The sequence below is a fragment of the Falco biarmicus genome, chromosome 5 (genome assembly GCF_023638135.1).
Source record: "Falco biarmicus isolate bFalBia1 chromosome 5, bFalBia1.pri, whole genome shotgun sequence".
NCBI classification, from domain to species: domain Eukaryota; kingdom Metazoa; phylum Chordata; class Aves; order Falconiformes; family Falconidae; genus Falco; species Falco biarmicus.
The window spans coordinates 83,262,951-83,323,898 of NC_079292.1; the positions used below are offsets into that span (position 1 = coordinate 83,262,951).

Consider the following 60,948-nt stretch of genomic DNA (forward strand, 5'->3'; position numbering starts at 1 on the left):
CTAGCTGAATCAGAACATTTAGAAAATAATTTCAGTGAAGAAAAAAAAAACTTGTAAAGATGTCATTTCAGGTTACACAGGAAAAAAATGTTATATGTTTATGGGATTGTTTAGATTTTCAAAGGAATGAAGTAAGGTTTGAAATGAAAACTCTTTTTGAGACAAAAAGAATTGAACCTGTTTGTCTTTTTCAGTTGCCACTCTGTGTCTGTCCAAAGCAGCCTGACACATTTGCCATGACTTCACAAATAGTTTTGATCGACTTGTATACACCTGTTTTGCAGATGAAAACATCACACCAAAAAAATAAATATCACTCGGCTCTTGTGATGACAAGAATCTGTTTGATTTCCTACGTTATTTCTGTACAGTTCTGGACAGCACTGAGATTAGACAGAACAAAACAGTCCGCAACTAATACAGAGATTAGTAACAGAAATCTTGGGATTGATATGAATGCAGTACGAATGGAAATGTGTGTGGGTTTGAGCACTGGAAGAAACAGCAGAACAGGGGTTGAAAGAATAGTATGTGCTGGTGACAAAAGACCTGTAAATGTGCTACCCCGTGTAAAACCAGGGGCCGTGTTGCCCGTGTCACAGCTGGGAAGCCTGCACCCTGGTGAGACCACAGCACAGGCCACCAGTGGAAAATCCCAAAGCTTACAGCAACTGCATGGCAACAGGGTTGCAGAATATCACACACGCTGTTCATTTTCCTGTTAGCCTGAAAGAAAAACAAACATAAATTCCAAAATACAAGGAAAAACAGGCCATGAGAAGCTACCTTGCTAACATTTATGGAGACTGAAGTCAGCAAGGTTCTGATCTGAAGGACCATGACCAAAGAGGACGTGGCTCTTAAAGGAGATAAAAATCTGCCTAAAGACTAGTACATCATCACCAATCAAAAAGAACTCCAGAGATGTGATGAGAAGTCAGTAACTGACAACCCTTGTCCTCTGTGTGACACACAAGTGGTGTTGGCCAGAGCAGTTGGTACTTGTGGGTGTGTGGGTGTGAGAACTGAGTGAATGAAACCTGTCAGAGGATAAAGTCAATGTAGGGATTTTGCAAAAAAAAATTGCCTTTCAGTTCCATAGTAAGATCTCATACAAGTTTTGTTACGCTAAGTCTTTACAGTTAAATTAGGGAAGACATATATTTTAATGAATTATCCTATGTGTCATTTATGTTCCCTTTCTTTGAGCTTGCACTGACAGAACGTAAAAACCTTGAAACAAATATTCAATAGGATCCCTACCCTAATAACATTGTCAACTGTGTATTAAAAATGGTTTGATGCTGCAGAGGGCAGTGCTGATGTAAATAAAAAGTTTTGAAGGATGGAGAAATCGACATAAGTTTTTTCCTTGTTTTCAGTTAAACTTTTGTTTCAAAAAGTGTCCTCATGACCTGACTTTGAGAAGACAATACTGAACCTTTTGGCTTACAGTAATTTTCTGTTAGAAATAGCTGAATAACTATTTGTCTACCATGGATTTAAGGTGGGAACCTGCCCTGCGCATGACTCCCGATGAGGCAATGAAGCATGCATGGATCCAGGAACCAAAAATATACAGAGCAAAACAGAAAACACAGACTTCAAGGAAGCTGAGTGATGGCTCCTTCTCTACACCAGAAAAGAAAAAAGACAATATTCGTAAGCGTGTGCTACCTGGAGAACTAAGTGCATTTGTATCAGTGTTTAGTATTTCTTTACTATAATCTGTCTGAAGTAAGGTGAGGTGATAGTACACAGTGTGCAAATAATGGGTGGTCACAGGAATGTGGTGGATAGAGCCACTATTTCTCTCTTCTGTAGAAATGCATTGCTTATGTTTTATAGCAGCTGCCAGCAAGAAGGCTGGCAGTACTAAAGATCCATATAGAAATATCTCTTCCCTACTGACAGCAAAATAGTTATGGCATCTGACACCACACCACAGTGCACTTCATTTTCAGAGCGAAAGAATGCATCAATAGTGGTTGTAAGATCCCAGAGAAAACTTTAACCTGGTGGGGGTTTTTTTGTGAATTTGTGACAATCTTGTGTTTATTTGCTGCTACGAGTCTGCAGTCTTACCCTATCATTTTATTTATTTATTTATTATTGCAGAAAATGTCTGGAACGATATGGCAGATGAAGTGACAAGTGGACTGGCTGAAAGACTGACTCCCACTGTGCCCTCCATGGGCACAACAGAAAATGATGTGCAGAACACAAGGAAACATGTTATTCCAGAGAAACATTTGGAAACCCAAATGGAAAAGCCTGTAAAAAATGAACAAGCAGAATACAGTAGTGAAACAGCTCTTCCAAAAAATTCTCTTTTTTTCCCACCGATTAAGTAATACACAGCACAAGTGATGATTGGGTTAGTTGCACACCTGGTATATTTTGTAGGTATTATTTGTACTCAGGAATATAAGCTGTATCTGTCTGTACATGGGACGTGCACATTGTAAGTATATTTAATGTTCATTTTACCATGAAATAGTCCAAGCCACCAAAACAGAATTTGAAAACCATTCTTTTTCCTCATCTACATCCTTGTGATCAGAGATCCTTCACAACCAGCAGCAATAAAATGGAGACTGTAGAGATGGAGAGTGGCTTATTCTTGATGTTATAATAGACATTTGAATTTTAGATTTTCTTGCATCTGAAAGAACAACTGCATTGAGTCCTTTCACTTACATCAGCATAAACCAGGAATAATTTGTGGATAGGATTACTGGATTTACTTCTGTATAACAAATAAGAGAAATCAAACCCAGCATCCTCACTTTCCTCCTTCTCTATCTCTCTCTTTTTTATAGTGAAGCACTAAATGGAAACTGTTGTCACACCTTCCTAGCAGATTTAGAAGTGTAAACTATGTTTTTTGCTCTTTAGCAGCTATAAAAAGAGTGGTATTCTGGACCCACTTCTGCAGGGACTCCACTCAGTATTCCTATTAAGAAGGATGGATTAAAGCAAGCTGGTTTGATTCAGGAAAATTGTCTTCCACAGGAAGTTTAACTTAATACTCTGAAAAAAACAGATTTCTATGACCCCTATGATTTATATGTTTAAGTAATTTAAACATTTAGCTCTTTGGACAATGGACTATCTTTTCATTGTATTTGTAGAGCACTCACCTCATTATGACTCTTACATGTTACCGTGGTTTATAGGTAGTACCACAATTTAAAAGGAAATAATGAGGAAATTGTCCTACAAAATGCAGCTGCTACTGTAGCAGTGATATTGCAATAATCCCAAGAGAAACAGGTGCTCGTAGATGTTAAGAGTCACCATAACAGCAAAATCCCACAGGCTCTTTGTGCAAAAGGAAAACCCAAAGGATATGAAAATGGTGCTTACAGAGTTCTAATGTGACAGTGAGTAAACAAGCCACCTGACAGGGTACAGATGTGACTGCATGCCAAGAGCCTATCGTGGGTGTGCTCTCCTACTGAATAGAAAATGAATGGTAACAGCCACCTCAGAGCAAATGGACTGCACAATGCAGCGTGACCATTCTCTTGCTTCAGGCAAATCCGGGAACTCATGAAGAAACACCTGGAAGACGAGTGACCCAAGAAGGGCAATAGCCCATTATTGCATGTAATTGAGCAGTGAATTATAAGGGTATTTTGGCAGACAAAGATCATCCTGCTCTGTGATGCAGGCATTACTGACAAGGAGGTCAGCTTGCAGTACCAGAATTTTCTGTACCTCTGGCTTCAGAGGGACTCTTCCTTTGCAGCTGAACTCCCCTGGAGACTCTAAAATGCTCCTATTCATCACCAGAATGATGCACCGGGAAAAGTGGCTTCTGTTACACACTGTGTTTCCGTGACTGTACAGGATACCCAGGGTGGGTGAGCATCTTGAAGAATGTGGGCAGATCCTTATCACATCTCACAAAGGAGTCCCACCCCTGGTGAGAGCTGGGTGGAGTCAGGCTCATCACCAGTTTTAGGGAATAGTCAGGTAGGTTTTTGCAGATATTTGGAAAATGCTTTGGCCCTTTGTTTGCAAGTAACACACAAAATAAGAAGCAAAGGGTTTATGCTTAAGTGCAGGGTTTGAATGTAGACTAAGAACAGCAAAAGTACGTATCCTGATACCACTTAATATAGAAGTTCAGATTCTTATACCCTTGGAACTATAATTGGTACTGTTTTGATTCAGTTGCTGCTCATTCTCCGTCTCTGTTGTGGTACATTCACTTGACTGCTTAGGCTGCTCCAAGTGAAAATATTTGTCTTCTCACACTTATGCTCTTTTGTATTTGTTCTACCTCAGAGACAAAGTTTTGGATTGGTTATACCAAGTTGCTCTTGATAGTATTGCTTAGTCATAATGAAGCTGTAAACACCATTTGATGTATAGGCTTATGTGTTGAAGCTGCCTTTTCTTCACAATTAACACATTCCAATAGCCTTTGGGAGTAAGCAGCATCATATTACTTCTTATGGCATATGCTGATGGGTTTTTCAAGGCATTCAATGTTGAGGAAAAAGTGACAAAGCCACCTGAGACTGCAATTCAGCTTGATTATCCTTGCTTGGATTCACAGAGGGCAGATGGATGGCATTCCACTGTAGCTAGCTGGCTGCCGTGTATTTCTTGTCTTCCCTTCCTTGCTGACCTGCTGTTCTTTTTTGATTCCTTCAGCCTCCACAGTGATTTCCATCTTCAAAATCTTTCCTAATAAGGGCTGTTTAGATAACTGTTGAGTTTTTTTTTTCAGGGAAGACAGAAATAAATAGAAATTACTAGGCAGAAAGATCTAGCCCTGAGATATCATCACTGCTTTCACATTCCTCTACAGAAACAAGTAGATCCATCAGATACAGGTAGAATCTTCGTCTCTGTACTGTTAAAAGGACAACCTTCAGAATGTTGAGAAGAATCCTCTGACTCCCAGTCTGCATGAGCCACCCACAGACTGGTAACAGCACAGACTCATGGAGAAAAGAAACTGAGTGATCAATTTACTTAACGGACAAGCCCAAACCATGCATGACGTTTTGTTTCAGCATGATGTAGTGTCATTTTTTAACCACATTTGCCAAGGAAATGAGGTGGCTGCTTTCCTGCCTGTCTCTGCACATTGGGCTGCCTATCTTCCAGTCAGTGTTCTTTTCCACCGTTAGCCCTTCAACTTATTAACAGATATTATCTGAGGTAGGCAGAGGAACCGTGTTCTCAAAAGTATTTGCTCCTGTATGCTACTGTTGACAGAGGAGTGAGACTGTATTAATGTTACCAGTGTGGGGAAGGCAGGAGAACGTGGTTGTGGTCAGTTCTGCTGGCCCACTGAGCAGCATGAGAGCAGTGGCTGCCCAGGGAGCACACGCAAGTTTCTGTATCACTGTAAGGATATGCTGGCCCTTGACCAGGAGCTGAGCCAAATAAAAGCCATTTGGGAATGTGGGATATAGGAAGAGCTGGGCATTTTACAGCAGAAACAACCGATTTGGAGTGTAAGGCTAGAAGCGGCATCACAGTGTTGTATGGAGAAGTGCTGGGAAATTGTACCGCTGTGTTGAAGAGAAGTTGCAGGAGCAAGCGCTGTTGCAACAGAGGGTATTTACAAGCTGTTGGAGACAAATCTTTAGCAAATCAAACCGTGAGAACACAAAGGCTCAGTGAACAAGCTGTTTATACTCCTTCTGTCTTTGAAACCTCATTAAGAAAATGTCTGTGAAAAAATAAGAAGAATGCATGCTCCTAGCCCTGCTGCCTTTTTGGAATCAAATGCATCCTAGGAGGATGCCTAACTATAATTGCTGTAAATCAAATGTACAGTTGTTGCTAAAGCCCAGCCCAGACCATGGGGATCCTAACCCTAAGTCTCTAAGTCCTCCTTGTGCTGGATCCTGATGTTAGTGGTTTTATTCGAGGTCAACGAGGATATCATCTACAACCACCTTGAAACATGACAATCCCGATTTGCCTAACACAGAGGTACAGCTGGTTGTGAGGTGTTGCTTGAACGCTAATTTTGGATCCTTTGCTAATGTTTCAATGCCATCTAGTGTCATTACGGGTTACCTGTATTCAAGTTGGAATGCACTGCTAATTACTTTTCTTTAATGCTCACCCGTATAATAGTAGTAAGTACACCAAATACATCTCATAAAACAATGTATGGCAGTGGTGAGGTCCCTGTTTATACCCAGAGCATTGTTTCTCCACCTGGGCACAGAGTGTTTCAGGGCTATACCCCAACCCAAATAAAAAAAAAACGAGAAAAAGCACCCTAAGGGTAGAGCTGTGCCCTGAGAGTGCAGCAGTATGTCTGTACTACACTGAACGAGTTTAGCAATTCTTTCACTGAATCAATGCAGCTGAGAAGGTCTCAGAAAAAAGCACAAGAAGTCTAAAGCAGAGATTTTGCAGCTTCTCCCCCTTGCTCTTGTTTTGCATTGTTTTGATTTCATGATGCGCAATGTACACATAACATACTGTGATTTCTGTAACATCTGTGTGAATAAGCAGGAATCATCTACCCTGGGGCAAGGCACTAACCAGGAATATAAATTATTCGTAGTGCTGGCTTTTATCTATTTATCAAACTTTTAATATTTTTCCATTTATCAGACTGGATGGATTAAAACCATTTGAATTTTTCAGTCTGCAGAGACTTGACAGAGAAACTGAGGGACTGGTCACATTATTGCCAGGTATTTTTTTTTTTTAAAGCAGAATTGTCATAGTGAAATCATTGGTAGATTTTGAATTGAAGAATTACAGTAATTTGTGATAGCAAAAATCTAAGAAGATTTAAGCTCTTAGAATTAAATTTTTCCCAATTGTCAGCTCTGTGACCTTCTGCTCCAAGGATATTACCTGCAAGCTGTGAGAACCAATCGCTTGTTTAACAATATTGAAAAGACAAAGCACTAAGAATTACTTCCAGCAAAACATCCAGTCTTGTCTTTTACCTGATTGGAGCTTCTTTGTATGAGCACCAGTATCCACATGGCACTGCACCGTGCAGGATGGACATAATTCAGATTATACACAGGGAACTAGATTGCACAATAAATAAAAAAAAGGTGTTACAGTCATTCTTTATCATTTAAGCACATTAAAACTGCTAGTTCTTCACATCCAAAATGCTGATCATTGACTGAATTGTTGCTTCTGCTAGGAAGAAACAAGCAATAACAATCAAGAGTTTCTTTAGTGGGATCCTGTGTCTTTGTATGGGAGGTAACAGGTTCCTGCATCCTGGGGCATGGCCAGAGTCACGCGGCAGTGGTTGCTTTTCATTCTCACCATTCCATGCCTATTTCCAGACCATGCACGGCTCAAACAACCTCTTGGCTTTTTCTCATGATCCTTCTGCTAGAAAAGAATCTCTGGGTTTGCTGCTTGCCCAGCTCTGTGACCTCCACAAGTAGAGACCCTCCTGATTATTCCCAGTCCGCAGTGTGAGGGTTTATCAGCAGGCATAAGTTTCTGTGGCCGTAGGTGTGCATGTGCCTTCCCGTGTTATGTGAGAGAGCAAAAGCCAACTTGTCAGCCTGGGACCTCGTTGTCTTTGACCCTCTATCCTTCCCAGCACTCTTAGCTTTCAAATGACAAGTCTGTCGGCAAAATGACATTGTATTTTTTATATCTGTTCCAAAAGGCCTTTACCCATAATCTATGATGCCCTGCCTTCAACAGCACTTTTGTCACCCCTTTGAAGCTTGGGAAGGGAAAGGGGGCAAAGGAACTACAGTCCTACAATTCCCCTTTCTGTAACTATCCCCCACATGCTCTTGTACTGCCTCTTTCCCTCCTAGCACACTTTGCAAATTACTTAATATAAAGAGAATGATCACCTCTCTGTCCTCATGTCCTCAAATCCTTTTGCTCAGGGCATCCAGGATTTTCAGCCTGTGAAGAAAGGGAGGGCTTTCCACAGCTGCAGAGGGACAACTGCAGGAACAGGAGTATTTGTACAACACTGATATGGAAAAACAAGGCAACAGCAGTGAAAGAGCTGAGGAACGAAGTTCAGTGAAGGTGAAGCCCTTTCATAAGGCAGATCACGGAAAGATCTCCCCAGTGCCAGCACCTTTCCTTCAGGATTGTATGCTTTACTCAAAAAGGAGCCTATATCTCCTCTGCTGCTTACTGTGGGCTCCCCATATGACTTGGTAGAAACAGTCCCACAGATGTGTGACAAAAGGTAAGTCAGCTTGGCACCATTTTACACAAAGTCTACAGTTTTTTGAAGCCTAGAGGATCTGGGGTGGATCCAAACATGGAAAAGGAGGGCTGTCAAAAAAGTGCAGTGATGTGTGGTACTGAATGCAAAGTTATTTTTAACCTATTTACCAAAGGTTCATATCACTGTGTTAGAATATCTGCATGGGTATCAGTCTCCAGACCTGATGGTTAGTTTTACTTCAAATAATGAGCATAATATAGTAACGTATCAGACAATGAGAAAGTATCCCTCATCTCGGTGTGATACAGTACTGTGCACCACATTGCAAAGCACAGCAATCTGAACTGCAGCAGCTCATAGTGCAGTATAATGCAACATCGTGCATCTCCCACATGAAACTAGTCCTGCGTTGTCTTAAGGCCTTCCAGAGGGCACAGTTGTTGGGAAGGGTGGAGAGGGAGAGGGGCAATAAGTATTTGTTGTACTTGAAACCTGAACTGCTGAGAATCAGGAAACAAAGTTAGTAAATTCTCTAATGCAGCCTTGCTTCCCTTTTCAGCAGATAAGCTGATAACACCACTAATCTACACACTCACACCATACAAATATACTTTGTTCAGAGAAGAGGAAATGTTACAATGATTGCAAGCACTGTAACAAGTTCTATCAAGCAAACCTTGTTGGGTGCAGAAGGCAGGGTGTTGAACTACCTGCACTTACTAGTCTTGAAAACTTCGATTCACCCACTTCTTGCCAATACTTACAACCCATTCATTTTCACCCAGGGCGTTCCCTTTGCCACTGTTCTTTCACTTGCCTTTCATTAACATCCTCCTTTTGTGTTCCCTTGGGTAAAACATTTAAGATGTTTAAGGGTAATGAACCAATGCCAAAATAACAGATACTCTGTTGACGGCATATTGACTTGAGGTCCAGGGTTCAGCTTCAAGCCTTGCTCCAGTTACCACAACACATGGTCCAGAAGCTGGATATCAACCTACCGAATTTCTTATTAGCTCATTTGGGCAACTGTTTCTTTTTCTCTTTTTTTTCAGTCCTGAATTCCACTTGGAACTAAAAGCCTTCTCTGACAAACTGTTGGCAGTGTGGTATGTCTATGTGAAAAGCTGTGGTTTCAGAAAATCCACATTTTTGGAGAAAAATACTTCGTTTGAAAAATAAGTGACTGACCAACTCTACTGCTTTTACTGCTGTTCCCTTTACTGTCTAACAGGCAGTGGTCTTCCCATCATTTTGCTCTAAACTAAAATATGGCATATTTCCATAATTTCCATATTCCCCCCCCAAAAAAAAACAAACAAAAAAACAAACAAACACAAAGTGTAAAGAAAATAAATAGATTTTAATCTTAGTCTGAGCATAGCTGCAGACCAGTGATGCTTAACACCTTGATGAAATGAAGTATAAAGTCAGAAAATGGTAATTTAAGCCATTTTAGACAGCAATATTTAGTTTTGTTCCTATCACCCATCACAGCAGAAGTGTTGACTTTATTAGCTCCTGTAACTATCCTTACACATGAACACTGGCAGAAGTAGCTGTTTTTAAAATGCTGTGTTTCTCCCTCTTTAATCCCTCATTTTGAGGTGCTATAAATCTCCTGGAGCAGCAGATGAGGCCAGGTCAAATATTAGTGGGCACCTCAAACAGCACTGGACACCTATGTGTGGGCAGCTGGATTAGGTCTCCTAATTCAGGGCTCCACTGGCAGCCTATGAATAAGATGCACCTGTATATGTTTAGACCTCTCTATATCTAGGCGTGTTATTCTCAGATTAAATCCTTCCCTAAGAGTCTCATTGCTAACCTTCAGCAAGATCTTGAAGTTTTCCATGCTAAGTTTGAGTTTGAGGAGATTAGAACTGAATGTATTGAAATAAGTGATTAGTTTTAAACTAAAAAAAATCAGAATAAAGGTAAAAGGTATAGAAATGCTTCATTTTGGATTAATTCCATGTCACTTCAGTAATTTTAAAAATAACTGTTTCACCTAAGTTATTCTAGGCTCCCTCTGCCACTGGTCATGAAGGCAACCTAAACAAACCCCTCTGACTGGATATCCCGTTTTGACAGCTTGCGGTCTTTGAGGTAAAGCTTGCATTTCTTTCCACATTTCCAAAACAAGACTCTGTGACTTCTCTTTTTTTGGTGAAAGTGAGTATTTTGGTAAAAATTGGCCTAAAAAAACAAGCAAAGGTGTTAAATAACCTCAACATGGCTTCAACTCATTATAACAGGAATGCTGTGCTTCCTGCCCTGCACTGCGATGAGGAGTTGTGAGCGGGGGAGACGTGGGGGCTGGAGCTGGCTGTGTGTCAGGGACGTGCGTGTTGCCAGCAAAGGGTTTCAGCAGTGGAGCTTCAGGGTCATTTCAAAAGAGTACTGGGCATAGTATTTCCATTCTTCTTCATCTCCTAAATTTGTTGTACATCATCATAATCCCCAAAGAGAAAACCCAGTGAAACATCACTGCTTTCTTCTCTCTCTGTGTCTCTGCCTGCTGCAGATCCTCAGGAGGTGCCATTGCACCCTGTGGTTCTGACTTTCTTCTTTCTTTTCACACTTGGCTCCTGTCTGAGCACTTAGTTCTTTAAAGGAAGCAGTTTTTTATCTTCTTTCCTTTGCTCAGATCATCTGCAGTTTTACAATCTTCTTTGGCATGTTGCTCACTGCCAATCTGTGGTATCTTCCTGTTCCTGGATATCTCTCCCACCCACGCCCCTCACCAGTGGCATGCAAACACCACATCCTCCTCCATCAAAGGAGCCATGCAATTCTAATCTTTGTCACACGTAAAAACATCCCTCCTTATAATCCCAGGCTAGTCATGTCTTCTAGCAATGTCCCAATTGCATCCCCTAATCTCCCACTGCCCTCCATGTGAGAAAGCAATTTTCTGCTTAAAAAAGTGGAGAACTAGCAACGGTGAAAATTTCCCATACCAGCAACCTCATACTCTGCAAAGCACACTAATGCAGCCATGCAGATTCCCTTCCCTTTTTCCCTCACACCTTCATCATTAACTGTCTTTGGTTCTTCCCACAGAGGGGATGAAGTCCCTCAGTTTTGATATCCCTGTGCTGCCCTAGTTTTGAAATACTTTGCATTACCATATCCCTCAGCCTTGCCTAGCTCTCCCAGAACAGTGTCTTGGGCCTTCTGGAGCAGAGAAAATTTAAAATGTTGGCATTGTATTACATAATTCACAAAAGAAACTGTCTGCAGCAGGACTGTCAACAACGTAACCTGGGATTCAAGCAATCTGTACGCAATTTGGTCTGTTTAAGCCCTGTCTCTGAAAATCAGATTAGTTCGCTCTCCTTCTCTGTTACTCATCTGTTCTGCAAGTACTTGTCTTAGCACATTAATACAAATGGGCTTTTTAGGCTTTCCTACCAAGTAAATGGGAATAAACTACCACGTCCCTCAAAATCCACAGACCCGGGCTATGTTTTGCAGTGGACTATGCACCTGGCAAATTGGAGACAGATGCACCAGGCACCTCCTGGCAGAACCAGTTGGAAACCTGCTGAGGCTATTTGTTTTTCATGTCATTATGCTGAAAACTCTTAGGCAGGGCAACAGATGACACGCTTTTCTTGTTCCACTCACTGCCCCCAAGGTATAGTGCATGAAGCAAAAGCATTTTTCTTCTGCTGTTCCACTACAGTCCAAACTGCTACCACTCGAGTCCTTCTTATGTACCACAGCAGCTTCCTCTGATAAGCCCTGGCACTAAGATTCACCAGCACGTTTACAACAAACTTGCCAATAACCATCACACCAGACAACAAGGTGACATAGTCAGGGTTCATTTCAGCATTTGCAAAGGCAAGTAGTCAGAAAAGCCCCTTTTCTTTGCAAAGAGCCAGCATTCACCCACCCTGAGGAGTACTGGGTAGGAGGTAAACACTTGGTTGCTTTTTTTGGTTCTGTATTACAAAACAGCTATTAAAACTGTTTTGAGATGTATATGGGATGGCCTGGTACGGTTTCACTGAGGCAAGGTGCCAGGGCATATTGTGTAAAGAGTTGATCTTTCCTACATATCAAATCGGATATAAAACAGTCAGTTCCCACTCCTCCTTTCCAGCAACAGGCCCAGCGTCATGCACTTCCATATAAACTGAGCCCCTGGTAGCAGAGTAACCGCCCAAGGTATCAGCAAGACTCAGAAATCACAGTGATTCTGTTGGTGATGGCAGTTCTCAAGAATCAAGGGTATGCTCTTCCTCTTGTTCCTCCCATGCTTTTCTTCTGGTCAGCCCGCACCTCCACTGCTGCGTTTCTCCACCTTCCTGGATCCTTCAAATAGGGTCTACCTCTGCTTGGACCATGATGAACAGGAGCTGATGACGTTTGAGCTGCAGGTCCATACAAGGGGCTGGGTGGCATTTGGATTCAGCTGTCACGGAGACTTGCCTGGATCTGACATTGTGATATAAGGTGTCTTCCCAAATGGCAGCATCTACTTCTCTGGAAGTTGAAAAGACTTCTTTTGCCTCCCCCTTTGCCAAGGGTCGTGCTCTAAGTATATTGGCTTGAAAGCACATGGACTCCACTGGCTAAAGATAGATGTCTGAGGCCATTTGAAATCCTTAGTTGGCATGGCCTCCGACTGACATCCCAGAAGAGCCCAGATCTTCTGCACACCCTGTGTCATGCCTCCTAGCCCCACACAGCTACTTGAGATACCCTATGGTACCCCAGACGGTACCAGATGATGCTGTTCAGGCAAAAAAAGTGATCCTATCTGCAAGTGAAAACCACAGCCAGAGCCAGCTAGATATGACTGAAGCAATCACCTACCATGAAGGCAGAGGAGGCTGCTGGGAGTGTAATTTCCAATTTATCCAAATGACAGGAGTCAGATGCAAAACTCCCATATTTTCCCTCAATGAAGCTCTTCAAAGGCTCATTTACTTAATTTCCTCTGTAGTGAGCGGAGACTTGTTCACCTCCAAAGGTCGCTTCTTCCTGACCGTCCTAAGTGCCTCCCTTAGGAATGGCATACAACATCCTTGGGACTTGCCGTTTTTTCATTTGTCTGTAAAAGCAACCACTAAGGATAGATGCCTGATATTAAAACATCTGGAGTTTAGAGGACTAAAATGCCACTGAGGGTGGTAAATAAAAAAACAGGGTATTGTTTTAATTTGTTTTGTTTTAATCATGAAAGAGAAACAGGCAGTTTGATGCTATCCAGACACAGAAAGAAAAAGAGTTTGCACTGATAAAATGTTTGCCAGTCACAGGGGTTTTATTTTGTTCAGCCATTTTCAGTTCCCTTTTCACACAACAGGAAAAAATGTTTTGCATGAAATATCTCTCTGTGCATGTCTAAAACGGGTGAACTTTGGAGGGGGTGAGGCAGCTAGCCTTGCTTACAGTTGTAAGTTGGTTGCAAAACCATTCTTATTATAGCCAGTTTTGAAATTTTTTTGTGATGGTTACACAAACAGAATTTTTGGCTGTGAATGACTGCAGGGAAAAAAAAGATGATCAATTTAGAAGAAACACTTGTTCTTTACTTTTAAATAATGATCTTTTTTTAGCATTTAATTTCTCCTAAAAGAATACCCTGTAAAGAAAAATTGAACTGTTTGGTTTCAAAAATACTAAACATTTCACCAGTTTCAGAAGAGATATTTAACATTTTCAATGTTTTTCTGCACTGGTAGCTGGAAATCTTTGTTTATATTAGAAAATAATTTTGGTCCCACAGATTTTAGGTTTTTTTCAACTCTTTTCCATATCAGAAAATACCTCCCTATTATTTAGATCTGGAGATATTCCAGTAAGCAAGCACATCAACGAGCACAAAAAAATCCACATTTTTTGCTCAGTAGGCTGTAAAGCACACCCACTGAACCTGTGGAATAGACACTTTGAAGGAAATATAAGTTAGTTACTGTAAATGGAGTTTGTGGGGATTTCCATTTGCATTCTGCTTTCTAACCCTCTCTCTCTTGCATCCTTGGTTTTTCTTTTAATTTTCCTCTTTACTACAACTGTAACAAAGTCATTATCTGCGTAATGTTCGGTAGGTGAGAAACTTGCCAAAAAGACTAGTTTTCACAAAGGTGGGGATTTTTTCAGCTGTTTACTGCCTTGCTCTTTCATATGGTATATTTAGTTTAAAATATTACATTTATTTCAAAGTAGCTCATTTGCAGACTACTTATCTTTGATACTTATCTTTGAATTTTGATTTTTAAATGAGAGAATGCAACAGGTATTTCAAAGCAGTAGGAAAACAAAATCTGTATTTTCAAACTATGAGGTGTCCCTCTGTAAACAGCATTTGGATGAGAGATAAATTGCTTAGAGTTTTCTGAAAGTCCAAAACCATGGATAAATTCAAGAAGAAGAAGTAAGAATATTGGAGGAGACACTGGGAAATTTAGCAAAAGCTGTAACCAGGTTTTTAAATACCCACTTCAAGGAACAGAGATGGGAAGAAGAAATACCAGGACAGATTTCACATACGAATATTTTTCCTTGACCAGACTGTTGTCTGGTAAAATTTTTCTCTTCTCCTTTATCCCTCCAAAGTTGAGTACTGTAGCAAAACTTTTCAGCATAGTGCTTAACAGCTGGACATTAGGGAGACATCTGCTTTATTATATTTCAGGTTTCTCTTTGAGAGATTTTCATTTCATCTGCAGCCACTGCTTTCTCATTTCTAGTCATTTGAACTCCTTTGCCACAAAAATATGATGCAATCTCAATCAGTCACCTTGGAGCTTTACTACTTTTTTTCCTTCTTCCCCTTCTGCAGCTGTGTGTACAGTCCCACCTTTTCACCCTGTGCGTTCAGAGCAGCAGTTATTGTGGCCCATTCTGCTCCCGGTGAGATTTCTACAGGAACCAGGTATCTAGATGCTTTTCAAACTCTACGTCATGTTTCTTTGCCTTTTTACCTAGCAACAATTGCATTTGATGATCTCAGTCACGCATTATTTGTCTTTTTCACTATGCCTATGCTGCTAAAGCTATTGGTTAGCTTGTACTTTCTAGGAGAGCTTAGCATCTACAGCCAGGCCCAGGTTCCAGGCGGTATGGGAAACATAAGAGTTTTAAGAAGTAAAAAGGAGAATGGTATTCTACTCATTTAATTTTATTCTACTCTATTCATTTTGGTATGCCTAAAATATCTTACTTTTCAACCACCTCTGCTTTTCAACAGGGTTTGCTTTACTTCCCACCCTGTGTGGTTGAGCCAGATGTGCTAAAAAAACCCAGTGTGCAGCAGGTCACTCACTCAGGGAGCAGGGAAGATCCTCTAGTATCCATCCTATCCAGGCCATCCTCTGGATTATGGGACCCAGAGGCCGCTCTTCCCTTGAGCAGCGCGATACAGCAGGGACTGGACATGAGTTTTCTTCAATTGGTTTGTGGAAATCAGCAGTGAAAGTGGAGGAGCTTTTTTGAGAATTAAATGCTTTGATAATTACTCAGGTCCCACCAGCAGTACTTGGGAATGTGACTTCTTGGGAGTGTGGGAAGCTCTTCTCTCTCTTGCTTTGACGACTGTTCCTTTTCCAACATTGTCATGCAGAAGATGAGGCAACCCTCGAGGAAGATGAGAGCCAGGACTACCGACTACTGTCAGTGACAGAGAATGAGACCTCCACCACCATGTGGTTCAAATGCCACCTCTGGACATGTGACCCAAATGACCTGAATATCACGGTAGGAAAGGGGGTTACTCAAGCAACATCCCAAACAAACCTGCTCTCGTGTCCCACTCTATTCCCAAATCCCCCCGATCAGATCTGAGAATGACAGGTTTTTCTCACAACAGTGCAGTAACAGGAATATAAAGAAAAGTATGGAACCACACAGCCACATTTATAATGCCTATTTCAAGGGCACTGTTTTGATGTCATTGATGTTTGCTTATATTTTCTATCAAAGAATGGGGAAGTTATAAATCTCAACATCTTCTTAAGCTTCAATACAGCTCTTCAAAATCCTGCTCATTTTTCAGTCTCTCTCTTGTTTTCTACATACAAAGAAGTGATATCTAGTGTTGGACATAACATTTTTATGTGTAATATAAGGCATTATTTTGGTAAGAATTGTGTTTAGCAAATTCAGAAAGTTTTGGTAATCTCGGTCCTTCTCTCTTGGAAGAGCTTCATATTGGTATTGACTGCCACCAAAAGCTTAGCCAATCCAAATTGTTATTTTAAGTCAGAGATTTTTCAAAACTATGCTTTGTCAAGGATCACAAGGATACAAATGCACATAGTTTCAGAACTCTGTATATATAGACACTGTTTACACGTTTCACTTTTACTTGAGGCACCTCTGGGTAAATCAGCATTATCCAAGGCTAACCCTCAGAAATGTCTGCCCAGAATTAGGTGTACATCCACTATTTTTCTGCGGTTCAAATATATGTGCAAATGACTGGTTAGATGCCTTTGTAGTCACAAACCTTAATGACCTTTAGTAATTGAGAGAAATATAATCCCATTCTGAATGGGAAGAATTTACAGACTTCTATGGCTGCTGCTGCTTTCCTTACACGATGGGGCAGATCCAGGTGGATCGCTGAGGGCATCCAGGCTCAACAGTAGCTGCTAATGGGGAATTAGGGGACTACAGTTTAGTTAGATTTTTGTGTAAGTCCCTTAGTAATTCTTTGCAAAAATTGCCCAAAATACATTATATACAGATAAGTGAGCTATATCTGCTTTAGGACATGCAAAGATGTGAAATCTGATCTTTAGCACCATTGTACAGCTCCCACAGCTAGAACAGTATACAGACAGTATCTGAACATTTGAACACAAAGTGATGCAGGTTCTGAAGTCTTCATCAAATACCTCACAGCCTTTCCCCCAGCTTTCTTATATTTCTCATACCACCACTTAAAATCCATGCGTGCTTTAATAATGTGTGTGAAATGACAGCGGGTACAGATTTTCTTGTGTCTTTTCTAGCCAGCACCCTTCTCTTTGGCAAAAAAATACATTATGTCTCTGGAGAAGACAAATCTTGTGTGTTACTCTGCTCTACTTTCTGTTGGGTGTCGTGACATATTATCTGAGTGTCTGAGTATGTACCAAATATGCACAGTTATGTTATTTTAGGTGATTTCTAATTGCCATGGTTACTATGTGGATTATGTTTTAATAAATGTGCAGTGGTATAAGGCATGTGATGTAGGGTGAATACATGTGTATGTGGTTGATGGGAAGAAAGGAATGAGATTTTCCAGTTAATACTCCCATTACAGGTTGACAGAGCGTGCTTCATTACTGTGTTTGGTACTGATGACACAGTTCAATTCTTTAAAGGCCAAAGATTTTCCAAGTCTCTTTTCTTTATGAGGCACAGAGGCCCATCTGACTCAACTGACCCTAAAATATTCTTCATCTATGACCTGGTGCTGAATAATGCAAGTTCTGGGCAAGAACTTTACTTGGCATGTTAAAAATAGCCCATTCTTCTGCTTTTCTTTGGAAAGTTGATCATGCCCATGCTGGAAGTTTGAATTGCACAGGTCAAAAGATGGATATGACTGATCTTGGAAACATGCAAATAGAGCTGGCAAGAGTAGGAATGAAGTGGGAATGGAAGGTTTGCTATGCGGAGGGTAAAGGTCTTATTTGTTAGGAAATGCTGTAAGGTGTTTCTTGGTCCCTTGACTAGAATTTAGGGAGCCAAACACAGACTGGTGCTACTGAACTGCAGTATAATTAACTCAGGCATATATGTATACAGGTCTACTGTCTCATCCATATAGACCCATCAAAAACTAGCTATAACATGCTGAAGATATTTCCTGCTTCCCATCTTAGTTTTGTCGGGGCTACACAACATCACAGAGGAGAGAAATAATGGGTATACATTTAAATGCTCTGTGACGAGCCTGGCAAAGAGCTCAGAAAATGCAATACAACTGCTGTGTGCGCTGCCTCCAGTATTAATACATGCAGTATCTCAGTATCAAATATAAGGATTTACCAGCAGAGCTGGAGCTCTGCATTAGCATCACCTCATGGTACATGTGGCATCCTTGTCAAATGGAGTTCAAAAGTACCAACTCAGTGTGGTATTATTGCATTAACACCTTTCTTCTTTAAACAGCATCATCCCACACAGTCAGCACTTGCTCAAGATGCAGCAGAATCTGCTGATCAGCGTGGGCAGTATTCCATAGTAAAGAGGGGTGCTATTTTTATGTAAAGATTTGTGGGATTAGTGCTATCATGTGTTCTGCTTGTGACTCCAGAAAACTAGCAAGTAAAAATGTTGATTGAACTGCATTAATGTTTCCTATGCTTGGTTCATGTTACAATAGGCAAATTAGTAATGCAATTCCCTTTTCTTTTTTTTTTTGGGGGGGTGGGGACCAGAAAAAAATCTGAAAGAAAAAGAATTTAAGACCTGGTGGAGCTGGTAAACATGTATGCCATTCACCAGAATACAATTTCATCTTCTTGACCCTTTAATCTTCTCACTCACTGCAACCAAAAACCAAGCAGTCGCTTGCTAAATGCATCATCCTTCCTTCCCCCTCCAGTTCTGGGTCTCATTCTGCTTGCACCACCTCCCTTCAGCTTCTCCAATTCCCTCTGCATATTACTGAGTTGCCAGGGGAATCTTGAGGTGACTCGTGTGTCTTTCTTTTCCAGTTTGCTGTTCCAGTTAAGAAACCAAGTATGCTTGTACTTTTATCCCCCTGCCCATGGCCAAGCAGAAACACCATGTCTACAAGGTAAAATTGCAGGCTGTCTTACTGAGGAAAAACAGGACAGGACAGACTTGCTCCTTCAGTGATGTGTATAAGTCTGTCTTTTACAACATTTTAGTATAAATTTAGAAGCATTCCATCTGTCCTTCACTGCCATTGGGATGAGCCAGCTAATTTGTCTGGCTTGTGTGGTGGTGAAGTTCTGTCTCGTTTCTAGCTTTGGAAGTACCTTTGTCTTCATGTCCATCACACCTGGAGAAACCTTGCTGCAAGTCTGATGTCTCCGTGTAGTGAGCTCAGGCCACATTACCTGTTGGTATCTTTGAGAGCAAAGGGATCCTCCAGAATCTTCTATATTGAAAGGACTTTTGCTTTTGTCCTTGGAGATTGTTAAGGGTATTTGCATAAAAGGCAAAACTGACATTTTTGCTGTCCTGTTTTCAAGACTGAATGTGCAGAAGAGGAAGAGCAAAGAAACAAAACAGGAACTTTCCAAAGCAAGCATAGTTTACTTCCCAGATTAAGATAACTTTGCTTCAAGATTAAGCAGCCCTTCTTAGTTTTGTGGCTTTTGAAGGTTTAAAAATAGATGTTCCACTGAAATGACGTAAGGCAAAATTTCATAAGGAAGACTTCTCGTGGACTGCAAAACAGAATTTAACAAGTAACCCTACAGAACAAACTCAGAAGTTTTAGTCAGTTGTTGTAGTAACACCAGAATTTTGAGACCTGATGTTATCAATGCTGGTTAAAAGTTCAGTGATTAATGAGCACATGAAAGTTACATGCCGGGTTTATTTTACACTGTCTTGATTATGGTACTTTTGGCACAACTGAGGGAGCAGTGAATTATAGTGAACCTGAGATCAAGGTCCCTTATCTTGACTGCAGTCAGGAAAATTGTGTATGAAGTAAACTATTTACATTTCTGGCCTGGAACCTTACTGCCCAGCATAACAGGTCAAATAGACACCCCTGCGATTTGATAAAGGGGAGGTGCTTTAAAGGAAAATGCAAATCCCTTCTGGAAAAATAGACTCTGTTGGGTGCATACCACAATGAGTAGATAAACTGCCAACCAATTTACCATCCATTTTATGAATCAGATTATATTTGTTTGCCTAACATATGGCTAACTGCTCTTTTTTGTTGCCTGGGAAAGAAATACTTGAGTGTTGACAATAATTTTATTTTTTTTTTTTACTTTTTCTCTTGGTTACAGTTCGAACCTATAATAACACTCCACAACGTAACCTTGGCTCATCATATTCTTGTTTATGCCTGTGGCGATGCCAGCGTATTACCCAGTGGCACAGATGATTGCTATGGAGCCAATCCGGATTTTGCCTTGTGCTCTCAGGTGGTTGTGGGATGGGATGTTGGAAGAGAGGTGAGTCTGCAGGGCCCAATCCTTCCCCCATTTCTTGTTAGGAACAGTAGTACCTTTGTTGTCACCTTGTCCAGTAAGACCCCACAGTCCTGCAGGACCAACCAAACTGGGGAATTTTCCTCATACTGTCCCCACTCAACTCTACTTCTGCTGCATCAGGTGATGCTGCTGTTTTCTGCATAGTCGTTGATACTCTGCATATGTGTGTATGTTATTATCATATCTGCATTAAACAAGTGTTATATGTCACATACTAATGCCTTCCTTCTGACCTTTTGATAACGTTGCCATTAATTTCACAATATTCTCCTTATGCTCCTTTTGCATAACGGAAGGTTACCTACTTGCTGCCTTTTTTTCTACTAGCTCTGCCTCTTTTTCAGTAGAGTAACATTAAAAGTCCAGCGCAATTGGTGCTTCTGACTGAGTGGCCTAGTTAGAAGTCAGTGATGCACACATTTTAGCATCTATCTTGTGCCTTTCAGAGCAAAATGTATTTTGTATTTCTATAGTATGCATGTACATGGAGATGGAGAGAGAAAGGAGATAACTTTTAGACAAAACCCTTACAGGAATTTTATTCAGATTTTATGTAATGCAGTTCCAATACTAATATGAAATTTGGTACAAGAGTGTACACATACTGTAACCATTTCCTATTAAATATATATGTAATTCCTATTAAATATATATGTAAAAATGAAACCAATCAAAAGGATAAATGAAAAATAAATTTTGAAAATTCTTCCTTGTTCTGATTCAGAAGAAAAAGAAATGGAACTGGCAGAATTTCCCCCAACATTTTGATTTCTAACAATATCTAAGTAAATATTCAGAAACGCAAGAAAATAAAAACTTTCTCTTTGTAAGTTTTCAATTAAGAAACAACAGAGAAGAGTTAAAAACTAGCTAACTACTTCATGTAAGTTTATTCCCCCTCTTCCTCTTTCCACAAGTCTTATCAATTTCCAGATGAAGCAGCTGCATTTTCCATAGGGGCACCTTGGGACCCTCAGTACGTCCAACTAGAAATCTGTTACAGCAATTTTGACATGTTACCAGGTGGGTGATGCTGGGCAGTTGTCTAACAAAGAACAGCCTCAGGATGGAGGTCTCAGACCTCCCCTACAAGCCTATTAGAAACCACCTTTGTACGAAACGCTTCCATATGTTGCTCAGTAAAACCTTCAGGACAGTAAGAAGAAACTGGACTGGAAACTAATTTTAGCAATATAATAATTATTTTATTATATATAATTAAATAAATTTTATATAAATTAAATAATATAAATATGATATGTGATGATAATTTTAGCAACATAGATAGTTATATCTTCTTAGATTAGACACGTCATACCATCAGAAAAGCTGAGCACATCTTCCTGATATGATACTAGCAGGAGTGTTAGGGAAAACATCAGGGAAACGGTGGCATCATGGCACTGCTACTTTTTGTGGGAAGGGACAGTGTGGTTGTGGGAGAAATAAGTGTACCAAGGGTCAGGATGAAGTTCTGAGAGCCTAATAATAATACCTCAGACTTCTACCATGACCTCCAGCACTCAATCCCTATGACAGGTGATGAAGAATGTCACTGCAGTATTTGCTATCATTTTACGTTAGGGTAAACAAGAGTGATTTTATGGGAATCATCTGCGACTATGAACAGGGCTGGATCCAGCTGCACTATGAGTGAGGAACTGTGCGACTGTGCACCTTGCATGACTTCGAAGCTACATGTTACAGTAGACCATACCACCACGGGTAGGGTGGAGGGCTTAGACCTTCCTGTTAATCTGTGCTGCTCCCAAACTGTGACTGGGAAAGGGATGCTGTATGTGTTGTTGCTTCAGGCCCCACTTCTGATGTTTCTGGAGTCAGTGCTGAAGGAGTGGTCATTTTTCTTTTGCAGGCTTGATTGACAGCTCAGGACTATGACTTTACTATACTCAGGAACTACAGAAACATGGTGTGGGTGTTCCGCAAACAGGCATCTTCAGTTTCCCTGTGTATTTCATTCCTCCTGGAGCAGAACCCTACAGATCTTAGGCCTTTGCAATTCCAGCCGGTTTGATGAAGTAAGCGTGGGGAAAGCCATACAAAACCCTTCTTGATCTTTCTCACTTTGGGCTTTCATCTTGCTCCAGACATGCCCAAAAGCCATTTGGCACAGGGTGCTAGCTTAGCCTCCATTTCTCCATGTTGCAAAATTAACATTTTTTCCAATAACACAGCTCAGCAGATACCCAAGGCTTGGCCCAAGAGCATTAGCAGAGCTGTGTAAGCAGGTCAGAACCATGAGTTGAATACCCATTCGCCCCATCTAAGTGAAAGGGAAACAAAACCCAAAGGATGTCATGACTTCCCAAGATCCCCAAGTGAGTCTGCTCCACCACATGCAAGGGGCCTTTTTAGCCCTTTTTACACAGTCTCTGGCTTGGACCTTGGGTCTTTCTAGCTTGAAGCTCCCTAGTGGATCATTCCACGCCAAAACCACAGGCACACGCATATACACAGTACAGAGAGCACACTCACACTGAAAATATTTAGGAACAGAGTTTAGTAAAATAGTCTAGATTGCAGCAATCACGTTCCTGGTTTGTTCAGACAAACATGCTAACTGGAAGTCTCTGTAAGTACAACTAGACTCTCCTCTTCTCTCCATTTTCCCATATTTGTTTCTCTCTTTCCCTAAATTTGACCTCTTCCTTAGGTGTCCAGTAATAAATTTTGCACATTCCCACAGTCCACTTAGAATACCCCATGTATTTTACATAGTCCCACAATCCCCCTCAAACAACCAATAGGTTTGCTCCCTCTTATGAGACCTGCAGTAATCTTGTCTTTTCTTCTTTTCATCAATATTCAAAGATTTTCTTTGAACCTTTTAAGATGTACATTTTGATGGTACTTTCAATAGCCCATTGATCAGTGTCTTACTATTTCTGCTTTTACTCTTACTGTTATCTGCTCTTTCTCAGAGTTCATGGATCTGCATGTTTAACTTATTACCTCTCCTGTATCTTGCCTTTGTTTGTCACATAGCTGATAACAAGATATCATTACAGTGCCCAGCATGAGATATCACAAACTCAAACAACTATGCCAGAGTACCTAAAGCCAGAAAAGCAATTTTCAGAAAGGTTCACCAGAGCAACCTTTCAATCAGTAATGACCTACACAAGGAAATGGTCTTAAACCTCCTCTTAAAAAAAAGTTAAGCTGACATTTACATGAGTTCCATCAAGCTTTTGACTTGATGGGCAGGCGTTAAATGTAGTGCTGTGCTCTGACTGCCAGGCTCTGACCTGTTCCATTTTGAACTGCAGCTGAACGGGATGCTGGCTCCAGATCTGCATGTCTTTGCCTACTTGCTTTACACCCACCTGTCTGGCAGAGGAGTGAAAGCTGCTCAATACTGGTAAGAGAAGGGAACTCACAGTATTGCTGCCCATGCTACAGGATCATTCCCTGCCTCTTGAGCTAGAGTGGATGAGAATGATGTCTCCCAGGCTAGTCTCCATCTGTCACTGCAGGAGGCTCTGCAGTGTCTGAACTGTAGTATGAAGAATTATCTCTTAGGGAAAGAAGGGTCAGCTCAGCAGACAGCAAGAGACTGGAACTGTGCCTCTGGTTAAATAAATCAGGTCCAGGGAGTGAGCTCAAGCACTGGACTGCTTCTCATCCACAGCAAACAGCTGCCAGATGGTGCCCTTACATAGCTTGGTCCTGCTAACCAGACTGACCGTGAGGCTACACAGGCACAGTTCTGGGATTGCGTGTACCAGTTCCCATGGGCTGCATGAGCAAAACTACACAGGATTTGGTTTCCTCCAGCATCATCCCACACTAAAAACTTCAGTACCCCTATGTGCTCTCTGATCACATCCTAGCCCATGAAGCATGAATACTCAGTTTGAAGCTATGATAATCACAGTGTGCAGCATAGCATTTGAACACTACTTCAGCCATTTGGAATTTGAAAACAAAACAAATCAAAATCCAGAAATAAAAATTAACTGTGCTTTAGGCCAAAGGGGCATCACAGAGGTCTAAGTGCTTGGTAGTATAGGTATAACAGCTATGTCCTCCTTAGATTTCTAATTTCAGAATAACCCAACATCAGCCAAGCATCACGCTGCAGACAGTTACAGGGAGGCAGACACAGTCCATGCCAGTGATCGGTAAAACAATGCACTGCCCTATGACATTTAGCAATGTGGGCATAGCCCAAGATGTTGCAGTGACACTCTAATCTTAGAGAACTCGCTGTGACATCTTCAAGGTCAGGTTCCCTGCCTGTCTACAAGGCACTGCTGGTGCATTCTCTGGGGTGTGATGTGAGTTCCATCTGGAATGGCAAGGGGAAACTTTGGCATTGCCTGGTCCTTAGGTGGCTGCACTCTCACACCAAATCCCCAGACCCCTGCACTGTCTCACATGCTGATTCACTCTGCAGGAAATTCACACATACAGAGCCGATCCTGTAGGCATGCAGGGAACCTGAACCGCACTGTAGGCAAGCTGTGGAAAACGGGATAGCGCCTGCCCTCCCGCACCCAACACAAAGCTGAGTTATGAGCAGAGCAGATGTTGTCTTGTTTGGCTTCTAAGCACACATATGATACATCATTCAGAAGAATCTAGGTTGTTCCAAAATGGCACATCTGCCCTTGAAGATGGCCTTCCTTAGTTGTCCTTAAACACCAATGGCATCCTACAATCAAATATTGTTTAAACACTCTGGTCCTGTGTCTCTCCACCCACTCCCCAGCATGCCAAGGAATGGGGCCAAGTGACTAGAAGCTCCTTCAAAGGCAGCCTCAAAGAAGTGGGACCAGCACAATTCTCTGATGGGTATTTTCTTCTCTCTGACCAGTGGTATCTGCAAAATACTCACCTAGCAGCCTCTGCAGCCTAATTGTGACATGGCAAAAGCAGGGGAAAAGTTTTTAAGAACTTTAGGAAACAAATTTAGTCTGCTGTGACTAGACTAAATATATAGGGATTTTGTAACTTGAAAGGTGCATTGTGAAAAGTCTGCTCCCTATTTACACCTGTCTGTGTCTCTCAGGAGAAGCACATTATAGCTGGCAATGTGGTTGTCTCTTGACAAAGGAGCAAAGTAGACACCAATAAACCTATTGGCTTCAAAGTCATCCCTCTGTTTCAATGCTACTGATCTCCAGCCCAGACTGGCCTGACAACTGGATTGTTATGCTAGACAGCAAGTGGAGTGAGCCTCCCTCCATCTCATTAGCTAGCAACTTCCAAGGGCATACTCCAAGTAGCAGGGAGTGACATAATCAGGAGAGTTTTTCTTAGGCTTCGGAAGAAAATGGAAGGTTCTTTCTTTTTACTAGGACTCACTTGAGGTCAGCCTGGAGAGGACTAAGGCAACAGTTAGATTTACTTAGGATGAGCATATATCTGAGAAAGGACCTTTACAGATGTTACCGTACAGATGAAGCCATCTCAAGCACAGGCTTCAGAGCAGAAGGTCAAACATTCAAAACACTTTCTGAACAGAGATGATTCAGGTACAGTGAGCAGCTGGGGTGACTACTTTTCTTCTGGGATTTCCCCTGTAACAGGCAGGATAACTACACTGCTCTTACTCACTTGTCCAAGTAGTGGAGACCCCAGACTCTTTGGAGCTTGACCTTGGCAGAATATAGTAGATTGTGATCTTTAATAGCACTTTAGGGGCAGGCCTGTCTTCTTTGTAGGTATTAATTCCAAAATACCCCAGCATACACCAAAAGTCACACATAGCCAGTAGGAGTGACTTAGCCAGAGCTATTTTGTTCCAGGCAATAGCAATAGTTTTTGGCTCCTGCTCTTTATGCAGGTTGCATGGTATACATAAACCATGTGTCACATGATACGTTCTTTCTTGAACTTTTGTGAAGCCTGGCCTCCAAGCCAGGTTCCTCCTTCCTGAACCCATTTTGCTAGAAGGTGTAGCTGAACAGTGGCATGAGCCTACCCGTTCACCTGCTCAGAGTTGCCAGCAGTCACAAAGAGGGCCTACAACAACCGGGCAGGGTGTGCAACAGCTGTTGGGAGAGCCTGGCCATAAGCACCATAAGGTTTTGTGGTCTGGGTGCCTTGATGCACCTTGCAGTGTGCACTGTGGATGTACTTAGCAAGATCTAAGGACCTGTAATGTGGATGGAGAAGCCGCACTCAAGCAGAGCAGAGACCATCTAAGAAGCAGTATCACAAAGCACTGTAGAAATAGCAAGGAAGAGTTCACATGTGATATTTCTGCATCTGCAAGGGACATTCTAAATACCCTGCCAACTCTACCCTGCTAGGGTCAGAGAGTCTTTTTATTTAGGACAGTGTTTTCTAATGCAAGTGTTGGAATTTGTTCTTCTGGGATCCCAGACTGTCCTCTGAAAGGCAAAAGTTTCAAGGTACAACAATTACTGACATGTAAAAAGTCCATATTTGGACTCCAGAACAAGAGGGCTGGTTGGGAAATTTCAAGTGTATATTTGGGAGTGACTGTCGCTGAAAATGTGTTCTGTGAGTTACAGTACAAAAGAGATCAAGCATGGTTTCTGGAGGGGATTTTTGTTGGCTCTGTTTATTTCATCCAGGAATTGGTTATTCCACACCCCTCCCTGGAAATATTTTAACTTTCTTCCCTTGTTTGTCTTCCCCAGGAATGGTGAGCAGTTGAGCATCATGTGTGAAGACAATAAGTATGACTCCAGACTGCAGGAGATTAGGAACCTGAAGGAAATCATCGTAATCAAACCAGTACGATGCTGCCCTGGGATGTAGCCACGGGCAGGCAGGCTGGGGAGGTGGCAAGCACCAGAGGTGTCAGAGCACGTGGATATATTCTGTCTCTCATTCCACCTGCAGCTGTGGCCCATTGTTTTCACACAGTTTCCGGGTTGCCCATGTTGCAAGTGGTTGTTTTATGTGCTTTACCTGTACCCATCTGATGGTTTGACCTACTGTGTTCCCTAGGGGGATGACATCCTGGTCAAATGCAACTTTCAGACACTGGATTAGTCAGAGGTTACATTTGTAAGTCAGTTTTTTCTACCTACAAATCTTTCCTTGCCTTTAAAACTAGTTTATCACTATTAAAATCTTTTGGGAAGACATGTCTCTCTTCCCCGAGCAAATATGGCCCCGGCAACAGCTTCTCATGTCAGACACGACATCATAGACATACTGAGGCATGCCTTGCACAGTTGCTCCATGCTGGGGAGAAGCTCTCAAGTAAGACCCTCCTACTGTAGGCTTATGAACAGACTCAAAGATATCTTGCATCTAATATCTTACAAGACAATTCTTGTCTAAAGCGTCAGGAGCAAGTAGCAAAACTTGCAGCTGAGTTGGTTTTCAGTCATTGAACACTTGGATTTAGTGGAAAGGCAGAAGTCAAATACAGAAACTGATGTAATCCAGCTACTGGATCTCATTTGGACTTCTCAAAACAAGAAGACATTATTTTTAGTTCTTATTCAGACCAGAGGTCAGTTTTGCAGAAGTTTGCATATAAACAGTTATTGTTGTACTCAAGCTTCATAGCTTATTTTAGAGCTTATGCATACAGAGGATTTAATGACATTATTGCACTTGGAAATGTGCACAAAAATCTGTGATTTGACTTAAAGAGGATTACAGAATTTATATTCACAGAGAGCAACACTGTTTGATTTGGTTGGTCCCATTCCAAAAGTAGGGATCAACTGGAAAGTTCTGATCTGGATGTCACACTCAGTTAATTCTTTGAATGTTTTAGTTGAACCTCCCAAAGTTTCAGATTTTGGGATCTTGAAATAAAAATATAGTATTTTTTCTGAAGGAGAGAATGTGTAATTTCGGTTATAAAAGCACAGAGCAACCTATTTATTAGACTACTTATTAGGCAAAGTATCAAAGGATATTTTGATTCTCCATTTCTATCTCATAGACAAATTAATTTTTTTTTCCCAGACAAGATCTGCATGAGCTGTGAACAAGAGTACTTTCCTGAGAAGAAGTAGTCTCCTCATTGTGTCTCAGCAGACCTCTGAGTCATCCTTGTGTCTTTGCTGGGTGGGCTGAGCGCCATGAGTGAGATGTGCCTCTCATTCCTCTTCTACTACTCTCGTAACAACATTTTTGGTTGTATGGGCTATGCTGACATTTCGTACGTTGCACACGTACTCAAGCAGGAGGCCTCAGAGTGAGTCCTGAATCAACATGTTTCTGGAAGTAGCAGAGCAAAATGTAGCTATGAAGAATGACAAATGGAGAAGATAATGAAAACGAAATGTTGCTGATAGGGAAGAAAGACTCATGTACCTTGATCTCTCTTGATCAGCTCCTTTGTTGCAGGGATCTATCAACTGTGATACTTTAAAAATCTCTTGTCCTTTATTTTTTTCCCCTCTTCCTTATTTTTTTCCCCCTTTCCTTCCTTACCTTCTCACCATTTGTCTTCACCTCCCCCTTGCCCCTTCCTCTTTCCCCAGTGGAGTGGAAGGAATGATGGCCGTGGATTTTGTTGACTGGGACAATGACACTGTCAAAATTGCAGAGAAAGCAGCCAAGGAGGAAGATCAAGTTGTCATGATTAAAATCATTAATGTAAGTCTTCCTTCTGAGCAATTTGTGGGTGGGAAACGGACATGGCTCTGATGTTCTGAGAACAAAGTGTGGCTGAGAGATAGAGGCAACAGACAACATCTTGGGTAACACCAGCTATTCATAGCTTATCCACAGCTATAGAAACTGAAAAGGATTACCTGAATGATGAAGTCCTGTGTCCGAGGCTGCAGTTGCAAGGAACCGTCAAAGACATATTTAGTCATCACTTAACTTTGAACTAACAAAGCCAAAAATTCTTCTCCAAAGAGGAAAAAAACTCTTGCACCTTGGTAATATAACAGTGCCCAGGGAGTGATGCCATGGCAGGGCATTTTTGATAGGATGAGCAATAAAATAGTACTGAAGGTCACTCAGATGAAATGCATGCAAAGGGAGTTAGGATGATCCAGAAAATCCATATACATGGAACATAGCTTCTTGGCTCTTACTTATCTGTCTGCATTTCAGGGCACCAGTCTGGTACCTACACATCTTAGAGGTAAATTAGGAGAAAAAAATATCTTAAATTGAAAAAGGATCAAAATTCTATCTTCTCCTCTCTCAGAGAGGTTTTCTGCTGTTGGAGGGGGACCCACGTCATGATATTCTCTCAGATTGGTGGTTATGCATCCAGACAGCAAGAAAACTGACTAGAACACATCCAAAACTTGCAGTATTATGTCAGTCTTGTGGCTCCCAACTTAAAAACAAATCATGTAATTTTATTTTTCCCTCTTTCCTTCCATCCTCAGGAACTCCAGAGAAATGAGAGTGGTCTAATCAGATACATTAATATTCCAGAGCGGGCTGCCTGTCAAAATATTTCTGGATACCTCTCACTGTCAGGTCTGAGGGCCACTGCAGACCTTAGCTTGGCCGCAGCCTGTACTTCAGAGTCATCAACCAGTAAAGAAACTGTTTCAGTTCCCCTTCTTTCTCTCACACAGCTGGTGTTTGCTTGGCTTATCTCAGCCTCTGAGTATGGGAAATGAGGGGCAGAATACCAGAACATATCACTGGCCCACTGAAGAAGTCTGTAATTACCACCTGGGAGCAGGGTATTCCAGATCTGATGGCCCTGAACATGAGAGGTTACTTATGTAATAGAAAATTGTCTTTCTTTGGAAGAAATGGGTTCAGCGGGCATTGGCATTTATGTTATTTTCATTAAAAATACTTTCTAGTATAGTTTGTTCTAAATCAGAAAAGCAATGTACTGTAACGTAGTAAGGACAGGAATACAGTCATCTGTTCAATAGCTGCTGCTTCATGATTAAATCCCGAGCTTTCACAGATGGGCTACTATAAGTGTTTGCTCACTGGTGTTTCATTAAGCATTATCTAGTCTCAAGCTATCTACATATTCTCTGTACTGAAGTCAGTATAGAAAACTAAGCTCCTTAGTTATTAAATAATGTAATTGATTCTAAAACAATGCTACCGTATCCATCAATGACTGCATGGCAGGGAATTTACTTGCTGTTGGCCAGGTAATAATAATGCAGTGACCTAGTGTTTACTGAAAAACAGACCTTATACACGTTCATATAGCAAACCTATGAATTCTAATTTCACAAAATCTAAACCATTTACTGGTCTTTTTTCTTATCTTTTTCCCCAGTGCATACATGAGAATTAAATAAGCAAATCTGGTGATAGTTATGTTATTTGTCAGGCACTGACAGGCATGGGACATCGACCACTTCTGTAGGAAGCTGTTGCAGTGTCTGGCCACCCTCCTGGTAAAGAAATGTTTCCCAATGTCCAGTCTAAACTTCCCCTGACTCAGCTTTGAACCATTCCTGTGTGTTCTGTCACTCGATCCCATGGAGGAGAGATCAGCACCTGCCTCTCCACATCCCCTCCTCAGGAAGCTGTAGATAACAGGGATATTGCCCCTCAGCCTCCTTCCCCTCAAACTAGATGAACCCAGTGTTCCTGGCCCCTCCTCACAGGACATGCCTTCCAGCCCTTCCAACCAGCTATGTTGCCCTCCTCTGGATGCATTGAAGAGCCTTCACATCCTTCTTAAATTGTGGGGCCCTGGGCTGGTTTTGGCTGGGGTAGAGTTAATTTTCTTCATAGCAGCTAGTATGAGGCTGCGTTTTGGATTTGTGCTGAAAACAGTGTTGCTAACACAGGGATGTTTTAGTTATGGCTGAGCTGTGCTTGTACAGAGCCGAGGGCTTTTCTGCTTCTCACCCCACTCCAGCAGCGACCAGGCTGGGTGTGCACAAGGAGCTGGGAGGGGACACAGATGGGACAGTTGACCCCAACTGGCCAAAGGGATACCCCATACCACAGGATGTCATGCTCAGCATATAAAGCTGGAGGAAGGAGGAGGTACGGGGGGACATTCAGAGTGATGGCATTTATCTTCCCACATAATCGTTACTGGTGATGGAGCCTGGCTTTCCTGGAGATGGCTGAACACTTGCATGCCCACGGGAAGGGGTGCATGAATTCCTTAGTTTGCTTTGCTTGCGTGTGTGGCTTTTGCTTTACCTATTAAACTGTCTTGACTTCTACCCACAAGTTTTCTCGCTTTTACCTTTCCCATTCTCTCCAGCATTCCCTCCTGGGATGAGTGAGTGGAGCTGTGGTGATTAGTTGCCAGCTGGGGTTAAACCAGGACAGGTCCTGAATGGCACACAGCGCTCAAGGGGAGGCTGACCTGGATAGTAACCTCTCTTGATCAGCTGGTTATGTTGTGTTTGACGTACCTCAAGATGTGGTTTGCCCCCTTGACTGCCAAGACATGCTGCTGACTTACGCTGAGCCTGCCGTCAACCAGCAGACCAGTCTGGGTGATCAGGCTTCTCCTGGCAGGTTACACCTGCTGTCAGTGCAAAAACTAAATCCGGCATTTTGAATTAGTAAATGCTGCTATGAGCTAGCATATTTCCTCCAACAATGATTCACAGCACAATATCCACATAGCTTCCGCCTCCTGCTCTATGAAAGCATTAGTCATGCAGGAATTGAAAACCTAGAAAGCCTAGGGCTTGTCTTGTTTAGACTAACCTATTCGAGTTGTTGCTTTTGCATATTAGGCGCCCCTCACCCTTCCCAAAACAGGCCGAACCAATCTCACTTTATGAATCCCCATTTGCCATCAGAAGTTACTCACAGAGGGGAAGAACATGTTTCTGAGCTGCTCAAAACCCATGTTCCTCAGGACACAGCAAGTCAGCTTGGTTCTGGTTTAGAAGAGCTGCAGACACACCAGCAAGCCCCGAGGTGTGGCAGGGTCCTGTGTCAGCAGCGTTGAGTGCACTTCTGTATGGATCAGAGGCAAATGTATCATGATTTCACACACCTGCTTTTGAAAGCCCTGCCTTCTGGACTCCACAGGGATGCTCCCCGTGATGTGCTGTGGGTCCACCCTGAAAGCTTCGCTCTGCTTCCTGGGGCTGATTTCCAAATGTCTGTACTCTTCTTCTTTCCATTGCATTTAAGAAATCTGGTCTTTTCGAAGTACAAAGGGCTGGGGGAGGGGGAGGGGGACAGGAGAGGGGCAGGGTGTCAAGATTTTGAAACTCAAAATACTACTGACGCTAGAAAAACCTCCTGACAAAGGTGACTACATCAAGGTTACACCCTTGCACTTAACACACTACTATAAAAAAAACAATCAGCATTAGGCTTCCCTTCTCACTATGGGTTTGTATAAGACCGAAAGAGGAAAGAACTTTCTGCTGAAGGTTAGAGGGGAAGGAGCTCTGTGTCATCGTCAGTCCAGAGTAGATTTTAAAAACAGCAGTGAGAGAAAGACAGGAGAAGGGGGAGCAAGAATGTCAGAAAATCTCCTTTACGCTGACTTGAATTTGACTGAACCAACCAGGCCCAGTCTATATAAGGTCACTGACGTCCAAGGTGAGTCGATTGATCTCCACTGAGCTTTCTTTGTATTCTTCAGCCTCTGTCACATGTATTTGAAAGATCACCGGAGCCCTGAAGAGGAAAATGAAATGTGAGGGGCAGTGCTGTGAAAAATGCGCAGATGGGGTGTTCATGTAGGTTTTTTACCAAGAAAAGGGGATTGTTATAAGGTCTACTTTTCATTCGATAAGGTGCAAGTGTGAGGGAGAGTTTCTTCTGTAAAATTAAGGGTAGTTTCTATCAATTTAGGAGATCATTCCACACCTGAACATCAACTGGTCCTGAACCAGTCATGTTCTCGTGCAGCAGACTGATGCCTGCAGCAAACCAACCAGGAGATCCAGTGCCTGACGTTTCTGTTGTTTGAAGCAGTCTCATGCGTAGCCCGTTTGTGTTTGCTGAGTGTAGTAGGCATTGCTTTGGGTTTTCTTCCTACTGGCTTGTATAGTCTGTACAAACTACCTATTTAAGAAATTAAGCATAAAATGTTTCATGGACAGTTTTAGTTTGATTTAGTATAAATGACTGCAAAATTCTAAAGTAAAATTTCCTTTCTTTAATGGACTGAGAATCATTGCATAAACTTTTGCGCTGGTATTGCTACATCACTTAAAATTGCATCATAAAATAACAGACTTCATACACTTTGTCTCTGTATTTCATATTCTTTTTTCTTCCCTTTCTTTTTAACCTTACTACCTCTTCAACAGAAACAGTAATTTCTATTTCTTTGCATCCTATTCTTGTCTTTTGCATAAAGTGTGATCCCTGGGCATCTATTTTCAGAAGGCTGGAGTTTCTAATGCCCCAAGAAACATTGTTTCTATCACCTCTTTTGACAGATTACTTCATGGCTAAATTGACAGGCACCCACAACAGATGTCAGCTGATTAAAGGTTCCATTTTCCTTCTAATTTAATCCATGTACTCCAGCTTGCAGGTTTTAGTTTTAATAATATTCCTACATTCCTCTATTTGTGCCTTTCTGGAAAACCCCTATCAACTCTTCTATATGTTCACTTAATTTATGCACAGTATTTCCCATTGATTACACATATCTTACAGAAAAGAGCTCACTGACTTCTGTCTTGGTTTTTTTCCTTGAGTTTGCTATTTTCTCTTTGATAGTGGATTCCCTAGATTAAATGCAGTGTTCACAAAGGAATGAAATTAATTCCATAAGCCAGAAGAATGCACTTAAACTCATAGAAGACATTAACTCTGTATGGTGGTAAAAACAAAGGGGCTCAGTGCTGTGTATCAGGATGACTTTGAATGTTTTATAAAACTGCAACATCGTATTTCTTACTTTCTACCCCTTTTTTATGTGTCCTTGCCCTTCCTTTCTTCCCCGCGTTTTCTTCCATGTTCATTTGTATTTATTATCTCCAGATGTTAGAATAGTTTTCAGTTTTCTCATCATGTTATCATTAGCTAGTAACTTCTTCAAATTTAGCATGATCTGCAGTTTTCAGGATTGCTTTGATGTTGCAGCCTTTCTCTGCACTGACATATGGATATGGACTGAATAAATCAAACAACTTTACACATTTCTCATCATTTTTGTTTAGGTTTAAAATGCATATGCCCATGCCCATGCCTCCTCTGTTATTCTCTGCACTGAAGAGAAACAAGGTCTGTTTCTGCCTACAGCAAGTCCTTTAAGGTGTGAATGCGATGGAAAAAAATATTATTTGGACATGGTTAAACACTGTAACATAAATCAGTTGCTGTCATGTATTTAGCATTTCAGTCATTTTTGTTCCATTTAAGTTGTTTCTCAGCTTTCTCTGTTCTCTGTTATTTTTGTCTGGTTTTAGGTTCTACATATGCAGAAGTGAAAGTGCAATCCCTAGACACGAATGCTGTAGCTAGCTACACATCATCTGGTGAGTTTTCAGCTGTCTGCTTAAACTGATATGAATTTAAACAATGAGAGCACAGAAGACCGTTCCTTATTACCCAAAAATGCAGTGATATAAAACTGCAGGAAGAGCGATGATACAGTTCTCAGCTTCATAGCCAGTGCAGGGGGCCGTTGGCATGTTGCATTATATACAGCTAAAACACTTTGGCTTCACTGGTATAGGAACACAAGGATATTTTGGGCCAGATCATCAAACCACCTAGCCCAGCCTCCTGTCTCCAAGTGCAGGCATAAGTGAACAAGTAGAGATGAATAAAAAGAGGGTAGGCATGTACGATACCTTCCCATAATGCTCCATGTGTATGCATCTACACAGGGACTTACTGAGACAAATGTGTTTCTATTCATGTATCCTCAGTGGATTTCTCTTCTACAAAGTTGCCCAACCTCCCTTTGGTTCTACACACAGCACACACCCTTCCCTGAACCTTTTCCTATATGCTTTTTGAAATAGGGGTAGTAGAACTGAATGCATCATTGAAGGTAGAAGGGAATCATGGATATAGAAAACCACGTGGCAGAAAAAAATCCATTATTTTTGTTCATTTTCCTTCTGAATAATTCCTAACATAGAGTCTTCATTCCAGGAGATATTCAAAACCTGACTGTGCATGGTCCTGGACAACCTGCTTTAGCTGACACTGCTTGAGCGGGGGAGTTGGACAAAGTGATCTGAAAAGGTTGCTTCCATCCTAAATGATTCTGTGACTGTATGGTCAGAACAGCAGACCAAAGTTTGCAGATGTCCTCTAGAACTTTTTTAAATTTTTAGTTTTAATTCACATTAGATCCGTTACTTTCTAGTCCCTGGGTACAAAGATAGCTTTAAGAATGGGATTACAAAACAGCATTAGTAACCCAGCTATCTCACACTTAATGTCTCTTAAAATTTGACAGTATATCCATTTTTTCATTTGGGCCATATGTCTTCCAGTTCTTGAATGAAGATGAAGTGTTCCTTTTCCAGCTGTTCTCCTAATCTTTATTTTTTTCCACCTATCTGTAGGTAAAAGACGTTGCTCCAGAACATGTGTTGCTGTATTGGTTGCTGTGGTAATCCTCCTACTGGTCTTAGTGGTGTGTCTGGTGCTCATTTGTAAGTACTGCTGAAAATGTAATAACTGCAATTAATTTGTGACTCTCACCCACCCACTGAGACCTAAGTCATGACATCCCAACCCAGTAACAACAGAAAGCTAGTTTGTAGGCACAGGACAGGAGTTTTCAGCCAACCATGGGTGTAAGAGGAAATCCATAAAAGAGTCAAATGGCCTGAAAGTTTAAAATTCCAAAAGAAAAAAAAAAAGGCCAAAACCAATTAAAAAACTGAGTGTTCAAATAATAAATAATTCATTAGACAAATATTTTGAAGAAACAAGACAAGATTAGATAATGCTACTATGATTGCTATGCACGAGAATATTCCAAGGTGATGATTTTGTATCATGTCACCAAGATGTCTATAACACCAAAACTTATATTCATATATTTTTCAAATAAATATGCAAAAAAGCTCATTTGAAAGACGTAGCTAAGACACAACTTAAAGGAATTTGTTTGCACATTACTCAGACAAAAGCCTGATACTAGGCTTCTCTGCATATATATCACTGAGTTCATAACAGTCTTTGAACTACATTAAAAGGTATTTTTTTAGAAAGAAAGCATTCTTATCTCCATTAGACTAAAACAGATTTTATTAGAGCCGTGTGGTACTTCCCCTCGAATATTTTGAAGGTATCATTTTTAAATTTTGGATGTGGTTGCGTGTTTCTTTTCATCCTCTGACAGCTGAACAAGCTTAAGAGGTTTCCACAATCGATCACTCTCAAGTCCCAGAGTTTGCCAGCTATGCAGAGATGCACATGGAGAAACTCTTTGTGAAAACAGACCAAAACCTTTGATCCACAGAACTTAAAAAATAGGGTTGTGGGAAGTAATTGATGGTATTTTTCAAGGCAAAGAGTAAAGGACAGATGTCTGATAGTCCTCTGACCTTTATAAAATGTAAAATACCACAGGAAGGGTAAAATTAAGAAAAGAAAACCAAAAAACCCAGAACAACACAACATAACAAGGTGAAATTACCAGCATTTAATAGAGCAGGAGTCAAATGAGGAGTCATAGACTTTGATTCAGGTCTGGCTTCAGTTATTGTTATTTTGTTGGGTTCAGTACTGCCTCAGTGAACTGAAAATATACTCCTAAGAAACTTGAGATCTAGATCAAACTTGAGAAACTCAATCAAATTAATTTATTATTTCAATAGCGTACAGTTCTCACTTGTACTCAAAATGAAAACTTTTACCATTTTGACTGTTTTATTTCTAAGTTTTAATTTTACATGTGTTTTCCATACAATCTTGTTTTGCCAAATAAACCATTGCTGACAAACAGCTTGTTTAAATGAACTAAAGTGTCACCTTTCGATATCACTCCATCATACAAGAGCTCAGCAGGCCAGAAGGCATTTTCCATTTCTGTTCATAAAAATGACAACAATTTTACTCAGTGGAACCTGATCAGAAATGTTTAAGATTTTTATAGTAGTGTTATTTTCTTTTTTCTTGAGAGAAAATTTATCGTTAGTAATTGAAAAATTGGCCCTGCAGTTCATGAGATCCTCTTCCAAGAACAGGCAGGTCTGACTTTGTTTCAAATGCTCCTTCATATGAATTTTTCTCTTTTCTTAAACCAGGAGCTGATATCCAGCCTCAAGATACCACATATAAATGCATATATGCATGAAAAACATAAAATTTCAAACTGATTTTTCTGTTTTATTTTTTCTTGTTGCTCTAGGGATTCAGTAAAAGGCAAAGAAAGCCTTGATGTTCCAAATTAGCATACGACTTAAGCACAAGAAAATTCAGTGTTAAGTTGCTCCAGTTAGTAAATAACACATTACTGCTTTGTTAGGTTTCAGGGCCTTTGAAACATTTTCAGTAATGCTGCTGTCTGAATCTCTCAGACAGATTTCAGACTTCAAGGCGGCAATATTCCAGGAGAAAATATTGACCTACCATTTATGTCTTGCAAATTATTTCCATCCAGTAGGAGAATCAGTAGAATGGTGTTTATTTTTGTAATGCATATCTATCAGTATGCATTAATTTCTAATTTTTCACAGATATAAATACTTTTAAGTGATGTTAGGTAGTTTTAGTACCAGTATTTGGTACTATTATATACTAAGGACTGCAGGGTATCTTTACAAGCAGTACTTCAAGCTTCTACCCACAGGCTCAGGCTATATGCAAAACTTCTTCAGCTTCTAAAATTAAATGGTTCTGTTGTTCCTCCATATCATGTTTTTGAGAACTTCCTGAAGACTAAAATCATTTCTCTCTCTTCCAGACTTGCGGTTGCTTCTTGAACTTCTCGGTCTTCAGCTTTAACTTCATAATTTCCACTATGATTATCTGTTTTAATATTCTATAAAATATAATGCAGACTTTATAATGAGTATCTCTGCATACAGCTTTGGATGTAATTCTATACACCAGAGCTTTAAGAACGTTTGTATTCCAACGTTCAGACATACATCTTGGTTGGTTGGTTGTGGGGTTTTTTTATAATGACATCTAAGACTCATATTCTCTTACACAAGTGTATTGGAAGCTAATCCCTAAAAGGAACAGGGTAAATAATATAGTCTCTGCAAAATTAGACATTTATTGATCAGCTTTGATCTTTGAATTGTAAATGTAAAAACTGTGATATACATTGCCAGCATCTGATTTTAGGTGCTACAGTGCAACTTTTTTTCTCACAGTTCCAAAAGTCTAGTTCTTGTCTGCTGTCAGGAAAGAAATGTAGATCAGTAGGACTTCCTAGGCACTGTGGTTTCAAAGTCTGTAGTGGCTTTTACAATTCATACTTCAGCAATTTGTAAAAGGGCAGTTTGACAGCTGTTTTGCACCAGGAGATGCCAGCTCATTATGATCCCAGCAAAACAAAAAAGGCAATCATGCAGGCTCTGTGAGGTATTATTTAAAATATTATTTATTAGAGCTAATGCTATAAAGAAAGAAAGGACAGTATAGAAAAATCCTAGGTCCCTTCAGGTGCTGGAAACCCTGTGCAAAATTACAAAACAGAGGAACTGGGCCCAGTAACTGTTTTCTGGGAAAGCAAGTATTACCAATCATGTCCCAAAACAATACCGTTATTTCATACTTACTTCCTTTCATCACTCACTGTCTGGGTCTAGGCTTACAGAAGGAACTGATTAATCCTTTGTATTAAAACTGGGATACATTTATATCACTGCTCACTTTGGAGTCTGGTGGTCCCTGAAATCCTTCTGGATATTTTTGGCATTAGGTTTCTGAAACCTTGATGGCTTATAGATAAAACTGAAACAAGATATGTGCAGAGAAGCGATACGTTGTATAAGACAAGCATATATTTGTCAATTATTTCAACGTCAAATATTGCACTGAATCATTTAATAGCATAATTGAGGGGATATTTCAGCCATTAGGGGTATTTGTAGTTACCAGCCAAAAAAAAAAAATTTCTGTATTCTCTTTATGATCGTCATAGGGCTAAAAGTTGCTTCATTTTGACTATGAAGACTGTGAGATGGAGTTGGTAGAAAAAGTCCCCACGTTAGAGGCTGGTCAGTTTTGTTTCTTACAACAGGCAAAAGCGTGCCTAGTGAAATGTATTCCCTTTCCTGAAAACCTTTGTTTTGCCAGTATTCTTTGTTTCTTGAGGAAATAATTAACTTCTGCAGCATTCTCTGAAAACTGAGCAAGGTATTCAATCAGGGCACAAATGCTCCTCAGGATTTTTGTCAATAACAATTTGGCTACAGAAAACATATTGGAAGAAGATATGCTACATTTATGATAAATTAACCTGTTTTCACCAGAGATGGGTACAAGGCAAAAATGGATTCTCTGTAACAGGTGCTCATCTCTCAAACAATAGTTACCTCTTGTCAGCATAGTTATGACTATACTCTGGTGGGCTGAACGCCTTCCAAGGTGTCATTCCTACTGAACTACAGGGCCTTGCACCTGTAAGGATGCATAAGTACTCAGGAAATGGTTCTACGCCAAGGAAAGTAAGAGCTCATGATTGTCACTTTCCTCGTTGATAGTCACAGTTTGGATGCTTTGGGTTAGTAATCCATCCTTTCACTACCAGTTTTCAATGTCTACAACAGGTTAGGTGTCACCTAATCTAACTGCCGCTCCACTTCTTTTACCTCATCTTATTTTTGAGTTTGCTTCTTGTAAACAAAGCTCTTCCTTTAGTGTTCTGCTTCTATTATCATTTGCCTTTAGTATGAAGCCTTCAGCAATGTCAGTTCTTTCATGCTCCATGCCATTCTGGTACGAGTTTCTTAGATCTTTCTTTCATTCAATCTTTTTTCTCATTTTGTATATTTCTTAAAAGGAATTTATCAATTTGGGTTTCAAGTATAAGAATTCTACCCCTACAATTTTTACTTTAATGTTAATTTACTGTTACTATTCATCCCTTCATTGTTAAATTCCAAATAACCTCAAAAATGTCTCCTTAAACTTTGTTATAGACAATTTAGTAACTCTTACTCAGTTGAACTAATAATAGTCACGGCATGGGCAATTGTGTCTTTAAAGCTGAGGCTTCCTAAGCAGAGAAGCTGGGAGAATATCAAGATTTTATTACTGCTACACAGAGACAGTTGGAACAACTTAATCCTCCTTTTGCCTGTTAACTGTGAGTGATCCCTGAACTCCCTATTTTCAACAGGATCAACTGATAAAACCAAAGCCCTGAGATGACACGAAAAATACATAAAAAACACATGAGCTTCTCTAGTAAACTAAGCATAAATTTAATTCATCTGAGGCCTCAGCTACTCTTCACCTTCTCAAAACTCTTTTTTTCCTTTTTCTCTGTGATAAATTCATGCAGTCTGGCTTGTCATCAGATAATAAATGCAAATTTGTAAGCCTCCTTCCACAGTCACTTTTTCTGGGAGTCTGAAGCCTCCTGTGGAGCACAAATCCCTCACAACCACTGTGTCAGAAGAGGAAAATCAAGGCTATTTCAGCCTGGCTATCTGCTTCAGTCTTATGAGGAGCAGCTGAGGGAGCTGGGGTTGTTCAGCCTGGAGAGGAGAAGGCTGAGGGGGGACCTTATCGCTCTCTACAACTACCTGAAGGGAGGCTGCAGGCAGGTGGGGGTTGGTCTCTTCTCCCAGATAACAAGCGACAGGACAAGAAAAAACAGCCTCAAGTTGCACCAGGGGAGGTTTAGATTGGATATTAGGAAAAAAAATCACTGAAAGGGTGGTCAAGCATTGGAACAGGTTGCCCAGGGATGTGGTGGAATCGCCATCCCTGGAAGTGTTTAAAAAACATGTAGATGTGGTGCTTAGTGACATGGTTTAGTGGTGGACTTGGCAGTTCTGGCTTAACAGTTGGACTCGATGATTTTAAAGGTCTTTTTCAACATAAATGAATCTATGATTCTATGATTCTATAAGTTAAAACCTAAAGTGAACACTGTTGTCTTATTTTGGTCTGGGACTGTTGGACTAGCTTCCAGCTGAGGCACAGGTGTGTTCTGCCTGAATACATCACCCCCGTTGTTTGGGTTGTAGAAGCAGACCGTGACCGCAGCTCCAGCCTGTGTGGGAGCATGCTTATCCAAGGACAGACTGGCTCGAGCACTGAGCTCTTCAAAATGGCTCTTATTTCTTATTGCTGTAGTTAAATGTATGCTGTACACCACACTTACCACCACTCTGAAAATGTGTGGAACATTTTTTGTTAAGTTTCAGATTTAGGCTATTTGGAAAACTTCTCCGTAGTATGGTACTACATTTGGATTTTTTTTTTTCAATGGAGAGGCAAAAAGGTGAGGAGCAGAGTTTCTGTGTGGGGTGACAGTGGAGGTCTAGGAGAGCTCTGACAGTGTGTGGCAAAATGGTCAGCCATCCAAAGCAGAAATTGTATTCTTATTTCCAGACTATCCAACTGTGAGCAGCCCACATAACTCAAAATTATCCTCCGCCACCGCTGGAGAGGCACTAGGTAGGTAACTGTCATTCAAAAGACATTTTCCAGAAGCCTGTTACATTGCCTTTTGGGGATGGGGGGTGGAGTAACTAGATTTTGCTCAGAAGGAAAAAAAAAAACCAAACCAAAAAAAAAAAAAAAATCTGACATCTCAGGAATAAATAGCTTTACCCTGAACACTCATAGGAGGAGCTCTCAAAGCCAGAGACATTTCACATACTCATCTTCTTTAAAAGTAGTGCTTGGTCAGCCCTGCCTTACAGTTTCAGAGGGAAGAACTCTCTCATGCTGGTGCAGAGGAGCCTGTGGCGGGTGAACAGACATGAATATAACAAGCCCTTTGGTATCACGGCATTGTAGTGAGTGTGACGGATCAATGTGCATGTGCTGCTTTCCAAATACCCCTCCGTTCTCAGCATTTTAACCAAATGTAATTCCCTTTTGCTGTTTAGGAGCTGCTGAATAACCGACTAAACTGTATCGCACAGTCCCTGTCTCCCTGACTCATGTCATCCTCCCCAGTTCCCATTCTCTGTTCCACCCAGCACCCTGCCTGGCAATGGAGAGAAACGTTCTTTCTCTCAGTAGCATCACTACTGCCACATTGGGTAGCAGGCAAATAAGACTTTTGAAAACTGAATGCTTTTTGTCTTGAGTTTCTCTTCATCATCTGAGCAAAGATTCAAAAAGCTGGATAACATTATCTGTGATTCTACTTCTCTGACTCATGCCTGGTGACTCTTGGGCTGATATTAGCTACAGAGACTGGCAGGGAACCTGGTGGTCTGGTGAAAATTATAAGCAGGACCACACAGGTACTTTTCTGGTTGTAACTTACTCTCTTAACTTTCTTTTGTAATGGGATCCTTTTGTTAGTGGGAACATGGATTTTTCCACATCTGTTCTTTCCTCATGCAGGCTGCCCCCACCCCTGGGAAAAAAATGGGAAAAAATGCTACTTCTTTTCTCAGGAGTTGAAAAAAAATGATTGGAATGCCTCCCGTAAAGAATGTACTGACATGGGTTCAGACCTGGTGATCATTGAGAACAAGGAAGAACTGGTGAGATCTAAATTCATGGGGCTGCTTCTTGGGTGGCTTGACCTGTATGCCAAAAGGCTGATGGGTTACACTTGTGTCTTCTCATGTTACATGTCTTTGGGTGTCTATAATCTACCTCTAGCCATATACACCAAGCACCTCTGTATGGTAGCAAACACCTTCACAGGAAGATGCATCTTGGTGGTTGAAGTCTTATATCTGGAAGCTTCTCTCCCCAAGCATGCTCCCATGGGAAGAAGAAAACTCTGCCTAGCTGACTTATAGTTTAAAGAGATTTAGCATGCAAACCAAGACCAAGCAAGTCAAACAGACACTCATTTGTGAGAGCTATTGCTTTGACAAAAACTGAAAAGGCTTTCCCATCACAATCAGAAAAGAAAAGTGTCTCCAGGTATCAAGTCACACCTGGCTAACTACAATGTATAGCTTTAATGGTGGTCCATTAAATGTATAATTAAACATTAAAAAATATTAATTAATAATTAATAAATTAATTAAATGTACCATTAAATGTATAGCATTTAATTTATATTCTATTCCTACTGAGACTCAGGAAGAGAGAGGAGATTAAATGAAAATGGAAAAATTCAGCTTCTGAAGCTGTGGAAAGAGATGCACATTGTACTTTCTATGTTGGCTTTCTGCGTGGCTCTGGTGAAGGAAATGTAATTTTAACATATTATCATGGTTTCCTTTCTAGGATTATCTTGCTTCACAATCAACAGGTCACTACTACTTGCTTGGTCTCAAACGCAGTAAGAACGAGAAGTGGAAGTGGATTAACGATGTGGAACATAGCAAAGACATGTAAGCTTATTCTGGCAAGTCACTGTGCTGCAACGTCCGGAAATAGTGGGGAAAAAACCCAAACCAATAGAGCCAGCAACAGGGCATACGAGCAAGGTCAGGGACTGCAATTTCTAGCAACCTTATTCCTTGAGATTCAGATGCTTCAGCACATCCCTGTGACAAGTCAAAGGGAGCTTGTAAGTCACATGGGAACACAGGCGTGTCACATCAGGATGGCAAGGGAGGACACCGCTGTGGTTCTGGTGGGGAAGGAGGAATCTGACCAGATGGAGTTCAGTGGGGAAGGGAAGGATATACCAGGCAGGAACAAGGGAGAGTGTGATGGTGTCAGCACCATGGAATGGAGGCTACCAAAGAAGAGGAAGGTCTCTGGATGGGAAAGCATAGCCTATATGCTTCTGTTGAGGTCTAGGGAAGCCAATTAAAAGGGGGGGGGGGGGGAGACTCCAACAAGGCCACTGTTGAAAAGTTTAGTATGAAAAGCAATAGAGACCACCAAAGGCTGAAAAAGAGAGTGATGACGATGGCTCAACTGGACAGCAAATGGTCAAATAAACAACACTAATTCCACTGACAATAATGAAGCTTAGCAGCAAGGCCAGGTGCCGCTTTGCCTTTCGTGGACGTGATACTGACTGCATTGCATTCAGCTAGGTGAGGAATGAAACTAAATCCAACTTTCTTTCCCTGTTCAGGTTTAATATAGGAGGAGACGTAAATTATTGCTGCGCTGTCATTGGGCATGGCAAAGTAGAAACTGCATCTTGCTATGGATCCTCAACAACACAAAATATGTGTGAAAAAGCTGCAAATATTACAGAAAGGCAGGAGAAGTAAAAACAAGAGGTCCAGGCAAGAATGTCACCCCCAGCTTCCTGTAGGAATGACAGATATGATTTGTCTTATTTATCTTTAGCTGTCTAGTCAAAGGGACTCCTGCAGGCTCCCTCTGGACACCTTGCCAAGGTTAGCACATCCTTTCCCAAGATGGGTGTCTGAGACAGAATGGATCCCCCTCTAAAAGAGCCTGGATTTTCACACATTAAGAGTCTGGATGACTTACTCATACCAGATAACCGACTTTCAGGCAGCCACTGCTAGGTGATACAAGTCCAGTCTTGGCGATAGATGTGATCAAAACCAGATCCTATGTCTCATAGATACATGAATATATACCCATATGTTCAAATCTCTGTGCACAAGGAGACATTTCAAAGCCTTGCCATGCACTGGGCATCCCTGCAGCCACAGTGAAGGTTAACACATATTTATATTTTGTAGAAATATAAATAGAAAACTGTAGAAAATTGCAATCGCTCTCATTGCCATGTGTCATAGATAGGATTAACAGGACAAAGTAAAATGTGTGTGTGTATAAATCTTACTCTGTAAAAGATTGTCTCTGTTAAAAAAGCACACTGAACACCAGACTCTGGAGGGCTAAAATGTAAGATTGTCTCTGTTAAAAAAGCACACTGAACACCAGACTCTGGAGGGCTAAAATGTAATTGACCAAAAGGGAAATAGTCCTACACCACAGCTCTGTGCATGAAGTCACCACTAGTCCTGTGCAGGTCAGGGAAAATATATTAGATTTAGACTTGGCCCTCCTGGGGAAGGGCACAGTATAAAAAGCAATAGAGACCACCAAAGGCTGAAAAAGAGAGTGATAACGATGGCTCAACTGGACAGCAAATGGTCAAATAAAAACCACAGTTACCTGTGAAGAAGCTGGTGAGAAGTATGAGAGCGACCTACAGAGAATGACAACCAGCAGACTGTGTTTCTTGGACAACGATCAAAGAAGAAAATCATGCATGAAGATTTTCGTCTCCAGAAAAGTTAGAACTAACACCAGAAACAGGTGGCACTGGTAGAGCAGAGATGTGACCTGCAAACAGTGTATACTACCAAAGCTCTTCCAATGTGTTTCAGCAACTCTTGGGACCTGGGGGCTTTGTGACTCTGAGGATTATCATTCTTACCATCTCCTCTGAGGCAGAATAATTCCTACTTAAAATGGTGCCAGTCATGGCTCTCTCCTTCATCTGCAGGATGGAGAAAGCTCTGTGGATTTCTTGATGAAGTGACAGTGATGACATGCTTTCTCATTCGGGAAAAAATGAAAGTTTTTGCTTACTCAAACATCTTATACTCAAAATGTTGTGGCCAAGGGAAGAGAAAATGGAACCATATGGGAAAAATTCTCTCATTCTGACTTGAAAGCACATTTTTATGTCCCTCAAACAAGCAATACTCCCCACTGGCTCATTCGTCAAGACTTGAAACATATTTGTAGTTCCCTCACTGACTTTTAATCACCAAGAACAAGGGAAGAATGTGTAGTTGTAAGAGGATAACGGCAGTGGCTGAAATCAGAATATAAACTGTTACTTCAGAAAGAAGCTGTGCTGGAGGGGCTGGCTATCTGTTCATACTCAGTTTGCTGGAGGGGGTGAGAGAGTGCTCTATATGTTGTTACGGAGCACTGCCCTTTTATTTTCATATTCCAGCTGCTGCCCAGTGATCAGGTGTCCCCTACTGAAGGTGAGGGGCAGGGAAATGTCTCTTCCCTCAGAGCCGCTGGACCTAGGGGGAGTTTGGAGTCTTCAGCAAGCAGCGGATCCAAGCAGCTGGGCATCAGAGATGACAGCAAAGGGGAAGCTGCCCTAGGGCCACTGTGGAACTACATGAAGTCCATCAAACCCAGAAAGCCACAGAAAGTCACAGGGCTCAAGAGCACACACTGCTTACAAGGAAATCCCTAACAAGGGAGGAAGTTCGACTGAAAGTGGTTTATTTACTCTGTCTCTGTGCTTTCTTTGTCGATAAAGTTATCTTTTTCTGGTTTTGTTATCTTAGTTTTTAAATAAACCTTAAGTTTACAGTTTGAGATTCCTTGATTATCTTTTGGCATGCCCACTGCAAGGAAGGGGTGTAACATTCCACACTGATTTGGTCAGGGTCACAACCTGATGCCAAGGACAGGGAATCTCAAACCGATGCAAACTTAACCTCTCAGAACTTCTGTGGCTGGTACCTGCAGAGAAATAGAAGACTGGTTTTAATTTTTTATGCAGTTGGGCAATAGACTGACACTGATTTGGATAGGCCAGGCTGACAGTGCCAACCTCATAGGGCACATCCTAGATGTATGGTAGGCTCCATTATTGACCATTATCAAGAAGAAGCTGGCATTAAGAGACACCTCCAAGAGCTGTTCCTCAGGGCTTGTCCTGTTTTCATAGACCTATATCCCATCGTGTTTCAAGCAAAATGTGGTCTTTAGTGTATTAACTGGGTTACTCCGCTCAGTTACTGGGGCAATGTTCCTCCAGCCTCACTTCCCTAGTTGGTAAGAGTTGTCTCATCCAATTTCAGCTGTGATGCTGCTGACATAAAAGCATGATTTCCACGCAGTTCCCCCCTGCACAGTTTGATTTTAGTTAACCGGAATGATCCCTTAATGAACGTATCAGCAGAGCTAAGTGGCTGAGTACACGCTGAAGAGAAAATGCTTACACATAGACACAAATATACACATTAACCCTCTGAAAACCTTCCTTGGTTAAAACTGTTTGCTGAGTAAGCTCTGCCCATATTCCGTTTTAAGGAGGTGCCATTCTGAAAAGAAGAAAAAGCCAATGTTTCCTTTTCTGCTGGATCAGCTAATAGAAGAGGAGGAGAACCACAGAGAGAGGGAAGGATCATTTCCAGCATAGGAAATGCAAGTTTCATCCATACAGGGATTTGTTGGTTGGTTGGTTGGTTGGAGTTGGTTTTGCTTTTGTTTTTCCTAGTCCTGGTAACTTATGCTTGAGCAAGTTGAGTACATACCAAATCTTTGGAGAGGAAATTACCAGACTCAGTACGCGGGTCTCTAATGAGCATATACAAACTGAGATATAGGGAGGCTGTATTTAGGGGGAAGGGTAATTTCCCTACCAAGTTTCTAATCTCTGTTGGTGGAGGTGCTACTAAGTTCCAGTGAAATGGCTGTATACTTACTTTTAACATGACCAAGAATGTGCTTTTTTTCCTTATATCAGCATTACAAATAACAGAATTTTTGATCTGAGACTTAAATGATAGGTGTTACTGTTTGGTTTTTTATTTTGTTATAGATGGAGCAAACTTTTCTAAAAGTGTCTGTTGATACCGGCTTTGTTTTTAAAAGGCCAGTTTTGCTCTCTCACCTACAACTTTCTTTGTTAGGGGACCCTTCTATATGAACAGAAATTATTGGTGTGGCCCTGACTGGTAGGATTTTCTTACAGACCCTCTTGCTCCTCCTGGTCCTAGACGAGAGTCTGAGCACAAGTGAGTGGGACAAAGGCTTCCTACAATTAAGCCAGCACTTGAACTTCATGTTGCAATTAGTATCGCTATTTGGCCTAGGTGTGATATTTTCTTGATGCAGATTGCTCAGTTGTTATTCCCTAATGTAGCTCTGATGTAAGGCAGCTTATACTTGTAAAGCATATTTTCATTCTTGTGTGAGTTGCAAAGCAGAGTGACTTTACAGTAGCTATGACTGTGTGATTAAAGTTTTAAAGCTTTCAGCACTATAAAGGCCTAAAAATGTGTGAACCTTCTTTCTTGAGCGTTCATCTCAAAAAACAAAAGGCGAAGCTAGGCCTTTATTTGGCTTCTAGAATTTGTGAGTGCTTATGTACATCTATTTATCTTTTTAGAGAACTGGACAACCCCAGAGTATGAAGAAAAAACCCAACAGATTTGAAGTACCATATTTTTGGAAACATACTTTTGTTTTCATTTTTTAATTGGGGCAATCAGCAACGTTCGTTAGAAAAAGTAGCCTTATGACAAAAATACTTCAATGAAGTCACCAAAGGGAAATTCAGCTGGAGATTAAGGAAGTTAGGTGCTAATCAGAAACTAAATCAGAAAAACTTATCACTTCTAGTATCACCAAGATGTTAGATTTATCTACTAGAGATGGAGACCATGGAGCTAGAGGTGGAGACTGTGGACAGTTTAAAACTAGCCAAGGTGTTTTTTGAGGTGCCATGTTACTAAACACCTTATTTTTCAAGGCCCAGGGTGCTGTTTTGGACAGAGGCATGAGTTACGGGGTACGTTGCCAACCACTTGCAAGTCATCTCCACCGTGCTAAGCACATAACGCTTGTCTTAGCAGGGTCATGGCAGCAATTCCGGTTGAGAGCATGCTTGTTAGTGCAGAGCGGCTGCTTCAGCAGCCAGCTATTACCGAGAGAGAGAAGGGCAACAGAACTTCATTGCAACTTGAACATTTCCAGTTCCTCATTGCCTGTCCCATTCTTCTCATGAAGTTAAAGGTTCCTGGGAAGGGTGTGTCTTTGGAACCGAATACCAGCATGGTCAACGATACCTAGGAGAGTGTTAATATCTATAAAAACATTCAGATATTAGCAGATGTTTTCAGGGCATTTAACCTTTCCTGTCCAAGAGAAGATAGTGACTGCCCACAGTGTCATGGTGAGCTTGGGAAGAGCTATTGCTGCTCTGCCCTAGGCAAATGATGCACAGTGCTCATCATATTCCCCCCCTGGGACTGTCCCAACCACACACTACTAGGATGTCATCAAGCCACCTCAGCTGTGCCCACACCGGGAAACCACTTGAATTCATTTTATGAACTCCAACTATTGACACTTGCCCACATCCTTGGCCTGATTTGTGCACAGTGCCCGTTCACCCACAGCCACTGCTTCCTTGCAGCGTGGGTTTCTGCACAGAACCTCACATCATCTCAGGGGTTAGAGAAGAGGCACCTCTGGTCTACTCACAGCTCTGTGTGAATCATTGCCTCCTAGCTCCCATAGAGGGATAGTCCCATGTAAGTGGGCTCAGCCATCACAGTTTTTCTTTTTGTTTCAGAAGATACTTTCTAGCCTAGCATGTGAATTCCAGCCATTTCTTGGTTTTAATCCTGCCACAGAAATTAGCAGGCAGTTACCTTCTACATCCTCCTGCCCCAACGCAGTCTCATCTAATAGAAAAAGAGGAAGCCCCAGATGTGAAACTATGCTACGCAAGATAGAATGAAAATGTCCTCAGCCAAAATTAACACCCTTTTGCCACAAATATTTCCCTCTGCAATTTCATTGCCCCCTCTTCTGGTGGCATTTCTTCATCAACAGACCTCCTTACCAGCTAAATGTCCACAATACTTGGCCTGTGCAAAGCTCAATGGAGTACCACGGTCACACAGTAAACGGGACGTACCTTGACAGTATGGCTGGGTTTTTGAAACTCTTCCTCACTGAAAAGGGGCTGTCACATCAAGGTGACAGAGAAAAAAGAAAATTATCGTGCCAGCATAAGATCTGTAATAGATGAAGAACAGAACTTTAATGTGGATACCGGATGTAAAGTTACACTTTCAATGATGATCATGATTGCACAACCTAAGTGACAAGTAATTAAATCTATTTGTTTGAATTGTAGATATTTAAGAAGATTGGGAGGTTGAGGAGTTACACTGCTGTGGCTTTTAAATGAGATGTCATCTAAAATAATTTCAACAAGGATGGTTGTCAGTATATAATAATTAATTGATTTCTTCATACATTCCCATAACTCCTTAAATGAACAGCATAGTGACTCAGTAATGTAGAATTTTACAGACAAGAAGAACGTGTGTGTACACACACACACACACTGGCATTTAATTACTAGGGCAGTGCTCAGCTCCTCTTCTCTGCATACACCAGAGATGTAGATATGGAAGACATTTTACCCCATGCATTGGATATATTTTCTAAACCCAACTGCATCATATTTATTTGTGTTTAATCAAGCCTGTACAGAGTGCTTTGAGTCCTCCATTTTACATTTGTATACTCAGTATCAGGCATTACAGGAGATAAACAATAAATAAGTAGTAAAATACACATATAGGTATGTTGGTAGAGTAGATTAAAAAAGGAGTCTTGTACCAGCTTTGTGAGCATAGCATTCAGTCAAGGGAGCACCATACACCCATTTAAATTGCTTTTGCCTCCTGATTTAGAATGTTTCAAATATCTTACAAGCAATCTACAAATGAGCTTTTCTCCACATGCCACATCTGCATGCTATTGAATGGTGCCAGCACGTCAGTAAATCTCTCAGCAGCCACCGTAGAATGTTCCAGTCACATTCAACCATTTGTGGCCACCAACTTTCTGTGCCCTGAGGGAAAATAAAGTTTTCAGGGCTGCTTACATGTCTTTTTAAAGCTGGTCTTTAGAAGACAGACACATCAAAGTTAAGACTTCTAAAATTAAAGGCCATTGTTATTCACTATCATTCACGAAAGAAAATCACCAAAATCTAGAGGATTTCAGGACTTAAGGAAAAAAATCATATTGAGTAGAAACAGGTAAAAACCAATCATACTTATCCAAAGAATTTCTGTGGAGACAGATGACAAATTCCTGCTCTTCTCCAACAGGTCGCAGCAGAGGATAGCCTAAGAAAACTACCCATGAGATTCATTGCAGCTTTTGTGGTTTTCAGCTACTTTGGAGCTTCTACTTTTGATCTCTTTGACAATGTAGTTTCTTCTATTTCTTCCTTTTCCACCAGAAAATCTCTGAGGCTGGGCGGTGCCTTTTTCATCTTAGAGTTTGCGCTGAAACAGGAGTTCTGTGCAGTTCATGGGCTCAATTATGTGGTGACTTTACCTCAAGGGTTTCATGCCATGAGGCCCTGAAGAACTCAGAGGCTACACAGTAACTCATGTATTCCAGTTACTTATCTGAAAGTACACTGAACTAGCTGTGTAAAAACAGAAGCAACAGAGTATGCTAAAGGCACTAACCCCTCTTACCTTCCTTTTTCATTTTTTTCCTGATTTACTGAAGCCCTTTCCACCATGCTCTATGGAAATCTTCCTGAGTAAAAGCAATTGACTCTTAAACAGCTCTTATCATTAAGTTGTTAATAAAGGATGATTCACAGCTGTGGGTTTGTTTTTTTTTTTAAAAAAAAGGGGAAACAAAGAAGAAAGGCTGCCCTTTTTTCAAAAAGTATTTATATGTAATGAAAACCTATCCAATTTCATAAACACTCTGCAAATATATAAGAATGCTTTAGCTTTTCATCAGATATTCAGACATTCTCCTCCCAGTCTTCTTGGAAGTCTATGTGATATCAGAAGATGCATGAAAATAAACCCACAGTAACTGGAGTTGAAAGTGACTTCAAATCAAATTGTTTGATCTTTGCCATTTTTATTCGCATGTATTTAACAGAAAATAAAAATAGCCCTTTCAGTTCTGAACCTTACCAACCCAGTTCTGTGGGGACAAAACACACACCCTGGTCTTCAATTCCACGACCAACATGAAGAACTTCAGTGGGATTTCCTTAGACCAGATTTTATTCTTCTAGCATTTCTAGTTCCAAAAGTAAACAAAAAAATCCCCACCCCAAATCAAAACCGGAGTAGCACCACAAATAATTTTTTTTTTTTTATCAGAAAGTCCGGGGGAATCAAACATTTACTTCCACAGTCTAAAATAGCTGACAAGGGGAGGTAAACAGTTTGTAAGCAAGTGTGCATAGGCAATAGCAGAGCAAGCATCCCACAGAGTCACCACCACGAATCCTCACATGGAAACTCCAGGGCAGCTCCCAAAGGCAGAGAGACTGCCATTTGTACAGGGACTTCTGTTGTGCAAAGATCCACTGCTAAAGCTTTGGAATAGACTAGCTTGCACTTTTACCTTATTATATGCATTCCAAAGGGCTTTTTGAATCACTAAAGATCCCAGAGCCAGGACCCTTCTTCCACATAACGGGAAACAAACTAGCAAAACCAGGGTCCTTTATCCCAGTGCCCTGGTGTGGTCCCCAAGTAGAACTGGAAGTGCCTTTTGCTACACAATGTGCGTGATCAGAGGAAAAATAGTGCAGGGCTCACTGGAACATCTCTTTGGTAGAGGGTTCTCCCTCTTCAAAAGTCTCCAAGAAGTGCCTTCTGCACCCTGCAAGAGAGATGTAAAATAACTGGAGCTTCACTCTGGGATCATGGCCAACCAGCAGGGAATTGTTTATCAGCAATGATTTGGCCTCACCAGCAACTTAGGACATCTCCAGAAGTTTCTCATCAACTGATTTGATTTTGTGGTTGTAGGTACAATTAACAAAAGCAGAACAGGTAAACAAAGTTGCTAAGACCATAACATAGTCAAGGAAAGTTTTATAGGAGTCACCAGAGTCCCGTCCTAATGAAGCAAATAAGAAGATAGCAATCATCAAATATAAGCTTCCTAACAGGCAAGCTGATATCCTGAAGATGATACTGATTGATGAACAAGGTGATACCCTAGAGGATACCTCATTAATCATCTGGATGGCCTTTCTGCAGACCTCAGTATCTTCACTGACTATCTTCAGCTGGTCAGGCAGTGCCTCACTGAATGTGCTTTCTCTCCTTTTTGGAATGACCTGATCATCCACTGCAGGTCAGGCCAGAAGGGATTTCCCATTGCAAATGGATGGACAGCTATAAGGAACCATGGTGGCAGTCTTAATCTTGTGGTTGGGAGCACAAATGATCTTAATAACTTTATCCAAACAGCGGACATAACTGGTGTCAATGTAAGTCAAACAGGTGATGCGCAGCACCACTAAACAGGGCACCAACATGATGGGGATCACTGGCCTCCTTTCTAAACAGTCTTGGAAGACAGACAGATTGGCTTTCAGAGGGCTCCACCTGTTCTGGACAAAGTCAGGACTGAGGGCTAAGACAATTTTCTGGATTTCTTGAATAGTCTCAACCATGTTTTCAATTATTGTTTTACCTGGTTAAAGTCCCTCGATGATAACAGGCCTTCAGATCAGGAATCATGGCTCCTAGGCTCTGGATAAGGTTCCTCACCCAGGCTGAACTGATGTTACTATAACTGACAAAGATGTGGTGGGTCTCCTGGGCTGCCAGGGCAGGTAGCTCAGGAAGTACCTGGGGTCCTTGAAGATCTGTCATTCCTGCTCTTGCAGGTAATGCAGAACTGGACCCACTAATATAATTATCTGAAATGGGTCTAGTTTCCTCTTCAAAATCCATCATTCTTTGCTGCAGAAGCAAACCACGAAATCAGAAATGATGAAATCACGCTCCATAAAAACAAACAGAAATACAATGCGTAATTTTGCAAACTGTTCTGCTACAAAAGGCATACCATTTTGCCTCTTGATACTTCTTTTTTCAGTCTACATCACACATTTGTTGTTTTGCATTCACAGACACACTGATACTAGTGGCAGACTCTGAGTTCAGGACTTGAGATATCAAGCATCTGGTTTAGTCCCTGGCTTCAACTCAAGTCCATGCTGGAAACCTCAGTCAGATTGGTAAGCACTGATTAATAGTTGTAATTTAACCCAGTGGAATTGTTTCTGGGAGCAAATGTTTTTCATTTATCTAAAATTTTGATTAAATTACAATAGTAATTATAAGTAACTATGTATTCCATTCAAGCATTGCAACAGCAAAACTCCTTAGTGATAAATATCAGTATTATCTACTTGTGATTGAATATCAAGAATGCACTGGATATTGTTTGCTGCCTTTGATATCAACACAGAGAAGCAAGAAGCACAGCTAGTACTATAAGTGCAACAGCCCTGCACAGACCACCAGAAAGTGTCCTGATCTTTCTCAGATGGTCTGTCCCTCACTTCAGCCTTGCTACGCAAGACAAGCTGGAAGCAAACAGGTGGCCCTGGAGCCCTTGATAAGAGCTAGATGTAATTCCTGTGGAGATTTTTGTTCTTAGTGTGAAAATCTCTCTGAAGTGGTCTGTCCATCCACACTGGAGAGGCTGTGAGGAGAATACAATGACCTTTCCAAAACCCAAGGTGCAAGATGCCTGTTCCCCATGGACAATGAGGTGTAGTAAGGCACAGGTACTGCCACTCTATATTGCTCCCTGCAGTACCCAGTGCCTCATTACTCTTCAAAAATGTTGCTTTTTGCAAAGATCTGGCATGCAAAATTTCAAGCAACTTTGCTTTATGAGAGCAAAAAGAAGTAAGAGGTGCTAAACTGTGTCCTTTTACTGCCAAATAAATATTCTCGTCTCCCCCAGCACTAGCAAGCCCAGCAACTAGGTCACCCGGCAGCTTGCTGAAAACTGTATGAGCAGTGCAGGGTGTTCTCCAACATCTCCAGCCTCCTCATTCCTCACTTTGCAAGCTGATTGCACGTGAGGCCCTCCTCTTCTTCCTGCCCTTCTCCTCCTCCACTTCAGAAAGGAATTCCCCTCTGCTGAGCTCACATGAGGACCTGAAACCAAAACTAACCAGAGCTGCCAGCATTAGCAGAGACACCAGTAGTCCAAGCAACAGCCATCTGTGTTTTCCCTACATCTCCCACCATGGTCCTGAGGTGCTGGAAGTGGAGCATCACCTCAGGAGTGGGGCATCATCACTGTGTGAAGGAAAGCAGTGTGGCAAGGAGGGAAGCATTTACTTTCTGCCTGGGAGGAGGCGAGACGCAAGCCCCAGCAGCTGCTGGTTTCAGTGACTGACTTCCCTGGTGGGAAAGAGGACCCTTAACCTCAGAAAGAGTGACAGAACATGAGGGCACTTGGCAAGAAGACAAACATTTTATGCCTTCCTGATTTATAAGGCTCAGGCCCTGCCCTTGGTGGAGCTCCGCTCTCTTAGCTTCTCCTGGAAACACCTTCAAAACATGGCCAATGGCACACCACAGTTCTCCACGCCAGCCCCGTGGGACAGTTCTTGTCCTACTAGCGTCAGGCAGCATCCCAGTTCTAGCCAACATGCCATGTCCCCCCAGGGCCAAACAGAAAGCAACACAAGGAGAATGAATGACTAGCTGGAGGGCAACCACAAAGGAAGTGGGTATGGAGACAGGAGCTTGAACATGGATGGAAGGGGAGGGGCACAGCAAAAAGTGCCCATGTGCCCTGGAGTCCCGAGCAGATAGGGAAGCAGGAGACCCTACAGTGGCCAGGATTCACTGGCCCATGCTGCTTGTCCTGGTGGAGCAGAGGCTAGCTTGGTCAGGCATCAGGGAGGTGGGTGAGGACCTTGGTCCCACCACTTGGTGGGGTACAGCTGGGGTACATGGAGATGAAGAGGTGAGAAGAGCAGCTCTGGAGGGGCAGCCTGGCAAGGCTGTCTCCATCACTGTGGGAGGGACCTTAAGGGCCTCAGCACAAGGGATAACTCTTTGTTACATGACTGGAAGAGGAAGAAAAAGTAATTTCACACAGCAAGAGATGTGCCACTGTAGGGTGGAGAAATGGGGACAGGGACAAGAAGAGAGGACATATTCCCACAGCTAGGGTAGGGCAGGCCACTGACACGCAGGTGCAAGCACCCAGGGTGGTGCAGCCCGAGGGTACCCACCTTTCAGACAAGCCCTGCTCGCTGTTATGGGATCGCATGCAGCTGCAGCTCTCACTGCTGCTGCGCTGCTGATAGCCGACGCTTTTTACACCTTTTCTTTATAGCGGTTCTGCATCAATATTTTTGGCATCATTGAATCATTTTAGCAGGAAACAGAACTATTATTCCCTATTTAAAAAAAAACATAATAGATCAACAAATACAGATTTTTCACTTACTCTTATTTTCAGTGGGAGTTACATAATTGATACATCTCTGAGTCTTACTGGCAGAAAACTGTGTGTAAGCACATGTTTATTCAATGCATTGCAATAAATCCAGAACATGAACTCAGGTACAGCTGTTCTATCTTCTGAGGAAAACACTTCCAATATGAAGCTGAATTTTCATGGAGTCATACACTTTTATACCGAAGTGAATTGAATAAATGGAAGGGTTCAGTAGAATATTGTGTTTTACCATATTTAGTTCTCAGAGAAAATCAGACCTTGGCGTATACACACTTGCTACTAAACTGGACAATGGAGCATTAGCACAGACAAACAGCACTAAGCAGGGAGATCACCGTTTGCTTTTGACAGGCAATTTGGCAGGGGATACCAGCACATCAAATTGAAGCCAGAAGCGAAACATCTTGCTTTCTCCTTTACTTCTTAGTTTATCCAAGGTAAAGACTGGCTTTCTGTTTTCTATCCTTATCAGAAAATGAGCCAAAACTACGTCAAATCTTAGCCTTCCACAAAGCAGATCTTCACAACTTATTCCCAATTTGCTTTTTCTTTAGAGTAAGATCCAATTGGAAAACATATAACCAAAGCTCAGCTGTACCTTCCTAAATACAAAATTGTTACACTAGACTATCTCTCTGAGAATTGTGAGCCAAAACCCACTTCCTTAAAGGGATACAAGGAACAAACCTCATGTAATCTTTCCGCTGGAACCCCTCACAGCCTTCTATAAACTGATATTAGCTTAAAGCATGTGGTACATGGATACCCTCATCTTTTCTGTCACGTTGCCCTGACACATCTACACACCAGGAGATCACAGAATTTCTTTCTTCTAGCACAAATGCATTTGGTTCTCTTTGCCTGAACTTGTTTAAAAACAATAGGTGTTTCCTGCAAATTCTCCTTTGTTCAATGTGGTGCTGCTGCTGTTCGTGTCTCTCAGTTGTAATTTCCTGGTTTTTTAGCTCACCCACCTTGCATGTAAAGCTAAATGCAAGCTGTAACAGTGAGACAAAAGACCCCATGGTAAGAGAAAAGAAGCTTTCTTTTTCATTTTGACTCAACTAGACACAAATCACATGTACTTGTTTTCCCCTGCGTGCTTTTCCTGCAAGTCCTTTGCGCCATCTGACTCTCCTCTGTGACAGCCACATGGGCTGGGTAGGGAGAGGTTCAAGTCAGTAACTCAGGATGGAAGCAAGTTGCACTGTGCACCTGGATAATCAAAATGCAGCTCTTGCAGGACTCCACAATTGCTTGTAAAAAAATAAATACCACGGTATGAGAATATTTGAAGCACAGGGTCCTGGGCTTTGCTTCATCCTTTAAAAGAAAACAGAGGAATACGCTATTCAGAGCACAGAAACAGTTCAGATGTGTAAGAAGAGAGACCTGTACTCAGCTTTCAGCACAAAGAGAAAAAGTATGTGTTTACACACAGAGACACCTTTTTTCCCCCATCTTGTTTTTGGGTAGATTTGATTTTTTCTCTCTGTTTTGTGTGCAGTTCTGGTTTGGCTGCTGTTCATCCACTTTCTGCTCTACTTGCTTTTTGTTGGCAGACTACTGCCTTGTTGCTTGGTTACCTCTGTACAACAGCTTCTGGGCTTTTAAACTATTTTATTATTTTTTTTAGAACCTTGCCTTCATTCACTTTGCCTCCTAAAAATGAAAATCCCTTGGTTGTGATTCTTACCAAGACACTCACAGCCTTTCTTCCACCAAGCATTTGCTGACTGATACAGTCATGTCCAGCCTACCACACAGGGTATCTGCTCCGACCTCCTGTTTCTTACATTGTGCATTTATTTAGCGCTTTCTACAAAACGCAGTATAATCTGTCTCATGAAGCCTCATCCCTGTTGCCACCTCCCATTGTCTCTGTACTTCCCTATTGCTTCTTTTCAAGGCTGCAGCCATTAATTCCTAGGACACTCTTCAGAACAGACATACAGATGCCAGGATCTGCGCTGACTCACTGACAACAAAAACAATGCACAGGGGCTGCTCAAAGCTTCTGCAAGCAACCTGTCCATCACAATAGCAAGATGTAAATAGAGCTGGATTTAAAAGAATCCAGAACCCCACTGTATAATCTACGGCCAAAGCCACAGCTAGCTTCACAAGCCATATACAGCCACAGCAGCACTGCCCAGCAGAGAGGAAGGGCAAACTCAAACACTGCCCCGTGCTGCCATGGTTAAATTTCTTTCATGCTGCATGTAATGTATCCTCATAGTGCATTCTATAAATATCCACATCTAGACAGTCCTAGCTTGCGTAGATCCGTCAAGGAAGCCCTTGCACATTGCAGAAGTATCTGAGCATATAGGCCCTTGGCTTCCAGTTTAATCCAGAGCACCTCAGCTGCTTACACAGCACACTGAAAGAGCGGAGTGCATGAGAATGGGATGTGAAATACTTTTTGCTGATCACCAGGAACTGTGAGGCTATGTCGAGACACCAACTCTTCTCTACAAATTAGATCCCTGAGTCAATAACACGAAAGAAATAAAACCATCCACTCAAGAGATAGAGCCTGGATATGATTGCTTGTGAGTGAGTGTGTTCAGAATAAAAGAGAGGTCTGCTAGCTGGTGTACGTGCACCTTGAAGTTCGGACACACCAAGCAGGCTTGTGAAGCAACTGAATATTCCATAAAAGGTGAGAAAAAATGCTGAAAGCATTACCATGGTTGCCAAATTTTAAAGCAGCTTTCTTTTCTGGCTTACTATTAAAATCTTTGAATAAATGGAAGTTACACAGCCGAAAGCTCTGACATACTAAGCCCTATTTACTGTAATTGTCTCATCTGTTTACAGGTTAAGAAAACATTTTGTAGAATGTAATTGCCAGGAATCTACTCTGTCTGACTTTCCTGCTCTCTGGTGAATCTTAATTAGTATGTCTGAAGCATAAAGAATTTGATAATGTAAACTGCAGTTAAACAAAATTGACAAATACCTTCTGCCCAATGACAAGGCTTTGAGCAAGGACTAGAAAAATCTTCCAGACTCTATTACTGCAGACAGGGAAAGTTAGTTTTATTGCAATTACTACTGAAGACAGCTCTTCACTTTAGACTACAGTCCAAGACTTCCCAGATTCTCTTCTGTGAGCATATAACCTTGTCCGAACACTGGTATAAATGGACATGAAACAATTCTTCATCCATCTGCAAACCAGCTATGACTTTTCAGCAGGAGAGTCAAACAAGCATCCTTTTAGAAATTCTACAGGTGAATGTCATGCTCTGTTACTAGTTTTATACAAAAGACAAAGACACATTCAAGAAATGGCATGAGCCAGTCCAAGAGGTCCCCACTACTGAGAGGGAGTTGTAGGAAGCCCACACAGCTCACCAGCTCAGTGAAAAAAAAAAAAACAAAACCCAAAGAAAAGAAACCCAAGAAAACAATGCATCATTTCTTTCTAAACTGACAGAGTAAATCCAGTCTCAGAGGGATCCAAAGAGTAAGAAAGCCAGTGTGCATATGGGGAGCTGCAAGCTCTCTCACCACTTCAGCTGTTTATGACACCAAGATATAAAAGGATTTAAAAATCCTTTTATTTTTCCACCCAGGAAGAACCTTTTCTGATCTACTACCTATTGAAGGTCACATTGTCACTCATGGCTTCCACTGATGTTCAGGCAATACCCTGCATTCACTGGTTTGGAAGATCACTTGAACTCACTTGGGTGGTGTTTCTCATTGGTTTCTTCATTTGTTGACCAAAGAGAATTGCATTATTAAGAACATACAGGAAGTCACAAACTTGCATTCTTACAAGCTCCTACCTGGTGAATCTTATCTCTATAGAAGATCACACCACTACTGTCTACCCCAAAAGAATCTGTGACATCTGCCATTCTCCAAAATCTGAAAAATTACCTCTTTTCTACAGTGCATGATCCATGCCACTTCACAGAAGCTCCTCATACTGGGTTACCGCTCCTCAGCTGGGCTGCCACTCACCTATTCCTCCCAACCACAGTGGGTCAGAGGTATAGAAAGACAATCTTTTGTACAAGTAAATGCATCAGTACTTTATGGTAAAGAAAGAAGCTTATTTATATTTTGGACCAATTCAGTGACAGCATACCAATCTCAAGGTCTGGCATACACCATTCATGTCCCTATCTATAGCTGTGCCTTACTACTGCCACTGAATTACAGAAAAGAATTCACAGCAAATAGAATAAAAATCCTATGGTTCTGTGCTTTGGTTTCAGCCAGGTCTTATTTACAACTACCAGAATGAGTCAAGAAACTATCTACTCAAAAAAATAGTTTGAGTTCATGCTAATGTGAAAGCAGATTACATAGGCAGAATGATAAAATCTAGACAAGATTGGGTCCTTGTAAAACAACAAGAACTTAACAATTTCCGAACACAAAAGGGGAAAGATCTTGTTAAAAAGTTTCCAGTGATAGGATCACTGACTCATCAATATGCAGTAAAATGGATCAAAACTTTCAGAAGCATTTCAGAAGTTGTACATTTTGAGGTTAGGCATGTTTCTGGGTTTTTTTCCAGAACATAGCTGGATATATATCTTGAGCAAAACAGACACACACAAACACAAAACATCCCACACAAATCAATTCTTCACCACTAAGAGCTCTATTCATTGCCTAGCACAATTGTGGTACATTTTATTAAATAGATTATTCCATGCAGAAAGCATGGGTCCACATTCTTACACACTATGATACAGTCTCTGTACTTTTCTAAGTTATATCACAAAATAC

The 60,948-nt window shown here is 41.3% G+C and overlaps 2 protein-coding genes and 2 long non-coding RNA genes across 5 annotated transcripts in view; 3 read left to right on the plus strand and 1 right to left on the minus strand.

Annotated features, from left to right (window-relative positions):
- The window catches only part of DYRK4 (dual specificity tyrosine phosphorylation regulated kinase 4), a gene marked incomplete at its 5' end in the record, with an annotated part of 22,584 nt that extends 19,974 nt beyond the window's left edge, over window positions 1-2,610 (plus strand). Inside the window, 2 exons of the mRNA XM_056340814.1 lie at window positions 1,508-1,662; window positions 2,119-2,610. Of these exons, the coding sequence (XP_056196789.1) occupies window positions 1,508-1,662; window positions 2,119-2,354 (391 nt within the window). The remainder of the gene's footprint in view (window positions 1-1,507; window positions 1,663-2,118) is intronic.
- A 12,373-nt stretch (window positions 2,611-14,983) lies between these two features.
- On the plus strand, window positions 14,984-18,920 carry LOC130149723 (uncharacterized). The gene is made up of 3 exons (XR_008821993.1): window positions 14,984-15,059; window positions 15,747-15,880; window positions 18,838-18,920. It is a non-coding gene; the product is annotated as an uncharacterized LOC130149723 (long non-coding RNA).
- A 13,611-nt stretch (window positions 18,921-32,531) lies between these two features.
- Window positions 32,532-45,043, plus strand: LOC130150132 (C-type lectin domain family 5 member A-like). Of its 2 annotated transcripts, XM_056340766.1 has the most exons (7): window positions 32,532-32,763; window positions 34,590-34,658; window positions 35,703-35,792; window positions 41,668-41,733; window positions 42,637-42,779; window positions 43,480-43,586; window positions 44,285-45,043. In XM_056340766.1, exons 1-7 carry the CDS (start codon window positions 32,547-32,549, stop codon window positions 44,424-44,426), a joined length of 834 nt encoding a protein of 277 aa, XP_056196741.1. In that variant the 5' UTR covers window positions 32,532-32,546; the 3' UTR covers window positions 44,427-45,043. The 2 variants fall into 2 exon arrangements, with proteins under 2 accessions (XP_056196741.1, XP_056196742.1); XM_056340767.1 differs by lacking the exon at window positions 35,703-35,792.
- Window positions 45,044-51,564: 6,521 nt separating this feature from the next.
- LOC130149710 (uncharacterized) lies at window positions 51,565-59,226 on the minus strand. The gene is made up of 2 exons (XR_008821990.1): window positions 55,964-59,226; window positions 51,565-53,660 (listed from the first exon to the last, which is right to left on the minus strand). It is a non-coding gene; the product is annotated as an uncharacterized LOC130149710 (long non-coding RNA).
- Window positions 59,227-60,948: the final 1,722 nt, after the last annotated feature.

What these genes read in the sequence shown, in the direction of transcription:
- LOC130150132 (XM_056340766.1), top strand. Translation starts at nt 32,547, where the DNA reads ATGGGTTTGTATAAGACCGAAAGAGGAAAGAACTTTCTGCTGAAGGTT. An exon ending in TAAGGTCACTGACGTCCAAG is followed by an intron (nt 32,764 to 34,589) that starts GTGAGTCGATTG and finishes GTCTGGTTTTAG; the next exon opens with GTTCTACATATGCAGAAGTG. An exon ending in TTGAGAACAAGGAAGAACTG is followed by an intron (nt 42,780 to 43,479) that starts GTGAGATCTAAA and finishes TTTCCTTTCTAG; the next exon opens with GATTATCTTGCTTCACAATC.